Source organism: Rhipicephalus microplus, chromosome 3, assembly GCF_043290135.1.
Source record: "Rhipicephalus microplus isolate Deutch F79 chromosome 3, USDA_Rmic, whole genome shotgun sequence".
Classification (NCBI taxonomy): domain Eukaryota; kingdom Metazoa; phylum Arthropoda; class Arachnida; order Ixodida; family Ixodidae; genus Rhipicephalus; species Rhipicephalus microplus.
In genome coordinates this window covers 60,388,570-60,460,658 of record NC_134702.1, presented here as the reverse complement: position 1 = coordinate 60,460,658, position 72,089 = coordinate 60,388,570, and the positions used below count along the sequence as shown (strand labels likewise).

Genomic DNA, 72,089 nt, shown 5'->3' with positions numbered 1-72,089 from the left:
ACAAAAGAGCGACACCATCCGCCTGCTCTCCCCTTCTCTCAGAAAAGTAATCGGAGGTACTACATATAAGCCCAGGGTGCTATGCGCAAAAAGTAAACCTTTACAGCTGTTCGGTTATCGCAGGGGTGTGAGTCAGCGACATTCAGCTAGACGTGCCTAATGCAAAGACTTACGCCAGCAAGTCGGAAATGCAGAGTACATTATTTTACAGAAAGTACCCAACGTGTTTAAGTTGGTGCTTTTAACTATTTAATGCCTGAATTATGAACTTATCAAATAAGATTTTCTACTTTAAATAGCAACCTTCAAATGATTCCACAGTTATAATACTTAGGAAGCACCTTTGTTGCATACTTTTATGTGTTTCGCTAATCTCAGAATGCCGTAGAAGAGTGTATTTTTTGCAATGAAAAACGTACTTCAGAACTACGCAACATTTTGTGAGCCTCGTCTTTAGCACGTACGCAGTAAATGAACAGAAAGATTGAAGATTGAACAGGCCTCGGTCACAAGAAAGAACGAAAACGTAAGTGAGCGGCCTTGCACGTCGGGCTCTCCACCATCAGATACAAAAGAATTGGTTCTAACATAAGAGAGATTGCACGAGATAGTGCTAGAGTTTTCATGCTGAAAGCCACGTCCTCCGTGAGCACCTGACAGCCGGCATTAAAGGCGGCACGCATTCCGTGACTTGCTTGCTCGAAGTTTCCCGTTTTGTCGCGAATTCGCGACTATAGGCGGCTAAGGGTTAAAGTAAGTCAAAAGCATACCTTAGAATCACGCTGAGATTGATTCGATGTCAACCTGATGAATAATGCCATGCTCTAATTTTACATTTAGTCGTCCTTCGGGATTGAAAACACTCGGACCTCCGGTATATGGTCCATAGCGGCTATGGGCCCACAGCACTGCCCCATTGGGAGAGCTTGCAAGTGTGCACTACGCGAACATTTAGTGAACGAAGCAAAGCATATCACCACGCAGTAGTCCACAGACACAGAAAACACGGTCATATTCGTGCAGTCACCAAATGAAACACGGGTACACAGTAGTTCTTCATGAAAGGGAACGTGTTGCCTGTGTTCTGCGGCGGCTGCCTACAGCACCATCAACCGACAAGTGAAGAAAGCACGTTCGCTTTAGGCGTCACCTATGACCATGCAAGATAACGAGTCATGGCCAGTAGAAAAGCGCTGCTAGATTACGTTCCGTCACCACTCACGCGGCGAGCGATATCGAGCGATTACTACAGCACACCCAGTTTGATATGTTGGCAGTGAACTACGCACTGCAGGCGTCAGCCGAGATGAAGGGCAATCTAGCAGCGCTTGTCTACCAGCCATAACTCATTATTATTTTTCTAGGTGCGGAGCACCTAATACTCGAGGCTTGTAGTGCGGCGCCGTCCGCAAGCTTCCTCCTCCTTCTTCCACCATCTGTGCATCCCTTCCTCCTCTACACACCGCGCGCGCTTCACTCCTCCACCATCTGTGCACCCTTCCTCCTCTACACACCGCGTGCGCTTCTCCTCTTCACGAACATTCGCTAGCTGTATAATGTAGCGCGCATGCGCCGTCACGCTTCGAGAACATCGGCAGCTGACGCGCGCGCATGCGCCGTCGCGCTTCGAGAACATCGGCAGCTGACGCGCGCGCATGCGCCGTCGCGCTTCGAGAACATCGGCAGCTGACGCGCGCGCATGCGCCGTTGCGCTTCTCCCCCTTCTCGAACATTCGACAGCTGACAGTGCATGCGCCGTCGCGCTGTATATATACTCAAGGTCGGCGCTCGCTCGCTCAGTTGCCGCTCGTCGGTTGGTTTCTACGGCGCGTCGACGTCCAAGGTCGCGGTGAAATGAATTCCAACGAATCCACAAACACAATGATCGACGTCCCTTCGACCAGTGCCGCCCTTTCGCATACGTGTGTACGTGTTCACTCATTTAACACCCCCCCCCCCTACAATCACGTTAACCAATTTAGCCATCGACCCAAGTAAGTCGCAATTTAACACCCCATTTCACAACCACGTTAACCAATTTAGCCATCGACCCAAGTAAGTCGCACTTTAACACCCCGTTAACGAATTATATGCTCTGCATCCTCCTCAGTGTTCCCCCGAGGGAAGCTGCGGGCAATTTTTTTAAAACAGATGGCGTTGAAAGCGAACGTGTTTTCTTTTGTTGTCGGTTGATGGTGCTGTAGGCAGCCACCACAGAGCTCAGGCCGCGCATTCACGTGTTCCCTTTCATAAAGTACGACAGTGTACACCAAGACAGGGTTCGCAGGCTTAGCAATCCTGGTCTCTCGAACGGCGGGAGCATGCATGCCCACGTCTTCTCGGCAGCAGACGCCAGTCGAAGCTGAGTGACGTCAGAGGCCATGCCCGAAGTAGTGAGCAGGCCTCGATTATTTTTGATGGTGGCAGTGGACAGTATTTTTTCTCGCTTTCACGAACGCTATCTTCTTCTTGCCACATATTTTTTTTCAGAAAACATGGGCCCTGTCAGCTTTAAGTGTTGAGCCACTCAAAACCTCAAAACTTCGCGCTTTTAGAGTGCATACTGCTCTCGCTGCTATCACCTTTTGCCCAGTCGCAAACGCAGAAAATGAATTCAGTTTATCAAGCACAATAGTCATGTGAAACAAAGGAGACCGGGCAACCATCTGCATGGCCAGGTGACCCTATATTTTACCCTGACGTCACGTAAACAGACAGCTGGCGTCATGAATCGTGCTGCAGAGAGGAAACGATGATTGATTGATTGATATGTGTGGTTTAACGTCCCAAAACCACCGTATGAATATGAGAGCCGCCATAGTGGAGGGCTCCGGAAATTTCGACCACCTGGGGTTCTTTAACGTGCACCCAAATCTGAGCACACGGGTCTACAACATTTCCGCCTCCATCGAAAATGCAGCCGCCGCATTCGCGATTCGATCCCGCGACCTGTGGGTGAGCAGCCAAGTACCTTAGCCACTAGACCACCACGGCGGGGCGGCAAAGATAAAATGTCGGGAAAGAATAGCACACTCGTTCTTCGTAATTTCAAAGGTTGTTTACAGAGATCACTAAATAGCCAATCTATGTAGAAGTTGGAGCTCCTTTTTAGCGTTGTACGCTGTATGTTCGACAATAAACAGGTGGGATTCAATAGTGTTTCGGAACTTAGAATTTCGGGCGTTCGAACTCGATTGTGTCTCAAATGTACAAAAAAACAATCGACGCTTAACGAAGTGTTAACCGGGGAAACTGAATGGCGTCGCAGAAGTCCAGACACTCTATGGGCAGCTTTGCGATAGAATGGACTCGTCAGTATAGAATATCTGCGTAGAGACTGGTTAATGTGGAATATCTCGGTATCTGCGCGTGCCGTGTCGACTACGCACCGCGACACATTTCCTGGACAAACTGATTCAATAGTGTCGCCGAAGGCTTGGCACTTCCTTTAACAAAAGGCGTTCGATATGGTGCCCCAGGGACCCGGGCGCACCCCGTGCGCTGGCGAAATACTGAAAACCTCGAAGCGTATCGTCGGTTACTGGCATCCCAGTGACAATACACACGCTGGCAAAATGCCAAGTATCGTGAAGCACCATGAGCTCTAGTGGCGCCCCAGTTACATGCCAAACCATGGTCACAAAATAAAAAAAAAATGGGGATGCCGTGACTTGATAATTTTCTCACTGCCAGTTTTTTACACAGTAATTAAGCAAGTGATTCAGTGCAATTGTTCCAGTCAGCAGGACACACTCGTTGGTGTACTACATATAAGCGGCTGCATGGTGTTAACCATCACGCTTGTTGCTGTTTTCCAAAAGAACGATCTTTTTCAGCATTCACTATTTCTTAATCTATCGGACTACATGAAAAGAAAGTCTAATGGAACGGAATTCTAACGGTTGAACATGCCTCCGACAAAAAGGTAAGACTTTAGGTCCAACAGCTATTCTTTTACTGTGGCCTTGCGTGCTGGCACTACAACCCCCGCTCGAAAAAGCTGTCCCACCCTCCAAGTCTGAGCAGTGTGAATTTGTAAGAACGGCGTCGCATGATATTATCCGGGGTCTTACGTCCCAAAACCACAATATCAATATGCGGGATACCGTCGTGGAAGGGTCTGAAAATTATGACCATCTGGTGTTTTTTCACATGCACTGACATAACACAAAAAAAGGGCCTCTATTATTTCTCATCCATCAAAATGGGACCACCGTGGCCGGTATCGAACACGCGACATTTAGATCAGCAGCTGGGCACCGTAGCCACTGTTACACTCAAGCGGACAGGTGTATGCATGTCGCGTGTCTAAAAGAGCCTCTGACCTGCTCGTATCCACACTAGGCAGCTGATGGCTTCAAGCGCGGCTGAAGCGGCTCAATCATGCTGGTTGTTCCCGGGTCTTGCTGGTGTCTGGTTTAGTGAGCTCGGCTAGAGGAGAAGCGACCCGTGACAAAGAGAAATAAAAGCCTTGGCCAAGTGTTTATGTTTATGAGAAGGAAAAGGAGAGAAAAGTGAGCCCCGTAACTGTCCGCATCAGGGTGCGACACCTCAACAGTAGCTCACAAGAGATGGGGGGGAGGAGAGGTAAAAAGGATAGGAATAAATGTGTAGAGAGAGAGAGAAAGAGAATTGTGCTAAGCCAGCGAGTGAGGACATATCGAGGGGATACGAGAGATAAGAAAGATGGAAACACGGCCACAGGAGTCCGAGGACGGGGCACCACTTGCGGAAGCTCCTGTTAGCGTCAGGAGATGGCGTAGAGCAAGTCCAGTAGCTCAGAGCTACGCGGTCGTCGGAGATCGGCGTCAGCACACCCGTTGTAACTTATGTTCATGATGTTTTGCACACACTGAAAAGGTTGCTGGCAAGATTAGAGGACACATATTATTTAGTGCAGGAAGCAAACTATACATAGCAGAGTTCTGCCGCAATTCTGCGCTACGCCATTCAGGAGGGCAAAAAGAAGGAAGACTGAAAGAAAGTACTGAAAATACTTTGTTTAATGCGGATATTTTGCCACACCGAAGATTGCTTTCACGAATGGGCGCTGTTAGATTAGCCGAACCAGCTCCCTCAGCGGATCTGTGCCAAGTCACCAAGCTGAGCCCTGCAAAGCATGCGCCTGTCAGCCAAGTCTTGATTGGTGCACCGTTTTGGAACGTTGAGTGGTAAGGAAGATGGGAGATTAGTAAATCTTATCGTATTCATGCACAAGAATATGTCGGTGCCATAGGCCTTCGATTTCACTGTACATTTCAATAATCTACTCATGAAAAACGTGACACTCTGTTCTCCGGAGGCATCTCACATATAGCTTCTTGCCTCTCTCGGCGCATATACTGTGTTCTTGTTATGCACCAAGCTTTTGCATATATTGCATATCACAGCAATAAACCAATGCGTGCTATTTCAGTGCCCTCGTCTGTCGTGGCTACGGAGTCACTGCTGCCGTGCATGCCTGCGGAACCGCATCCTGACGTCACTGGCCCCACAGAGGTGTTGTGTTTTCGCACGGAAATCTTACATAGACACGCGAAGAAGAAACTTCCCCTACTCTGCTCTTCTTTTTTTCCTTCGCAAGTTGTTAAATTCACTTATGTTCCTAATACCACTTACCTTACCACTATCGCCACTGCCATCGTGTTTCAGGGGATTGCTCAGTACTGCGTACTAATTGAACCTTCCAAACTACATGCTGCCGAATTGAGTGTGAAATGAGTGTTATACTTTGAATCTCTGGACCACGCACCATGGCAAGCATATGTCAGTCCTTTGATCTTTCTTGTAATGGACATGTCGTAAGTGCAACGAATGTGAGTCATGTTACTTTGTGTGTAGTTGTTCTGGCTCATCGGTCTCAAGATTTAAGGCTAAAGGCGAGTGCGACCGCAAGGAATGGTGATGTGCTGCTTGCCGCCTGCTATTATTTAATCGTTTATTTGGAAGATACAAATAACAGGCTTCATTCCTTGGCAAGTCTTCATGCTCAGGCTGGGGAGACTAACGACTTAGTTCAGCTATATTGTCACATAAGTACAATTACATGTTTAGGCGTCAAGTCTAAATAGAGCTTGTAGCTCTACTGTACCTTGAATAGAGCTTTAGTACCCATAGTAGAGTACCCTGTACTCGAAATCGTTACCCATATTTTCTAACCCCCCACCCCAATTCAATATTATTTGAAGCAGATGCGTAGTGAAATTAGGGGTAATCTGCACCTCGAATGACATTCAGCATATGAAGGCTACATTGAGTTATAAAAGATTTTGTGGTTGGGACAGTTGGTAGAACATTAAATTCATTTCAGCGCAAACGGACGAAACATTCACCCACAGACACACACCCAAGCGTCAAATACGGACAGTCCTCACAACTGATTTATTCCTAACACTAAGACTTGAAAATATACATGGGGCACAAGCACGCCTTAACATCATAGAAGCCCCATAGCAACACTATGAAGGCATACAGTTTATGATCTCACCGCCTAGAACCGATAAAATGGGGTTCACTTGCGAAAAAAAGACAGCGAAGTGGCGCTTACACAGTGATCCTTAATTTTTTCTATAAAAAAGGCCCATAACACTTCACATGAGGCTTCAGTTTCAAACTGAATTATCTAATAATGACCGATTAAGGGAACCCACCCAAAAATTAACAGAACGTGATGACAAATGTGCGCACCTGTTTGCGCATGTCATATTGTGTGGTTGTGAGGCACAATTTTTTGAGACAAAGATTCTAGGCAGAAGCGCCATGTGCTCTTGCATGTTCTACACAGTAGCTAGTAAGGTCATGTCTTGGATTTTCATGTGGTTAACTACTCACAGCTAGAGATAATAAAAAAAAACTTTTAATTGTAACGATTTCTCAAAACCTACATTACCATGTGTTTCTACGCTGCAATCATTGTTTTCTTTCTTTATTGCCTAGTTTTAATTTACTAAGCCGCGTTCTCCCGTAAAGATTTCCAGAGATCTCTCCTGCGTACTAAAATACAGATATATGGGGAGCATCAAGGAGGAAAAATTAACTACAGAACAAAAAGGGCGCATTTTTTTACTCGCAAGTAAATTTATTTTGAAAACATCACCGACATACATAACCACAGTAACCATGCGGGCGCACATCTCCTGACATTCTCGTGAGAAAACTGCATCTCTTAGGATCATGGTAAGGACATGTTGGTGTCTGATTTTCCTCTTTAAATCATTCGCGCGTTCTAATAAGCAATCGTTGATACATCGGCCAGTTTAGACGATATAGAAACGTGCACATGAGATTGATATATTGTACATGGTTCCGCATTTGAAAGACACAAACCGCGGGGCGTATTTCTTGTTGCATATGTCAGGCATTTCATTGCTCACGTTCAAACGCTTACACAGGTCTCCAAATTTGTTGGGGGCAGAGAACACCACACTGACACCTGCGCGTCCTGCTGAATTCCAATTTTTAAACTGTTTTACCTTCTTAACACTTTTGCTTTCTTACCATGTAAACTATTGACATCTACCAATTTTCACCTGCATTTTCTGATTTTCATTCTTGTTCATTCAAGCTGGCCAGCTTTGTTACAACCGTGTTTAATTTACGTAGGTCACCTTTTTTCTCCCTGTGGATTTTGCCTCTGACAACGTCAACGTGATCCTTCAATTTTCAGTTGCGTGCTCACAAGTGCCTCTTCTGCGTCTCTCAGATTCCATGCGTGTGACAACATATCTTGCAATTGTTAGCGCAAAGAAAAGAAAAAAAAAGAGAGGGACGTTGAAATAAAAGAGAACCAGCAATCCTGCTTGTCAAACATGTGCAATAACTGTTTGAAGAGTGAAGAGACAACATGTATACTGTGTTTGTACCGAAAAATTATCATTTGGAAGCAGCAATCTATGTGTCGTATTTTTCCCATCTTTTTGGGCCTACCAGTATTATAGTGTCGCTAGCTAAATGGTACACATCAAAATTAGCTCCCCTCCTTCACGCCACATTCTATGACCACAATTCGCTTTATACTACCCACTTTCATACTGTGTCACGCTAGCAGGTTCTCTCGGTTGTTCTTTTAACACCTCGACCGCACTTATATCACTCACATGGGCGCACAACAAAGCACATATTGCCGAAGATCACCAAGATTCCCACGTAGCGACACGCAAGTGACACGCTCACAAAAACACGTGCACGTGGCAACGCTTATGCCATGGCTTTAGCGGGCGGTAAATCACAGACGCGGACATCCACAAAAACACAAGCACGCACATTGCGGCTTCACCTTCACCTTCCTGCACACGAATGACCATGACGACAACCGTCGAGAGTTGTCATCCGAGTGACGCAGACAATAAAAAATTGGCAGATCCCACGTACAGTGGGAGTCCATGATATGTGAAGCACGAATGAGAAAGGTAGATATGTGACTTTAAAATTAGCACAACGTTACGTGGTGGAGGTAAATTATGCCGTACATGACTTCCGTGTGATGATTATTATGTTTGGATGTGTAGTTTACCTTCGTCATCTATTAACGTCACGTGATACCAAATTTAGTACATGTGGAGTTAGCAAAACGGTCGCGGACACTCTATGAGCGTGGTATGTTGTCACGTTCTTACATGACACGCGTGTCAGGATTTTCATGTTTACACCAGTTATATATTTCGTCATTTCTCGACGTCACGTAACACAAAGCTTTGTACCTGTAGAGCTAGAAAAACGAACGCGAGCGCATCATGAATAGCCTAGTGTACTCCAATGTAGCGTCGACGTGCGTGCACGCTGGGCACAGCGACGCTACGTTAGGAAAACGCGAGCACTCTATAGCCTGGCGCCAGGCGTGACCGGCGCAACCAGCATCCGTCTTCGTGGCCCGACGGCAACCGGCGCGAAATGCGGCATGCTGCATTTCACGCCGATGCGTTACCTAGACCATACAGTTTCCTAAAATTAACAAGAGGGGACTCTGTCACAGCGATCGTTCAGCAACCATTAAACTGATGGGTAGTACACATTTGCCTATATATAGTCTTCGTACTTGCGGCTTACGAATCGTACTTGTGGCTTCATTCATTGATGTGAATCGGTATTGTTTTGAAAAAAAAATATTCAGCCCTTTTGAACTTCGTGACGCATTTCGAAAAGGTAAGGCTAAAAGAATAGGTGATTAGGCGTGACCGCTGAACATTTGCTGATTTTTGTTTCGTGAAAAAATAGCTCCAAGCCACACGAACAGACACAGAGCCAGGAACAGGCCAAAAATACATAGATTAGACAAATGTGTGTACTACCCATCATTCCCATGCTCGCTGAAGCGCTGTGCGTTGCAGCTGCCATAGACACTAGCGTCAAAGTTTCCTCTAGCGTATATTAGGAAAATTTATGACCTAGACAACACTTCGTTTTCCTCCTTTCGTGACGGAGGGACACCGCTTGTGTTTGCCATGCAGTCATGTCATACCATACCAATTTTGCAACATGTTATGTGAGTAAAACCACCACAAGAGCTCTAGAGCTCTAGGACCATGAAATGTAAATCATGATTTTCAAGTCATACGTCATGATTTTCGTGGTATGACTAGTCAGATATGTTCTTCATGCAGTCATGTTGCGCCATTCTAAGTTTGGTATCGATACCCGCATCGAGACGGCCAGGAAAGCTAAAAATCGTAGGCGGCAAGATAGATAGATACGCTCAAAGTCGTGAAGTTCACTATGAAATGCTTCGCGTTTGATATAGACGCTGCCAAACCGACACTGTATACGTACTATGTTTGACGCCACCGACTGCGGCCATGCAAATATTAAGGCAGTAGCCACAGTCGTGAACCACACACTCACAGAACGTACCAGGGCTTCTGTAACAACATCACCGATGCTGAAAAAAAGGCCATCGCGCTCACTTTCGCTTTCGGCTACAGACAGCGACGGTCGCTGGCAGCTCTCATGAACTCACGAGCACCTTGCCGCAACTACCTACGAGGGTGCATCAGCCAACCCGCTCTCAGCGTCATCCTGAGCGTTACAGACACTGGCGAGCATTCCAATACACACCCACTCAGAATTTGGCTCCGAATTGCATAGACTCCAGGTAGCATCGGACTGGAGGGAAGTCAGGCAGCGGATAGGGTAGTTCGAGGGTATGCGAGCCGAGCACCTTCCATCTCCGCCCCTGAGGAACTCGTTCCTGTCCCTCGCGGCTATATTCGGCGATTCTAAACCATTACACAGGACTCAGGAAAGCTTCCTACTTACCACACCTAAAACTGAATATAGAGGAATCGGTCAGCTGAAGGCTAATTCAAAGCTGCACGTTTTCAAACTTGCACATCCTGAGTAAAATGCACTCCTTGGCGTACTGTCCTCTCTGCTTATGGTGTTCAGCTGAAGCCGCTTTCTACCACGTCACGTGGTAGTGTCAGGCCATGTCAGCCTTAAACTCAGTACAAAATCAAACAGCGGAGCAATTGGAGGACCTGCTGGCCAACGTGAACCTGGAAGATCAGTTGAGTTTGATCGACTGGGCCCGCAGATGGGCTGCTGCAACTATGCCCTAAAAAGCCCCCCCCCCCCCCCCCCCCACCGCAAGCCAAAAATATCGTACTACTCGGAGCTTCTCCGCAGAAAATTGCCGTAAAGAAATAAGTTTTCAGTGACGGAACGCGACGAAGCTCTGCCACGTCAGTGTACTTGAAACGCTGCAAAATCATAAACGCCAGCATCGAATGACGACGGACGAGGATGATGCTGAGTGCGAGTGAATGAAATAGCTTATTCTTAACGAAGAAAACACAACAGACGGCCGAATGGACGCCTGCCGGTCTCGGTGCTGTGGCACATCACCTCTCGTCATGAACAGTGCCATGCTGAATTTGTTATTGGTTCATCATGACTACTACGTCATAGTAAGGAGCGGCCGCAGTTGGACGCGCATAATACAAATGGACAGCGGTGCACTTTACGTTTAAAAGCAAAGCATTTTTTGGCATGACTATCTATCTATCTATCTATCTATCTATCTATCTATCTATCTATCTATCTATCTATCTATCTATCTATCTATCTATCTATCTATCTATCTATCTATCTATCTATCTATCTATCTATCTATCTATCTATCTATCTTTCTATCTATCTATCTATCTATCTATCTATCTATCTATCTATCTATCTATCTATCTATCTATCTATCTATCTATATATCTATCTATCTATCTATCTATCTATCTATCTACAAAATTTAGCTCTACTGGCCGTTTCAATGATAGTCATAACATAAAAATCATGACGTGTATGTCATGAATGTCATAATTTACATGTCATGGTTGCTGCTCTTGCGGTGGCTTTGTTCACATCATATATTGAAAAACTGGTATGGCATGACACGACTGCATGGCGAACATTATTGGCAGGCCCTAACATCGAAATTATGACACGCATGTCGTGTAATTTCATGTGAATCATCACTGCGCCATACGCTCATGGTGCACTCGTGGTCGTTCCACTAGCTTCACTTATACCAAATCTGGTATTACGTGACTTGATTAGATGACCAAAATGTATCACTGGTGCAAACACGATAATCATCACATGCGTATCATGCAGCAACATACATGCTACGCTCGTGATGCGCTTGCGACCGTTTCACTAGATTAACCTATACCAAATAAGGTATATCACGAACGGACGACGAAGGTATATGACACGTCCCAGCATGATAATCAAGGCATGCGTGTCATGTAAAAACATGACTACATACGACGCATATGACGCGCTCGCGGCCGTTTCTCCAGCTTCAGATATACTAAATTTGTTATTACGTGACGTGAATGGACGGCGAAAGTAAATTGCACGTCCAAACATCCTAATCATGACGTGCGTGTAATGTAAAGCATGACTACACGCTGCGCTCATAGCGCGCTCGTGGCCCTTTCACTAGCTTCGCATATACCAAATTTGGTATTATGTGACGTGGTTGGATGACGAAGGTATATGGCTGCTGCAAACATGATAAACATGATATGCGTGTCATGTAAGAACACGACTACATTTCACGCTCATGATGTGCTGGAGGCCGTCTCGCTAGCTTCATATATACCAAATTTGGTATTACGTCACGCGAACGGACGACGAAGGAAATGACACCTCCTAAAATAATAATATGGCATGCGTGTCATGTAAAACATCACTACATGCTACGCTCATAGTGCGCTCGCAAAAGTTTCGCTAGCTTCACATATAGTGAACTTGGTGTTACGTGGCGTGAATGGATGACGAAGATATATGACAGATGCAAACATGATAATCATGACATGCGTATCATGTAAGAACATGACTACATATCACGCTCATTACGTTCTCGCGGCTGTTTCGCTAGCAGCGCATATACCAAATTTGGTATTACTTGACGTGAATGGACGATGTGCACACACATGCCAGGCGCAAACATGATAATAACAGAACGAAAGTCATGTATGGTACAATTACATGTCTACCACTGCTGGGGTTGGTATTGCAATTGTTAGTAGCACCACCGTTACGCGATTATAAACAACACTTTTGCATCTTATCCAGCTACCCGATTGCAAATAACATTTCTAGTTGTGTTTACTGTGTACTACATCCATGTGCCCCGTAACGTTGTGGTGATTTTAAAGTGACATATCAACCCTCCTCGTTTGTGGTTCGCTAATAATTTCGTTCCCACTGTACGTGGGACCTGCTAATTTTTCATTCTTAGCGTGCGGCCAACTGCAGCTCGAACCCCGCTTCTGATTCAGTAGAATGAATGTCTGTATATTAACTGTACTGGCAGAATAGATGCCAGAATAGGAGCTGGGTACTGAAAAAATGAAATATAGGTGTTGCACTGATATAAAGTTTCATTCTCTGCCTGGAGGCTAAATATATATGTTTGTTTTTAGATGCCGTACATGGTTCACTAAATACAGTTTGTAGAAGCACTACGACCTAAACACTGGGAGTGCCATAGTGCCCTTCTAAATACTTAATCAAACTCGGTAATATTTGGCTTAATCTTGATAAGCTTTATCAGGCTTGAAATTTCGGGGGGTTATGAATCAATAGCTGAAAATTCAAATATATAGTAGGGACGGCTTATGCTCTCCCATAGTAGAGTACCTAGTACTCTAAATCGTTACCCACTTTTACTACCCCCCCCCCCCGCTCCCCCCATTCTGTTGTGCGTCAACAGGGCACTTCGTGTGTGTCATTGAGGCCAATGGGACGGCTTTAGGCTCTCGCATAGTAGAATACCAAGTACTCTAAATCGTTACCCACTTTTTCTACTCCCCTCATCAAGTAGTCGTACGAGGCCCATGGGACCAATTACTCTAAATCGTTAACCACTTTTACTAAATGTACCGTGTTTTGAAGTACCAGCGCGATATCCTGTATGATATGGCCAACAGCTTCCTAAAAGGACGCTTATTGCTCTGGCATAGTCGAGTACGAAGTACTCGTAATTGTTAAACACTTTCTATAAACACACATTTCTGGCCGGGACAAGTATACGTAGCTTTTCCCTAGCAGACCTTAAGCGCTCTGAATTGTGTATATGCTTTCTAAACGCCGACGACGACCACGAGTCCCATGAAATAACAAGGTTGACGGGACCGGCTGCCTCACCATAGCACCTTCTCCATAGCACGCCCTATTAGAGACAGTGAAATGTTTTTATCATACTTTCTAAACAGAAATTCGACGCTCCTTCGGTTTTGGTGATGTTCTCAGACAGATATGAAAGCCATGCGAACTTATAAATGCAAATGATTCATATGTTCGCATCAAGGTTGCGCCGTTAGCCACAAAATATTTTTTTTTAATGATAAACGACCTGGGGTGAACATGCGCGTGCCTTTGACACAACAACGTTAAAGCATATGCTACATTGTGCGCCACTCATGGCTTCCTGGCTCTTCTTTAGTTCTGCCAGGCTTCGTGTGTTTTCTATGCAAACTTTTCACCAGCTTGAGGTTATTCCCCGCCACGTCCAACAAAGGCAGAACTAACCATGGAAAGCTTCCTAGTTTGACTGGAGCCAGACGCCCAGTGACTGAAAGTAGAGAATTGATTTCAACTTCATTGCGAAACCTTGGCCAACCTACCGCACTGTTTACAGGAATCTCTACGCAAGAGTTTTGTCGGAACTATATTTACTAATGGCCGGGGATCTTTCTAAACGTACAGGGCAGACGTCATTGCTGTGTTACTGGAATCGCTACACATTTAGGGTCAGCCTGCAGTAAAGAAAGTAACCGAATGTTTGGTCGCCTGTGCGCAAAGAACAAGGCAACGACTTAGCAAGGCTGAGTAGTGACAGGAAACTTAATTAGTAGGCTTTGAAACGAAAAACTTGTCACAATCTGCGTGTAACTTTTAAGGGCTAAGCTTCTTAAGGCGTGGGCTGTGCGCCTCCTTTATGTAGCCACCTCTCGTTTAGTTCTTGCAGTGTTCACTAGATGTCGGTTCTTGTAGCTCAGGATGAAAAGATGCCAAATGTTATGAACTAGACGGCGGTACTTGTAGTTGATGATGAAAGATGCGAGATGTTATAAAATAGAAATGGTGTCACATATGACGCGTGTCATTGGTGAAAGGCAATCGTTCGATTTAGTGTGGCGACGTACGCTAGGGGGAGCGTTTTAATGAAACCGAGTGGGCAAAATGTACGGAGGATTCATGGTTTACCAGGTTTACCTCCGCAGCTTCGCCCACTGATCATCATTCACTTCGTGGATATGGCGGCACTTTTTTAGATGCGCAGCAGCTAATGGAGGAGTTCGATCCGGTGGGCGTAACCATCTTTACTGCACGCATGCGCAACCGCTGGCACAAGCACTGCCACAACGCGCTTGCACATATACGAGTATAGATCACCATACCTTGGAATTCCCGTAGGGCACACAAAAGGGGTCGTGTTTTCTTGTTAAACTACCCGGTTGCGAAGTCTTTCGTTGGCTGGTATATATGAAACTGGTGCTTCAGTTCAGGCCACGTGACAGGCGCACGCTGACGAAGTAAAGCCGGTTTCTCCACGAAAACTGTAGCCTTTTCGCGGAGGTGGAAGAATCAACATTATTTATCATAGATAGAAGCAAGGCTTAACTAATGCGTAACGTCATCTCCAGCACACGCACTATTAATAGAAAGAGTTCAGGCTGTCTGGACAATAGGCGAATGGCAATGAAAATATATATACACCCTTTAGCTGAACGTTACGGCGCACTATTCTCCATAGTATACCATCGCTTTTATGAGGTTTTATTTAGACTTATGTTATAATCGGCAGTATTATACCGCATTGTAACTGCGGCTAAAGGCTATTTTCTCTCATTATTTAGCCGAAATTGTGGGTTAAACTTGTACGTGGTCTTAGAATAAAATTCGACGTAATGTATTATTTCTAAACACACGTGTGGCGCTTGAAAATCGAACACTGTCCATCATACACAATGCTGGTCTCTCGCATGCAAGAAAAAGTAAATTTTCAGAGTTAACTAAAAGTCCCGGTCTCTTTATGTTGAATACACAGCCCAAAATGTGATTCAGCATGCTCTTCATGATTGGTTTTCCATACGATGACAACAGGAACCAGTGGAAATAGGGTTCCCATATTTCATTGGAAGGTTACATGACACTCTCTAGCTCTTGCACTTACTCAGTGAACTTGCATCCACGCTTTCTTCCAGGTCAACAAAAGTTTACCGTTATAGAATATATCGAAGCTCGTGCACTTATTGCTATGCATATGGAATCTATATTCAACTAATATTTGAATTGATATTATTCGTAAGCACAGCATGTATGTTGCCACATTACAACGTCAGGCGTTACATGCCGGATATGTTTTTCAGCTTCTTACTTCGATTGTTGCGGTTGGGGTTTGTAAGAAGCTTATTTTTGGTCATAGTTTTTTTTTCATTCCAGGTAGAACAATGTGTACATGTTGACCTTTACTATTGGGAGATCAAATGTGCCGAGATAAATCTATATACGCTGCGTTTTCTCTGTCGCGATGCCTACATTTGAAGAAGAAAATAGATTAATTTATAGCAGATGATTAACGAACATCTCATTCATGGTCATCGTCTCGCGACCACTACCACATAACCATAGTGCCCCTCTTACGTCCACTGCAGGACACTCGCGTCTTCCAACTATCCCCAATGCGTGCTATATCTTCCTTAGCGAGCAAATTTTGTGTAGTTAGCAAGCAGCTTTGACGTTATACTTAGACCCGACGTTTCAAAAGGTGGCAATGTTGGGTGAAGGGCAACGTATGATAAGGCTCCCGTGGACATATTTCACCCCTGGGTGTACCCAGGAAGCATAAAAACCAGCACATCAGCAGCGGACGAAATACTGCAAGACAATCATGATAAACACTGCAGCACAAGCACATGTGAAGATAATTTAAAAAATTCATCCTTAAGTACATAGTTCACTTGAGCTCATATGAATTTAGAACATTGACCCGCAGGTCACGGGATCGAAGCCTGGCTGTCGTGGCTGCATTTTCAAAGGCGGCGAAAATTTTGCAGGCCCGTGTGCTCCGATTTCGGTGTAAGTTAAAGAACCCCAGGTGGTCGAAACTTCCGCAGCCATCCATTACAGCGTTGTTTTGGGACATTAAACCTTACGTTTTATTCAATATCTCATGAATTTTGAGCATGCGCTTGTTTTTAAACGCGCTTGTCTCAAACGCGATCATGCGTTCGCGTGCGGTTCGCCTTAGATGTGAATTACAAACGAACTTCCAAAAATACCCTGTTCACATTGAACTGGATTGAGTGAATTGGTTGTCACTGTTATATCATTTATTTGTCTTAGGAGCTGCTGTGTGTCGTTTCGTAATCAGACAGATTGAATGTCCCTTCTGTGGCTTTTATAGGGATAATTAGATTGATCCGCACGTCGTGTATCGAGTAAACCACACGAACTTGCTACATGTATATAAAAACGTTGCCTAACGACGACTACGTGGCCTATAGTTTTACAAACGGCCCATTTTAAGAGCTGCTCTTATTAGAACAAAATTTTTGCGAAGGAACGCGAAACGTAAAGATTTAACAGAAACAAGCTGGACACCGATAAGCCTCTGTAGTGGATTCATTTGGGATTTAAACAGGAACACTCTTGTCAACAAAAATGCCAAGGAAAGCAGAAATACTTGAAGACAAAACACATGTGCCTTCAATTCGATTTATTATTTTTTCTAATGAATAACATTTCAAAATAACCACATTGAGTGGGGGAATTGTTAGTACTAGGCCAGCCGAGTAATTCCTGAACATTATATCGCAACTGTAAACATCGTCACAACGGCGCTACTCTTCATCCAAAACTTCATCCCACTGTGCTCGCCGCATTCATGAGTTGAGCGCTCACTCACGTAATCAGAACAATTTTTCGTTAATAACGTTCACACATACAAACTTTCGCTCAATAAACTGTAATAATTAAAATCAGATATAACGTTTCGCTAAAGCTGGAAACTATTCACAAAAGGTATTCTCAACAAATCGTATAAAACAACGGTACAAAGGCGCAATGCTGCTAAAATACCAAAACGCGTCATGCACAGACGCTTGCGCTCAGACAACGCTAAATAAGCGTTCCGAAGCTCTTTCGACCGAGCGCATTGATTGAAGCGTCATAAATCTGCGACAGGCCAGTTTGTCACAGCGCACGAAAAATCAGTCTATTTCAGCTGCCGTAGACTTCGACGCGACGTTCGTGTCACTCATTCCCGTCTCGTGCATCTTCGAGATCAGGAACCGCCTCTTCCGCATGGGCGACAGAGGGACCACCGACAGCGTTATCTCGGGCTTGCCGGAGCTCAGGAGCTGATCGACGTTTGACCGCGACAAGCCGTCCAGCGGTGTGCCGTCGATCTCGAAGAGCACGTCGCCCGGAAAGACCATCTTCTTGTTGGCACTGATCACGTCGGCGTACTGTAAGTGAAGGGGACTCCTTTATAACGGCGGCAGCTTTAGATGCCCTGTGGTATGCTGGAAGTGACCACCGGCGTGAACAGTAGTAGGCCAAAAGCCATCATCACAACCACGGCGTTACATGTCTATATGTGTCTTAATAATCATGCCACTACGATGCCACATAACATAGGGTCACATGATAACAGCCTCATAAGGCATCTCTTTTTGTTCAATGGAGGGACGATCACAGAGGCACTAGTAAAGCTACGTGGTCACAAAAAGCTCCCAATTCCTTTAATCTCGGAGGCAATTCAGAGCCACGCTGGGTACTGAAAGCTTTCGGGAAACTTGTGGGCGTAGGTGGTCGGTGCAATACATTGTTAATAAGAGAAGATGGCTGTCACCCCCAAGCATCATTAGGCATGTATATAAGAAAACTTGCCATTTCGAAGAAGCAAACACCTGCGAAGCACTATTGTGTATTCGGCATGTAACTCAATACCTCTGAGATTGAATGACGACAATGTTGGTATAACAACTGGCTAGCTGTAGCCTGCAATAACTCAGAGAAAACCCATAGACAGCCTGAGCACAAGTCTGAGCACAAGTCTTTCTGCGATATTCAAGTTTCTCCAGAGCTGCGTTCTTACCGCAAAAAAAGTAAAGTATTTTCATTACTTTCTCAACAATGACTAACATTGATTTGTCACTATCAAAACTGATGAATTCTGCAAATTTCCGAACATTAGTTGTCAATTAGCCAAGACTTCGTCAACCCTAGTTGGTGATATTCGCATGAGAGCACTTACAGTGGTTCAATTATGTCAAATTATTTATCAATATATCTTTATTATAAGTGGGTACAAGCAACCCATGAAAACAGCGTCGTAGAAATGGGGTGGTTAAAAGATTAAGCCTGATCCATTAGGTTAATCAGTCAGGCTCCCTCTGAAAAGGCCATGAGAAGATTGTAACAGACAATGAACCCCAGAGCGCTACAGGTAATTTTCTATTACCAATAATTCCTTACGTTGTGACAACACTCAAGTTGTTTTTACATTCGATTGATTGATTGATATGTGAAATTTAACATCCTAAAACCAGCAAATGATTATGAGAGACGCAGTAGTGGAGGGCTCCCGAAATTTCGACCACCTGGGGTTCTTTAACGTGCACCCAAATCTGAGCACACGGGCCTAAAACATTTCAGCCTCCATCAGAAATGCTTCCGCCGCAGCCGGGATTCAATCCCGCGACCTTCGGGTCAGCAGCCGAGTACCTTAGCCACTAGACCTTTTTTGTTTTCGTTTGTTTTTACACTCAGCCATCTATCTCTAAAATGCGGTAATCACATGCAAAACAGAAAATCAGAACCAGTTAACTCACAGGAGTGAACGTGCATTACAATGTAACACGTCATGAATTTGCCTTTCTCCACCGAACTTGCACTTGCGAGCTCATTTGTTAATGATAGACGAAAAAAAAAGTCATTGCAGCTGCAGCCCCATCGGTGCATGCAGAATCCTCCCACAAAAAGTCACGACGACTGTAAAAAAAGTAACCTAATACAAACGCGCCCGTGAGAGCTGTGTTTCTCGCTGGCTTTGGCAAGTATAACACCAAAAAAGCCATTATGTTCGACCACACTCGCTCCATCGATGTGTGTTTACGCTTTCATAACGCTTAATCCCTGTCCTGAAGAACGACAGTGAATGCATTCGCTGGAAGCGCGAACGTGCATGACCTCTTGACCTCTGGCTTTGGTATTGCGGATTTGGCTTAAGCAAATATCGCAATGCCACGCAGAAAGAATACTTAAAAGCACGATAATATCATTAGATTCCTTTAGGAAATTAGAATATTACTGTATGGCATTACCGTCCCGCTTCTCTCTCGCTTTTTGTGTTTTATCTGCTCCCAATTCCAGCAACATTCGTTCCCTGAACGCTGAGTACCTCGCAAACAATGGGTTGGCTAAAAGTCGGCACAACTGCGCGGCACAAAAAAAAAAAGGCGGCACAACTGCGCAGACATTTTCGAGAATTTTCGTACGTGGCAATCGATTTGTGAAGCTATATCATTTGATAGAAAGGTCGATCCCTCGACTTTTACTCAAAAACGTTTTTGTGATTGACCATGACATGCACGACACACTGCGACGAAAGCTTAAAGTGCTCCACACCTAACATTGAGTCGAGGAAAAAGTATTCTCTCAGAGAGATTGCAGTTTCAATTCTTTCCTATACTAGTGCGTGGCGTGTTATGAAGTAATTGAGCTTGAAGCGGACCACGGAAATTTTTCGGTGAACGCCTTTCTCAATAGAGAGCTCTCGCTGCAATCACACTATAGTTCATGCATTGCGTTCAAAAGTTATGAATCAGGGCTAGAGGTACATCATTACACGAGGTGGTTATAGCACGTAGAATCAGCGTTAAGGAGAAGCACGCAAAGGAATACTGGTTATATCTGTCTCCCTTGCCTTATCGCTTATATACTCCACAATTGCCGGCTACCATGCGGAAGCGTTATATTAAACGACCAGCTTTAGCCTCACAACGTCACTGCTATTCCTGCCATGATATATCGTCTTTTCCAAGTATATAATTGATTTCGGTGATATGTGGGATTTAACGTTCCAAAACCACCATATGATTATGGGAGACGCCGTAGTGGAGGGCTCCGGAAATTTCAACCACCTGGCGTTCTTTAACGTGTACCCAAATCTGAGCACACGGGCCTACAACATTTCCGCCTCCATCGGAAATGCAGTCGCCGCAGCCAGGATTCGATCCCGCGACCTGCTGGTCAGCAGCGGAGTGCCTTCGCGACGGGGCTTTTGCAATTACATAAGAAGGAGAAGACGCAGCACAAATGAAGGAACTCGAAGCACGAGCACGGACTAAAGACACATCCTCATTGTCCCTTTGCTTGCGATTCGTCTTATTTGGTGCCGTATTCCCAATTTACAAATTCGTGGCCAACTAGCCCAACTAGCTACACTTGTGGTGTAGGTATGTGTTTGGCGCTTCGCAACACATAGTCCTGGGTTCACTGAATATACCACCTGGCTTGGGTTATACATTTCTCGAATTCTAATAAAATAGGCGTTGAAGTACCGTTGTGCTTAAATATGGCATAGCACAGCGTTGCTTACTTCAATAAAGCGCAAAGATACTTCAACACATACCCAGTGAGCGCAACGACACCAAACCATATTCGATGCGATATGTAACCACTGAATCTCACCAGCAGCAAGAAGCACTTAGACGACTGCTTCAGTTTGTCGTCCGCGACGTCAACGTCGAGCAGGCCGATGCCATACGGCTTAGTGCCAATGCAGGTCAACTTGGTGGCCTTGACGACGGCGGACTCGAGCGGTATGCCACGCATGGTGCTCAGCATGTCTCGGCGGCTCACAAGCAGCCGGTACGGACTCGAAGACATCACCGACAGCACCATCTGGTCACCGGCGCTGCTGATCATCTTTTTGATGCGAGGCAATGGTGCGTCCAATACCGCGATGCCGTTCACTTGCAAGAGGAAATCCAGTGGCAACACCTTGGACATGTCGGCAGGCGAGCCCTTGGTCACCGACTAAAGGCCGGTGTAGAAAGAATTCCAGCCATTACTAAAGCAAAATAGGTGAAATGCTTAATGTCTGAACAGACGTAACTATTGCAGCACGTATCAAAAGCCAGGCGCTCGCGTGCTGCGGTGGCTAGGTGTGGTCAGACCTTTAACATTGGTCGTCGGCGGTATCAGCGTCCACACGAAGAATGCAATAAATCACGACATATGACAATGTCACTTTATGACGTCGTGGAGTCACATATCCTATAGATTTTCGACGTAGTCATGTCGCGATCTTCACATATCTGACGTCACCACATGACAATTTCTTGTTCAAAGGCGGACCATACACGGAAGCAGTACTGAACTTGGTGACATGCAGAAACCTTGCATTGCTTCCTATTCCAGAGGGAATGAAACGCCATGTTATATGCAGAAACATCGCATAACGAGGGGGAGTTGCCTATTTACAATGATTGAAAAAAAAATAAAGATGCTGTGCACCTTTGAATTGTCTTTGTCGAATCTGTCAATGAATTTATCAGACCGGTGTCGTGGTTTATAGGTTCGCAAACTAATCAACGCCTGACCCTCCCCGCCACACACACACGCTCCCTTAAAGAGGCGCTACGACAATTTTCTTAGATATAAAAAATAGCATCAATAGTAGTGCACAATGCTTTACCCATGACATGGAGCAAAAATTTTAAAATTCTTCAAGGTCGAGTGGAGATACAGGTAGTAGACACTAGTTTGCACCACTTCCTCTCTCCTCATGCCAGTGAGCGCGCAAAAAAAAATACGCAGGAAAGGATATAACAAAGGGGCAAGATGATTCGTCACAGCGTCTGAGTGGTTCGTGACATTGAGAGTTTTTTTTTTCTTTGAACGACGCGCAGCTCAGCGAGTTCGCGAGTGCGCGCGCGGACACGAGGCCGCATTTAGCGGCGGCCAAAAAAACGATGCCCTCGACGATCAAATCAGCGAACCGCCAGGGTTTGGTGCATGGCGCATACATATTGGTAAACGATAACACTTGTAGAGTGAAGAGGGAGTGATTTCTAGCTGACTTTGATACATATTTGTTAACTTTGTGCCACGTGCCACGCTATAACGTCTGGCTTGTGTGGTCCCGGTAGCCCCGACTATTGATCAAGACCACTTTTTTGGCCATGCATGCTCAAAAAGTGTCGCAGGGCACCTTTGGTACGCCGCCGAGACTCACATCTATGTAGGTGAAGTTCGCTTCTTCTCCCTTGATGCGTTGTAGCGAGAAACCGAAGCTCCAGAACTTCAGGTACTTCTTCTTCCGGTAGAGCATGAGATCCACCTTATCGGCAGCGGTGGTTTCTTTAGCGTCAGCACCTGCTACGGAAAGAGCACACGTTCAAGACCCTCATTGGGCACGGCGATGTCAGACGCGGCCGTAGCAGAGCGGGAACGATGCGAGCTGAATTGTTTGTGCCAGATGAGGAGTCCTAAACTTACACCCAAGCTATCTACACGAATATACTGTTGTCTCATGCAGTTATGTGTCACAGAAGAGTGATTTTATGATTTACATGTGAGGTATAACGTCCCAAAACCACCATATGATTATGAGAGACGCCGTAGTGGAGGGCTCCGGAAATTTGGACCACCTGGGGTTCTTTCACGTGCACCCAAATCTGAGCACACGGGCCTACAACATTTCCGCCTCCATCGGGAATGCAGCCGCCGCAGCCGGGATTCAATCCCGCGATCTGCGGGTCAGCAGCCAAGTACCTTAATCACTAGACCACCACGGCGGGGCAGACGAGTGAAGTACGAGCCAAGTTACAGTGCTAAATCAAGTTAGGGCGCTCATTTCTATTAATAATGGTGCCGTTGATTTCGGCATCATATTGCCACACATAGTGTGAAGCCAAGTCATTTTTTCGCATCAACACAATTGCGGGCACGAGGCTCTACTCTCGAGTTATCACTTACTGACAATTTTTCAGAATATTGAATTTTGTTTCTCCACAATTCTTATTGAATCTGTCATCGCCTCGCATAACTAAAGACTGTAGCATGAAAATTGTATGCGCAGACCGTCACCACTTTGAATCCTGAGCACCGCTTCGTTTTAACGCATACCTGTGCTTTCTAGCTTGTATTTCACCACTATATTTAGGCACCGACGTTACCATAAAGAGAGAACATTCCTCCACTAAACATATGGGGAAGAAGTCTTCGCAACAGCCTTAGGAAAATGGCGGGAGGTGTTATTTTAAAAGTGTAAACCAAAAGAAAAGCTCTTCGAAGGGAGCGAAAAATCAGTTGCATTACCCAAGTGGCTATGGCAGAGTGTCTTACTTCGACTTACTGCTCAGAGCTGCAGTTTTGCTAATGGACATCGGAGAGTTCCCTTGATAGTCGATGACGGTGGAACTCTGCGCACTGGTCTCCATGAAGGAATCGGACACCTTGAACGCCTTGGTCGACTTTACCTGGATGGAATCAGCGTTGTGATTGAGCGACAGAATTTTGAATGATGCGGAGAAGAAAAATAGGGGATCGCGCAGGCTTCAGACTTTGGTATTTATTCTGCGTGGTAGTCAAGTATTAGGCCCTCCAAAATTTTATTTTTTTTTTTTGCAATGCCACAATTTGGCCTTGTTATTACGATATCATGCACTTAAAAAAATAGCACTAATTCGGCAACGGTGCATGAAGAACACATACACTGCTCAATTAATATGTCATATTGTCGCCCAACCACAATTATATTCAACAGTTTTCGCTTGCGTGCTTCTACTGAGCAGCCATCATAACTGTGCAACGCTCGTATGAGAACCATATTTTTCGTCTGTCCAGATGTTCTGTACCTGCGTGTATGTTCTTCGTCGGAGAAGGGAATAAAAACCCAGTCTTCGGCTTGCATTCTTGTCTAAGAATGTATAGCTTCCAGAATAAATGAATGCAGTCAGCTTCACAATGACCTGTCATTGTCCATTGGTGGCAAATGTATTGTGGTAGAACACTTGTGGATTCAAGTGTGATATGCGGCTACCACGCCAGAATTTTCGAAGTTGTCAGAATTCAAGAAAGTGCCCGCATACTATCATTTTAACCCACCATGAAAAATTCCAACCAAGCTGATGTTTAGCATTACCTATGTATTACAATCATATCATGATTGTGTCGTGTAAAACTTAGACATAATTTACTTTGTTACTTCATAGAACTGGCTCGTTCTAGTACTATAGGTTTATTATTTATAAACTTAAAATGTTAACTTCAGGCTTTTGCGCATATGACAGTGAGATGTTACACGAAATCTTAGAGTGAAATAGGCATTCTAAGATCAGTGGAAGGCGGAAAGAATCTTAACAGATGCAAAATAGATTTCCATAATAGTAATTCCTCTACCCTTTCTCAGTCTAGCCCGTTAAAGTTTTCTCAACTTCATCTGATGCATGCCACTGATGTATGTCAACACTGCAAGAAGGCGCGAGCCACCCAGAGACACCTCCTTTGGAACTGTGCGCCACCGCCGGGCAACCAAGAAGTAATGCCCACTGCCATAAGCAGCAAAATCATCAGCCGAGAGCCAGGCAACCAAAGAGACGTTGTCCAGCACGTGCTTAGCATATTGGAACGCCAGCAGCCGAAAGCGGTGCCCCCACGGGTTTGACGCGAGTAGGTTGCTGCTCCGGGACGTCCGAGCACGCTAGTGTCTCGCTTTAATCCCCCTACCCCTTCCCCCTTTATGCCGGATCGTCAATAAAGTTGTTTCACTCACTCACTCAACTTCATTTTTTCTACTGCCTCAGCGATCGACCCTCCTTCGACCACGCATTGATTTTTCTGATGACGTCATTATATGAATCGTAGTGTCGTTATGATGATATAATATTGCCGCTCATCTACATGTGGCGCTATGGTGGCGTCACATGTCGACGTCACGAAACAGCAATCTTTGAACATGTGACTTTTCCATCGCTCTTGTTGCGCCAACAGTAGTTACATTTTAGGAGGCATCTAAGACTTTCACCTTGATTACAAGATGCTGTTCAATATCTCTTGCTCGCTAGCACTAAGAAATGCGAACGTACCTTGAGCATGAGTTTCTTGAAACTAGGCGAAGCGTAGCAGAGCAGCGGTTTCTGGCTTTCCGGGTTGACGTCGGTCATCTCCTCCAACAGCTGATGCTTGCGCTTGTCCTCGGGGTCACCCGCCTTGCCTTCTTTCTCGGCGTCACTGTTCATGAGTTCGGCGATGCTCGCTATGTCGCACAACTCGGTTTTGGCAAACAGCATCTTCCAGTCGAACTGATCGAAGAAGGGGTGCGTCTTCAAGTCACTGTAGTTTCGCGAGCCGAGCCGTTCCACGGGATTTTTCTTGAGCAGCCGGTAAGTCATGTCCTTAGCTGGCGTGATCGCCGAGTGTGGGTGCTCTTCGGCCCTCGGCCATTTCAGCGGCGACGTGATGATGCGCTCGCGAAGAAGCTGCTTCGACTTGCCTCGGAATGGCACCCGGCCCGTCATGAGCTTGTACATGACGATACCGGAGGACCACCAGTCGGCAGCACGGCCTGCGCGAAATACAGTGCAGGGGCGCCTTCTACGATTCAATATCACAATGGTGGAGCCCATGTTCATCCCACTGCAGACTGAAGACCTGATTGGTATGTGGGTTCAACGTCCCAATACCACCATATTATGAGAGGTGCCGTAGTGGAGGGCTCCGAAAATGTGCACCCAAATCTTAGCACACGGGCCTACAACATTTTCGCTTCCATGGGAAATGCAGCCGCCGCAGCCGGGATTCGAGCCCGCGACCTGCGGGTCAGCAGCCGATTACCTTAGCCACTATACCACCGCGGCGGGGCCAGACTGAAGACCTCTCCCGCGTTTCAATTTTACTATTAAAAATCATTTGGGAAGGTTAAAGTCCTGAAACCATGATATGATTTGAAAAGACGCTATAGTGGAAGGCTCCGGAGCCCTCCACTACGGTTTTGTGATTGCCGCGGCCATGTTATTTCCGCAAACTTAATAATCTCACCTGCCTATATAAATGCCTGCCTCTCCTTTGTGCCCTTGACTGCTTTCGCATTTTAATCTGTTACTCTGAATGGTTAGCAGTAATGTTCTCTGGGATTTTGATGACCTACCCGTTTGTTAAGGTTACACCTGTCACGCTTCATTCATTAAGTTGAACCCTCTTTCTAAGTCTCCCCATTCATGTCCCACAGTTCAACGCCGGGGCGTAACAGGCAGCTGTTACACACCCTTCTGTCAACGAAAGCTCTCAGGAGGAAGCTACTTGTCGAACACGCAAGCATGAAGTGCCAGTTGTTGTGCATATTCGGCACTACGCAAAAACCGAAGTCGTGCTCCTCTAATATTAGAAAGGCAGCGAATTGCTAAGTAATAACGCAGTTCGTGACGTTCTAATGAATATTCATTGCCACACATTGAAAATATTTGTTCGTGTTAGTGTGTGGCACGTACCGTACGGTCTTCTTTTCAGAATTTCAGGAGCCATGTATGGTATGGTGCCGGCCGACTCGCCATCGTGAAACTCGAAAGGGGTTCTCCGAAAGTAGCCTCTCAGGAGTCGCTTGGCGACTGCGATATTATACAAAAGTATACACTGCGAGTGAATTCGTCTCGTGTACCAAGACATCGTAGATGTGAAGCAATTTAATGGATGGAGCACACATGCTCTTAGCGACAGTCCGTAATACCGATAACCTTAAACTGCCGAAACATCTACAGGACTGCCAGGTTAACTTATCTCGAGCGCGAAAAACGTTCTCATTGCTATATTGTTCACTACATCAATTAGGCTGTATTGAAGCCAGTGAAGGCCAAGCAAGAACACTTCATTGTGAAGATCGATAACTCGTTAAAGGGCCAGTCAACAAGCTTGGGCGTTTTTCACACAGTCCAAACAAATTCGCGCATCTTTCGTATGCCTGACGAACCTCCTTCCACGCGCAGTGATGTCAGCTCGGCGATTGTCGATGTTGAATTCATTAGTGTTTGCGGAGACCCGCTTTACACCAATCGACAAGCTGCGTCACGTCGCAGATCGCCGAGGTGACGTCACTGTTCGTGGAAGGACGTTGGTCACACATAAGCTAGATTCACACGCGAGGAAAAAGTCCCGCTGCTCCGCGGACCGAATAGTCACGTGATTAGCTTAAACCGGCGCAGCAGTGGAGATGTCGCATGCACACAGCCGGCGCTGCGCTCGCGAAATTTTCGTGCATACTCTCGACTCCTATGCTTATGCAGCGTGCTTAAGCGACCAAAAACCACTCGCCTCTTGCTCTGTCATGCGAAACACATTCAATCGTCGCCGCAAAACTAAAACACGTGGTTTTAAAGGCGATGGCCTTCCTTGGGGACCTTCAACGCAAAAACTTCAGTCTGTCTGTCTGTACATTGGTCTGTTTGTCCATCCTTACCGCGAATTTGGTATTCTAAACAGCACCAGCCGATACCCCGAACGGCTGACCCCATCCGCAGCGCCCACCAATGTTTCTCAAGATTCAGCGTTCATACGTGTGCGATTGTCACTTAAGAAGCAATTATTGCGCATATCTGAGGCACCCCAACAACACGTATGTATTCTGCATGTGCACCATTCACTAGAAAAGGCACACATAATTCTAAGGACCGTAGCGTTTATTACGCTGCTCTGACCCTACAACGCTTGCACGAAGGAGCGAGTGTGTCTAACTCTTTGGTAAGACGACATGGTGGTGGCACCTACCCGTCGCCTTGCGTTCTACACCTTATCCCCTCTGAGACGGGCGCGCACACCCGTCTCAGCACACGCCCGTCTCAAAACCACGCACTTTGTTAAAAAAAAAAAAACTTCCAGATGGTGCTCATGTCTCACGTGTGACGTGACCTGATTGGCTCGTTCGCCTCCGCTGCACGCTCGAGGCACTAACGCAGCACCTCCGGAATACAATTCACCATTTTTCTTGCGCATAACATCAAATAAATGTTTTGTTCACTATCTCCACCCGCAGCACTATCGTCTTTGGACGACATTTGCAATTACATGCAGATACGGGGCCATTTTTTTTTAAGATGGCTGCCTGCTTTCTCGCCATGCCAATCCGACCAATGTTGACAGATTTGACGCTGAATCCTCTCGATCGAGAGCAGACGACCGTCAAACGGAGGGATCGAAATAGCGGCGACACATTTCCATCCATGCCGCGAGCGGAGAAGGCCGGATTAGGCGAGGACGGCACATTATGATTGGATTGGATTGGATAAACTTTTATTGGCACATTATGATGACGCGCACGTTACTTAGTGCGCCGTCCGCTGGGAAAATTCCTCCTCTGTTCCCTCGTGTGAATTAACCTTTAGGAAAGATGCGCGAGCTTTTTTTTTGGGGGGGGGGGGGGGGTGGAAAAATGTCGGAGCCTGTTGACTGGCCCTTTGGGACAACAAATATAGGTGACAGCTTTTTTAGCATTTCGTGCCAGTATCGTTGCTGGCTTATGCAAATAAGCAAAATAATTGTAAAATGCGTCTCGGCAAATTTTCAACACTTACAAGTAAATGAATAAGCGCTAACAACATACTGATGAAAAAGATGACATGTCGACTGTAGACGCTGCTGTCTATTTCCATTCCCGTTTTTCGCCGCATGCAGCTTACAGCTAACACTTCATTACGAACCGACTCAACCAGGAGTGCTGCTACACAGTCGCAGTTGCATACATTGTGACCGTGACAGTCAGGTATTGTAAATATACAGGATCCCTACGCCATGAGGACTAAGTAGGAAGCTTCAGATAGATGTCGCTAGTGCTTCGTACTAGTGAGGATTGATAATGGAGTAGTTACCGAGTAAGAACGTCCAAGAAAAAGAAATTAGAACATGTATTGAGTTTTACGAAGCGCTCTTCAACCTAAGCACACAATCAGCTAATGTGAGAATACAATCATTTCATAAAGTATTCATGCAATAAATAAAAACATATTGCACTTACAGTGACCATTGCAGACCTTAACTGTGTCGAAGTCGATGACTTTCACACGACCGCCAGGCAATATAAGCATGCTGGAAAAGATGAGTGTTTCACCAAGCCCTAAATTAGAGCTGTTTGGCATGGCTGTTACATTATAAGCAGGAACGTTGCTCCGCAGGAAGTAAAATACCGCATTGCATTTGCATACAAAAATCTGGTCTACAACAGCGATTTGAATATTTCCAAACATTGATCGTAATTAGAATTTGTGCATCACATCACGGTTCCCATGTAGCGTGAGAGGATGACATTAAAAGCACACCAGCCTAACTGAGGTGCGAGATTGTAGAATATTCCTTCGTGATGAGCTCCAGCCGCACGCCGTACTGCTGGAGCCAATCACGGGGGCCATCCTATACGGCCTGCGAATCCGGTCGGCCACTCACTTGGACACCTTGATATCCCGGTGGAGAAACCCGCGTAAGTGCATGTGCTCCATCGCGAGAATCAGTTGTGCCATGATGATGCGCGACGAATCGATGTCCAAGTACTCCTCTTTTGTTACCACCCGCATCAGATCCAGGCCAGCGATGTACTCCATGACGGTCACGTACGCCTCCTGTCCCGACGCAATATTGATACTCAGATAAAATTGCGACTGAAGTGAAGACATATCTGATCGAGAACGAAAAGAAAACGTGCTTTGAAGAGAAGCTGGGCAGCCATTACTTTTTAGGGGAAGGAGGACATCCCTAGCAGCAATGGTAATGCGGGTTGCTAAGCATTTCCATTGAAAGCTTGTGTTTGCAGAGGTGCCGCAAAAGCCCTACCAAAGCTGCTCAATAATTGTTTTGGGAGCTGCCGTCATGGCAAAACGTCTTTCCAGCAACGCGCAAATGGAATGAAATACTTGAAAACTAACTGATGTACTTCAACTGTAGGTTGGAAAATAAATCTCTCATTAAACTGAGAAAAAGTTCAAATTTATGCTGTTACGTTCTGATTTTTGGTATTTGTGCTAAAAATATATGTCCTTTTGGGCTTATACTGGTTATAACTTTCTACAGGATACATTACATAAAGCACGTGACGTGTACACTAGATTAATCTACTGAGTTATGTAATGTGCATTACATCAATTAGTCTGTTACGTAAGGTACATAAGGTATACATCTATAAAATTTCGAGGGGGCGAGTCCTTTGTGCACTCTGTGAACTTTAAAGAGCAGTGCAAAAAATATGAACAAAAATGCACAAGCACACAGATTGGGTGCACTCTGTTCATTACGCTGCTCATCAAAAATCACAGCACGAACCAGACAGCCCGAACAAAAGTTATGCTGCAACATTTCCTGCATCATTGCAGAAATATAATGAAGAGTTAGGCGGCCGTCGACACTCACCTTGACACAGAAACAGCAGTAGTATTTGACGAGAAACGGGTTTCTGATGACCGATGCGACAACCTTGTCCATAGCGGCCTGCTTGTGACGGCTGAATCGGTCCATGTTAACGAGCTTCACCGTCACCACGAAGTTTGCAGGTCGGTAGTTGGCCAGGTACACGGCACTACAAGTAGTAAGAGCTCGGTGCTTGTGTACGTTCTGGACTTCAACATAGCAATAATTTATTGAAGCACGAGGGCGAAAATGCAAAAAAGAACCAACGGTTCCAAGAGCGCGAGAACATATTACCGTCAACGTTATATATAACTTCTAAAGTTGATCGGCGTAAAACAAATGACTATCGAAAAAACACCTACACTCAGTAATTCAGCTGGACTACTTACCATCATGAGCACAGTAAATGTGTTTTCAATCCTTATCGAGGAGGTGGTGGTAGGGTTAAGAAAGAGAAAAACAACCACCTGCTTGTAGTATTAAGCCACAAGAAAATTCTTACCAATTTCCCAGACAAAAAAGCTCAGTTGTCAAAAACTTGTTCTGGTACGGGCTGGTTGTCTTCTTTCCCATTATTACCTACCCTATTGACAATTGGAACAAATGAAATTAGGGTTACAGAGGAGTAATATGTTCTGAAGCTTTGACGGTATTCTATGACTACAACGGAACTTCTCCTTCAATCTAGGTGAATAATTTTTAGCATTTGCTTCTCGCAGTTTGAAAAATTGAACTTAGCGCGTACACCTATAATGTGTTCACAGATTTAAGGTAATAAAACGAAAATGTGACAGTTGTGCATGCACACCTACCCAAAACCGCCAGCGCCAAGCATCTTCATGTTCTTGAACTCGCGCATCCGTGGAATAAAAGCAGAGAATGGAAGTGGTTTAGGTGGATTCATCTGCAGAATAAACAACAAAACCATAGCAGTGAATCTAAATAATGACACGCTACTAACCAACCACAATTCCAATCTGAAGTTGCACAGGCTTGGCATACAAAGGAAACAAAATCAAATTCACTTATTTTGCATGTTTGGTCATCTACATAATTCCCTCCAAGCCAAATTACAGCAATAAATTGTTGCATTTATGAGCTATACGCAAGGACACAGAGTAAAACATTGGCCCCCTATCTGCATGTTATCCGCGAATGTCGAAAGACGATAGTTTTGCGTGTGGAGAGAGTGAACAAAACATTTATTTTATGTTCTGTGCAGGAAAATCGGTGAATGGTATTCCGGAGGCGCTGCGTTAGAGTGCCTCGAGCGTGCAGCGGAGGCGAACGAGCGCATCAAGTCACGTCGCACGTGAGACATGAGTGCTATCTGGGAGTTTCTTATGTAAAACAAAGCGTATTGCCGTGCGCGCCCTTCTCATAGGTGATAACGTGTAGAACTCGAGGCTACGGGTAGGTGCCACCACCATCTCGTCTTATCAAAGCGTTGGAAACACTCCCCGTTTCGTACAGGCGTTGCATGGTAAGCGCAGCGTGATAAGCCCTACGGTCCTTAAAAATACCTATGTATGCGTTTCATAGTGAGAAATGCATATGCAAAATATATGTGTTTTGTTATGGTGCCCCAGACATGCGCAATATATGATTTTTAATTGATAATTGCACAAGCATGAATGCTCAACCTTGAGCAACATAGGTGGTCGCTGCGGATGGGGTTGGCCGTTTCAAGTACCCGATGCCGGTCAGAGTGGACAAACAGACAGACAGACAGACAAACAGACCAAAATTATTGCGTCGAAGGTCCCCAAGAAACACAATCGTCTATAAAAGAAAAAGAGCGAGCTGGCAACTGCCACGTGGAGTGGCAGAGCATGCAAACATAGGCAGGGCATTCGAGAAGACAGCCGACATTGGTCTCGTTTTGTTTTCTTATGGTATGTCTCATGTTTAATAACATCACTTCATTTCATGACGTGTCGCAACTGGTGGTCTATCTTTAGCTGGCATATTTAGCAGATATGTAGGTCAATCGGGAATAAGGTCAAGCTTCATTTAATTTCATTCGTACGCTCTCCCTGACGATACTTCTAACAGCACTCGCGACTTTTCTAGCCGAAATTCCCCATACTAAATTGCGCAAAAGAATATGCGATAATTGTAGTTACAATACCACAAATGCGTACCCGCTCAAGCTTGTTGACAATAGCTTCACCGATGGCCATCCAGTCTGTGGTGGGGACCTCGGCAATCTTTTCCAGAGATGTCGCAACCTCGCACACGATGATAATCAGCTTGCGTATGGTGTTGCCGAGTTCTTTCGCAACTTCCGTATTTTTCTTTATACACTGCATAAGGAAAAAAATGTCCATGATAATTATCGTTGTCTTCCACATATACCTTGACACGTCTAGTCAGCGTATTACTATTGGGAGAACCCGATTCTCATATTATGTCTATACCCTCAGCTGCAGTGCACCATAACCGAATCAAGAAATCTTGATGTATGTATGTATGTATGTATGTATGTATGTATGTATGTATGTATGTATGTATGTATGTATGTATGTATGTATGTATGTATGTATGTATGTATGTATGTATGTATGTATGTATGTATGTATGTATGTATGTATGTATGTATGTATTTTTCTGTACTGGCAGCGCTATAGCTCTAGGACGGGTTTTTCGCTCTTATAAAAGTTACGTGACCTTTCTTGAATCTCAGATTTTCAAGTTGCCTGTTTATCAATCACTTTCGCTATCCATTTTTTGTGGTGATCCATAACGATGAAGCAGCGTCGCAATTCATCGGTGTATCACTTTCAAGAGCTTCAGCTTTTTACCAGGTTATGAAGACCGACCAGATTCTCGACCATATCGCGGATGTCCTGGTACGTGATGACCTGTTTGTTGAGCTTGAGCAGGCACTCCTGCGCGTGGAGTACTACCTCTTCCTGGCAGAAGTGCGACAGTGGAACGCGCATCAGCGAAACCTTGCTCTCGCGCTTGATGAAGAACTCCAACAGCACGGTGGCCGTCTTTGGAATCTGTAAACGAGCGCAGAGCACTGCGTTAAAAGTTGCTTATTTTCAAACTGTGAGTACGTATAGCTAAGGAAACCTTTGCACTGCTGTTTGCCGGGTAGGGACATGTTAAGAGGAAACATTTCGGAAAATTGCATGTCAACAGAAGCGTGCGCCGATATCACAGTACGCTCTTGGGCTGTACCTAAGCACGGATTGCATATACGAGAATATACCAAAATATACATTCCTTATTGGCATCTCAAATTTTTATTTAGGAACAAGAACTTTCGCGTACGTGAGCACATTTTTATTCGTTAGTAGGGAGTACACGAGCTATATCAGTGAATGAATCACTTATTCGTGCAGGAGGTATGGTATACATCGAGATATATTTTTTGTGGAAGTGTATTATTGTTTAATGGCACAAAGGTGCGCAATTCGGTGTAATGTTTTTATATGCATGACGATAGCGTTTTTTTTTTGTTGAAATTATTGACTCGTAGCTGAACTCGTAACTCTAGGATTGATTATGCTTGCTGGCTTGCTCAGCGTGCTACCAAAATGTGCGCTGCCATCAATAAATCTAGAAGGCGCAAAAATGTTGAACAGAATGACAAACGTTGGAATAGAAATCTGCATTCAATATTCTCTTCGTGCCACTCGTATTTTTTTGTGTTTATGCGGCACTTATTGCTACGGTAAGAAATGTATGAATCCCTTTCTTTTTCTTCTTTTTTTATTTACCGGAAGCTCACATTTCTGCCAATGCACCTTTTGCCGATTTTTGCAAATATAAGGTGGAGAATCGCACTATATAGTTGTCCGCTCTACACCACTTGACATTATCTCTTTTGTACGTACCAGCACAGAGTAAATACAAAATGTCACATTTGTGTAGCTTGTTTTTAATCGTGTATTCTATAGCTTCAGCTCATCCACGTAGTTTTCTGCCCCCCCCCCCCCCCATTTACAACGTCCAATCTTTTTGCTGTCTTGTATCAGAACTACGACTTGGACAGGAGGTTAACTCTTTAGGGTATATCGTTGACGAGTAAAGCTGACGTAAGATTTCGTAAGCTATGTCTGGTACCGACTACGCTCATCAACAAAAGCTGGTCTGGCATGCAACCTATCAAGACTATTCTCGTCGTACGTGTGTTTCTTGGTGATAGAAGATTACACTTGTCCAATAGAGGCTATGTGTGACTCTGCTTTCATTTCACAGCGATTTTTGATTGTTGTACGGTGAACACACCTTCAAGTAATTTCTTTACATGATTAGTGAAATGAAGGAACGCTGCTGAAATGAAAGAAGGGTAATTTTATTCAGAAAAAAAAAGCTCTAGAAATCGAGCGAAAAATAATTTGTCGAATTTTGGCACGTTTTTGTTTGGTTTACGGTCACCAAATGGTTGCAAGGGGGGGGGGAGGAGAGGTGCTAATAAATTAACGTGATCACCTGTGTCTTCTTGCAGAGATATCGAAGGATAACTATGAGATACATGAGACTATTGTTCTTAACGTGGGCCTAGTCTTCTCCGAAATCAGATACAATCCCATTCATGCATACAAGTTTTGAGACACCTGAATTTTGGTAATAAATTACAGTTTCGCTCTCTATTATGCAATATGCTCGTATTTATGGTGTCAAAGTACCAGTGAGTGGTGAAATTAGGTGCTTAGCCTGTAAGGAAAAGATACAAGCATTTTCGCGAACAAAGTTCCTTACTCTGGGGTAAAGCGACACGAGCATCTTCGCCGATGCCTTTCGCTTCTCCAAGCCTGCAATATGAAAAGCATGACATTACAGCCCATTCACATTCATTAAAAACGTTTACTTCAAAACTTCATAATTTGAACGAGGCCTAGAGCGGCCCCCTTTTGCTTACTGTGGCAAGTTGCGATCAAAAACATGCCGAATCGTCATCGTCATTATCGTATCTGTCGGCCTTATATTACCTCTCTTGCAATACGAGGGCCTGTCCAACGATATGCAACCTATTCTTCACTGCGTGAGCTGATGACATATTATGCCTGCAGGTTTCTATATTTACTCCCTCCATATATACCCTTTTCCGTTCCCGGATGTGCTTCCGATCTTTTGGTAGATAGCGTGAATTTCCCTCACAGATAAGAAATCATGAAAAATAATTTCTCCCAAGCTATTTGCGATCATTGCACCTTTCTTCTCGGCACCGAGACCTGACAGGGTAATTGTCTTGCCTGATTATTTGACAGAGTGAATTAAAAGATCTTTCTTGTGCCACTTGTGGGCCTCATTCCTCTAGTTTCTCAGGTTAGGTGCATACGCCTATTTGAATAGAACCAAAATCAATTTTACAGCGAAAGCTGTTACTAAATCAGAAGAAAGGTCACGCGCGGCGCCGTAGCTGTCCGCCGCCGCCGGTGTCTGTAACCAGTATCGAAACAAACAAAAAATCAGTAAAAAACACTAATGACATAATGAAATTCATTTACGGGCCCACTGCGTGCCAGCCTAGTACTCTACCACTGGGCCACGCCAGTGCTTGGGAATCGTCCCTAAGCTGGCCTTAGGCAGGCTTGATGTTGGGAGAATAATCATATTATTATGAGTGACAAAGCGTTTGAGCACATCAAAGGAACAGCCAGGCGTCAACCAATGCGAATCGCGTAACGAGTGGGTCGTCCGATGCTCCAACCCATTAGAAAACTTGTTCTTGATCACTTATGAACAGTGGCACATACTCCCTTCAGGCATAATTCTTCATCGTCATCAGCCACTGCATAAAATATTTACACGAAATACCTAACATGTGTTTAGTGATTACGACTCTCCTCCAAAGAATGGCGAAGGACTGCATAATGAATACTGGCCTCCTACACAAAATTTATGATTATTTATGGCGTGGTGTGTACCCAGCATTGTGCTTTTAGTACCCCAAAGAGTGTTTAGAATATATATGCTCTAAAAGGTTTCTTCTCCAGCTTTCGCTGTGACTGTCCTGTGCGTTGGCCAAAGGCCTGGCGTTTTTTTTAAAATTTTATTTCTGTTAATTGAAGTCACTCTTTATAATGGTACTGAAGTGCAAACAAAGACTGAGCATACACACACAGAGACAGAATTATTATATTTTTGCTGATTTTAATGCCTAAGAAAGAAGCCATACATTGGTACATTTCTTTTTTCGTTTGGACGGGACGAAAACACAATGAAGTTAAAACACGCAGGTCGACCACTGACCAAAGTTTTTCGCGCAAAATTATTTTTTTATCTTTAGCCTGAACACAAAGGACGCGGAAGCAAGAGCACCACAATACGAAACTAATTCCGACGAGTGTGCAGATTACACGAAAGAGGCGAAAAAGCACATGCTCTGAGCTCATAATAAAGATACGGAACCATATTTTACAACTCATTTATCGAGATGTTACCATCACTTGGCCGTATAAGACGACCCAAAGACTTCCCGACATGTGTGTAAACACATTTCTCAATGTTAAAAACTGGAAAGCTTTGAATAGTTATTAGCTCTGGTCATTCACTCACTATGCCGCTGAAAAAGTGACGTGCTCCGCATGCTGCAGGTTAGGCTGAGAACGCAGGTACCTTAATACATTAAGGAACTTGTGCTACTTCGTAAGCTTGGTATTCAGTGAATGATGTGTTTATTTTAGTTAGCGTGTCTAATGTATTCCGTCCACATGAAAAATGAAGTATTGCAGCTGTTGTTACGTAAAAACTAACAACAGCAAACAAAATTTGATTTGTCTTTCACGAACCTTCTACTCATCCCCCCTTCTACTGATACCCTTTCTTTAGGTAGGCATTTGTGCTGAGCAAGGCGCTCAGCGTTAAGTCTGTTCTTGTTAAAATCTCTTATGGAAACATAACACTCGTAGAAATTTCAGATTAATATCGCTGCTTCTCTTGGGTCCATGCCAGAGCCCAAAGACTACCACCCAACTGCTATACTTTATATGCGTATCCAGGAGGCCCATTTAAACGCAGTAATCATATATTTAAAAACATTAACCATGCTCTAACAGATCTGTCACGATAACACACCAGTGAATCAGTCGTAATACAAATAAGTTTTAAATAAATTTAAAACCTCCAAGAGAATGACTTCGTCAACGACGGTACCTAAAGCCAAGTGCACGCGCACTAAGGCGGAAAAGAATATAGGCATGCATAACCGTACGCAAGAGGAGAAAATAAGACGCTTGTGGCCTTGTATGGATGCCTGTCTTTATGAATTCTTGTTGACTAGCTCCACCTTTGCGCCTCCTTCTATGCCCTACGGCGCTGATTGCTTACGGTCACTACTCGGGGGTCTCCTTAAGCCTATTCCCGCTAGGCCTAATGCACGACGCTCTCAGCTTGCAAGAATATATATTTTCTAGGCTGAACATTCCGTATATGGTGAATCAAGGTTTCTACTTCCCACGCCTATGGGCCACGCAATTATTGCCACCCTCTGTGGGAAGCACATTGTACTAATGATATGGAACGTACTGGCCTTGTCGGATGGTCCACCACCGGCTACCATGGCGCTTGTCTTGTGGGGACTCCGTCCGCGAAGGGGAGAAGGCGTATACTGCTGGCGTCTGAAATTCGAGGACCTGGACGAAAACCGGCCAGGCTAGACGGTGCCCGATCTTGTTCAAGAAGCGACGCTGCGACACGGTGCGTGCAGGCACAAGAGCGGCTTATTCTTCTTCTGCCTCGAGAAAACAGACTATCCCGCACGTGAAGGTGTCGTTTCTTTAATAATGATTAATAATTTGTTTCACACAATGCGGGAGAAACTGGTAATGATTGAAAGAGAGTTGTGCGAATCGCTCTAGTAATATTTCTGAAACAAACTATTGTTAAAAACGCTCAAAATTGGCATTCCCAGAGCTTGTGTTATTACTTTTCAAATGCTTCTTTTCGTGTTAGTGAATGAAATGGCAGCGTGAAAGGGAAGTTGACACCAAAAAAGTGAAAAGCACACGAAACTATATTTATACGTGCACTTATTTTTCTGGTTCTATTACATCTGGGTAGACATTTCGAAGCGTATTCGACGAGAGAAGAGTTAACTAGCACTCCTCGAATTTCAGCCTAAAGCGAGATTACCAGGACAATTGTGCTTGAAATCGACACCCCCTTAGTTTTTTTTTTCAGTAAGGCTAGCTTGAAAACAAGTGTGAATATCCAACTTCATAGTAAATATGACGCGTTTTAGTAGTACAAAGCACGTTGCAATAGCATCATATGTTTTCCGGTACATAATGCGACTGCATGAGCTTCATTGCTTGGAAGTGGCAAGTGTATACTGTAGAAAAATAAAGTGATGTCACTCCCTTATTTGAATAATTGGCTTGGACTCCTGGTGAGCAGTGTGAATGAGGCAACACGAACCGCGCTGGCGTACCATATCAAATGAATGAGGGATAATATCGGCTTTAGCGTTGTCTATTATTGACTATAAGTGACTTCATTGTCCTTAGAACTAGGTACGTTTTACTATCTGCTTTTTTAGCGACGATATCATTTTCATGCAATCACTGCCAAATACTTTTGTTGCCTATTAGCTCTATCATAGTTTATTTTATCTCAAATAAGCCATTATATGCGCATTACCGCTTATAAGTTCCTGAAGCTGTCACTGTCTACTGCTTACGCTTAAGCATTACTTAGCATTCTAGCTTTGAAAGTCGCCTAATGAAAGCAGGTTTTGTAATGTCTCAGTCCTCAAAGTTCTCCCCTGTCCACCACTAACTCTAAGACACCACGAGCAGGGAACCAAGACAAGAAGTCTGGCAGTCCCATAAGAAGGTTAACTCTCAAACTTAAATCACCTGATTCTGTCGATTTTGCCTGTTAGGAGAACAATGAAGCCCCCGTGGCGTTTATTGCAGACAGCGTAATATCATTCATTTTAAATCAAAACATTTGCTCGCGGTAATCTTTCTCAGGGGCTTAAAACGCACTACTTGTTGAGAAATGAAGTTAGACAAAAATAAAAGATTGGGAAAAGTCAAAGTAAAAAATCTGGCCAGAGTTTTCTCCCTCAGGTGTATGATATTTTGTCGAATTTTTTTTTCCTTTTGCCGAGTACAAACCGGTTCTGCCAAACTCGTGTATTTTCAGATAAAAGCTGTGGGAACTTCAGACGCGCCATATGAGCCGCCTTGTCTGTGGCCAAAGAAAAGTAAAACCAAAAAATCGGGGTGCTTGGCATAGCCGCTAGAGGCGATCATTCAAACAAAGGAAACCGAAAAGGTACCGTTGATCTCTAGAGAGCCTGCAGGGCTCAATCTGATTGTAAGCGTCCAAAAATCTGATCGCAAGTGTTCCTGGGTCCCGGGGGAAAATAAAAACCAGCGTCGGAATCATTGGAATTCCCACGTGGGAAGGCGAAAAGAATTCGACGTTTGAACCTGGCGCAAACGTAAACATAAAAGATAAGGGAACTCTTTTCGCCAAGAAAGACTGTATTCGTAAACAAACAAATGCCGCGGAAACAGCCGAAATAATCACGCAACGAAAGTTTAAGCGCCATCCAGTTACGAATACAGATGGTGCCTGGAAAGTTTTAGGGAAGAAACTAAATATCTGCAGTAATGTACAAAATGAAAAGAACACAAATAAAATAAATATTATTACTAAAAACAAGAAAAATGTTAGTATTGAGACAACGTGCGAAGATACATAAAAGTTCTGTAGACAAGGATACAACGCTTGTTTTAAAGCTATCGAATTAGCGTGACTTCTTAGCGTAACACTCGCTAGAATGTCAGAACACACACAAATGCGCACACATGCACATGCACATGCACATGCACAGACACACACGCACACACACACACACACACACACACACACACACGCACGCACACACACAAACTCGCACACACTATTTTTTATTATATGTGCTCAGATTTGGGTGCACGTTAAAGAACCCCACGTGGTCGAAATTTCCGGAGCCCTCCACTACGGCGTCTCTCATAATCATATGGTGGTTTTGGGACGTTAAAACCCACATATCATCATCATCATCATCATCATCATCATCATCATCATCTTTTTAATTATGAAATTCTTCTTACGAAAGAAGTCACAAGAGCACAAACTTTTCAACAAGAGAAAATACAGTTTTGTCACCATCTCTCCACCGCTGCGACACATTTCAACCATTTATCGCAGTTTCGTATCTGAAAACGTAATATGAATAGTGGCTACACAGAGAACGAGCATACTATGACATTTTTAATTACATGCACAGATTCCAAGCCTCAGTGCATTCATCTCGTCGTCGGATGACATTTACACACGAAGGCCGGTTTTCCAAGTCACGGGTTATTGGCCACTTCAGTCGTCAGTTCGGGAACTTTCCTTTCGTCAGAACCATTGGAAGTGGAGGGGCGTCCCTTTCGCGATCTCGGCCTGCGGCAGCGACCTCGAACGCACACGCCTTCTCGTACCATACGCTGAAAGTAAAAGAGTGCATTTTGGTTCAAAACAATAATACAAACATTGGATTAAAAAAGTTGCATTCCGGATAATCGTGATATTAGTTACAGCTCACAAGTGATGCCAACCAAGGAAACATTGAAACATGGCCTAATAGGGCAAAATACGGAATTGTGTATTCTACAGCGCCATGCTTCATTGCCCCGTTTCATATTGCTATAGAACCGACCAGCCCGCCTACGAGCCCTTTTGCGTACGAAAACCTACGTTTTCATAAATTTCTGAACTCCCATTGCAGTTGGATTGATATTTACAGCTCTACGTGTATCCGACCTTGAAGCAGTTAACAAAAAAAAAGAACATACATAACACATGACGGATGCTAAGGTGGTATGTCCTCGCCCATTTATTGTATAAGTTATATGCTTAACTTGAACTTTAACAGGCGCATTTAGGCAGAGTGAAATGTGCGCCATTTTGGGCTCAGATGGCCGAGTTGATGAAGCATATCATGCGGTGCCAGCACTAGGCTGACCGAAGGTTTGTTCCTCAGCCAGCCCGGAAGCACATGAAGAAAGGGAGGCCATCACTCGTGAAAGTATGGGTAGAGACACATAAAAGGAGGGGGGGGGGGAGGGACCACACATTCAAGCTTCTGAAAAGTTTTGTGCAAACTGTGAGAAAGAATGACAGTAGCAGACAGATTGATGCACATGTGTTCAACGATAACACGCTAAGCGGTAGGTGAATACGAACTACCATCTAGTGGTCGTAGAAGCTGCCACGTCCCTTACAACTTACTTGAGTGGGAATAGAAAGGGGGCGGGAGGTATTTCTGGCTGGTCTGGAAAAAAGAATGTAATTGAAAGGTGTGATAACCAAAGCGTAGCTGAAAGACTGAATACATGCGTAGAGTAAAACAATATAGGAAGTATGCAGCTCTCAGTGTCGATTTTTTCTTTAGATGTGAAGGAGCTCTTGGAGTAGCCTGTGTAACGCTGTCGCGTGTGTCCGCACAACCCTCTAGGTGCAGCTGTTGGAGCGGTGCCAAGTAGGTTCAATCGCAGCTGCGCGTTGACGTCACTCTCTGGTTCATCCGTAGCAGCTGCCGGCTCCTCCGCCCACTCGCAACTTTGTATATTCCACCGTGCTGGCAGCACACCTCTCTCGCTTCACCCTCTCCACCACACGAAACGCTCGACCACACGTCGAGTGGAAACACTAGATAGATTAAGTTGCTTGTTTGCCACAGCCGTACGGACGCGGTCTGCCATTGCAAAGGCCTACAGGCTGCGTCTGTACGGTGGCTGCTGATGCGTGTCTAAATCTATCTACTTTCTCGGCTCGTTTATCAGCTATGAAATATACCCAAAAGCCAACCCACCTTCCGCGTCTCTACGTTTCAAACAAACGTTTACTGGAATAAACGCTACAACAAGTTTCACTTCAAACCATTCCTCCATCACCCCGGTTGAAGCCCGTTTCAACCGGGTTAACGCTGTCCTCACCGCTGTTGTTTCGCATTCAATCAGGGTTCCCTTCGGGAATATGGTCCCTGAAGGGAACCCTTATTTTCGTTCCAGATGGCAGGTGCCGACAATGAGACCCGTGACGAGATGTCAACGCCTTCCTATGAATGTAACACGCCAAAGACGACAAGACACCTTAGACAAAGGCAGGTATATCTATCATAAAATTGGTCAACCTGTTCGAGGTACCGAAAGACTGTTTGATGCCTATAAGTTCCGTTCTGTAATATAATGCCCAACATCCCGATTACTGGGAAATGACCTTAAAGTATATGTTTTAGGGCGCGGACTCTTCTCTGAATATATATAATCACACAGTTGTGTGAAAAGTAGAAGACAAACAACCCTCTAAAGATGGTTGGTCGGTGATTCGTAGAGAAGTAATGTGTCAAAAATTCTTTGAACGTTCTAAAAGTGCCCAGTAAAACTTCGTCAGCCTGGTCAGAAAACGCTGCTGATCAGTAGTTGACGCTCTTGAGAACACGTAAGCCAATGATTAAAGCGTGGTACTCGGCCCGCAATTTGGAATGAATTCTCAAAGTGAACTAGAAGTCATTACCTTTTTTTCCGCAAAGTACGCCCTATACCCGCGTAGCCATATCGTATACACAAATTTAAGACCGTTGGCTAATTTGAGCTACGTGAGGTGTACAGTTACGGCGGCTGTCGCGGCAACCCAACCCGCGTGTGGGCGCACGCTCACGATCGCACCAAATGCATTCCGCATGTGAAAAAAAAAGTTCTCAAGGTTATAACTCATGCATAAAGTATAGCTTATTTCCACAGTGCCATTCCTTTCAGCTTGGGTTTCAGCGCACTCTTTCGGAGGAGAGAAAAGCTCGTGCAACAAATCCCTGTTCATACGTGCGATTGTATCTGCATGATTGTAAAAAATGGAGAGCTGTATACGTGAGGAAAAAAAGTGCATAATTTGGGGCATTCGATGCTCCCTTAGACTGCATGTCTCCCTAAGGAAGTTCGGCACAATGCCACTAGGTATGACACTCGTATAAATGAACGAAAGTAAAGAAGTCTGACGTATTGATTGATATGTGGGGTTTTACGTCCCAAATTCACCATATGTACATAAGAAACGCGGCAGTGGAGGGATCCAGAAATTTCGACCCCCTAGAATTCTTTCACGTGCGCTCAAATCTGAGCACACGGGCCTGTAACATTTTCGCGTCCATCGAAAATGCAGCCGTCACAGACGGGATTCGATCCCGCGACGTGCGGAGCAGCGGCCGAGTGCCTTAGCCGCTAGACCACCACGGTGGGGCTGAACTTAGTCATATACCTTTATCACCGCGAATATCCAAATACTGAGGTACTTCCCGCCTCTCCAACATTTAACGCAATAGCATGAAAGAGCTCGTTTCGCTTAAGTTCTTGTGTTGGCATTGTTGGTTATGAGCGAAAAGTCATCTTGTGCATGGCCGAAAAATTAGGAAGGATGCAAAAAATGTCAATAAAAATTTATGCATCTGAGGTACTAATAAACCCGGGTGGTCTGCGTAGCAAGGAAGTGTTCTATCATAGAGCCACGCTTCTTCTTCTTCTTCTTCTTCTTCTTCTTCTTCTTCTTCTTCTTCTTCTTCTTCTTCTTCTTCTTCTTCTTCTTCTTCTTCTTCTTCTTCTTCTTCTTCTTCTTCTTCTTCTTCTTCTTCTTCTCCTCCTTCTTCTTCTTCTTCTTCTTCTTCTTCTTCTTCTTCTTCTTCTCCTCCTTCTTCTTCTTCTTCTTCTTCTTCTTCTTCTTCTTCTTCTTCTTCTTCTTCTTCTTCTTCTTCTTCTTCTTCTTCTTCTTCTTCTTCTTCTTCTTCTTCTTCTTCTTCTTCTTCTTCTTCTGCTTCTTCTGCTTCTTCTTCTTCTTCTTCTTCTTCTTCTTCTTCTTCTTCTTCTTCTTCTTCTTCTTCTTCTTCTTCTTCTTCTTCTTCTTCTTCTTCTTCTTCTTCTTCTTCTTCTTCTTCTTCTTCAAGTGTTAGGTGAATTTGTTTTTTTTTCTTCGCAATACTATTCGTATATGCCAGGGATAGGTTTCACAACAAATAATTACTGAATAATAATATATAAACGTTTAAAAGAATGAACAATTTAGCTCTATATTATTTTAGTCTGACTGTTAAATTTATCTATTGCGTAGTAAACATCCTTGGGACTGTAGCCCAGAATAGAGGCGCCGAATGATAGAACAACTGATTCGGATATTTTCAGACCCAAGTTTTGAAGAAGTGGTGCTATGAATTTTCTTCTCAATGACGTATAGCGGCGACAGGATAGAAAGTAATGACTGATTGTTTCCTCCTCTTTACAGAAGATACATAGAGGAGACAACGCGTGACATGCTCTATGCAGGTAAATGTTGAGGGTGGTAACCCGGCAGCGAAGTTTGGTTATGGCCACTTCCATTATTCTCGACCGCGGTAAATCACTTTTCCATTTGCTTGAAAGTGCACTGAAAATAACTTCCTCTACTTGGAAATGCAGTGAAGGTAACTTGAATGCTTCAAAAACATACGCGTCTTACATACATGCTTCACAATGCAACATGCAATATCGAAGTAATAATGCGTGTAACAAAACTACATTGTGACTGGGCGCCAAAATATGTGATTATCGTTACTTGATGGTTCAAAGCGGGCTACCCACTGAAAAAAGGCATACACTGTACTGCGTCTTTATCCTTAGGGCCACGTAGTGGGCGCGTAGCAATTTCGAAAAGATTTCACGTGCACGTTTGCCCATGGTTTAAAGCATAGTACCCACTACACAGAGGGCATCCGTATGCGAAAGCCCCACTGACACAAGCCGTTTGGAACTCGCTTTGCATTACTATGCACTAATGACAGGATATCGCTATTGAATTCAACTCTTGTAGGCGAAGCTTGAGAATCCCCCTTATTTGTTTTCCAAAAGCATTGTGGATACGCACAGTACCACTGCTGTCTTGTGTGATTATTGCTGGGAAGAAGATGGTGAAACACATCGCAAAATTATCCAAGAAGCTTGCCTTGCAAGGTGTGCCGTCCTCTTCAACAGCCATCCTGATATTCCCTTCAGGCATGTGACACAGGTAGATGCAGTACCGCACTGTGTCCTGTTCGAATGCTTCAGAAAGAGAGGGACGAACATAACAGCTTTCATGTTGGACGGCTCTGTGCTAGCAGGGTGCATTGTCCCAGTTGTTCTATTCCGTTTACACGACACCCGTTTGTTCATATACCAATGTGTAGGTAACTGCGTTTAGCGAAGAAGAAATGCGTTTGCCTGTACACGATCTACGTTCTTAATACACCACAAGAAAGGTAAAGAGTGGCACTGAGTGCCAGTATTTTCACCCCAATTAAAATTATCGCCTTCATATTTTGAAAAAGTACGTGTCTGTGTAGGTAGAGAACTCTTATTACGCTAAACAATCACTTGCGAAATTAACGGTTGATCGAACCGCACTTTGGAATCCTCCGAGTTAAATCAAAAGATTATTCGAACATCTCGATGAAGCTTGATATGTGGGGTTTAACGTCCCAAAACCACCATATGATTATGAGAGACGCCGTAGCGGAGGGCTCCGGAAATTTCGACCACCTGGGGTTCTTTAACGTGCACCCAAATCTGAGTACACGGGCCTACAACATTTCCGCCTCCATCGGAAATGCAGCCGCCGCAGCCGGGATTCGAACCCGCGACCTGCGGGTCAGCAGCGGAGTACCTTAGCCGCAAGACCACCACGGCGGGGCATCTCGATGGAGCGGACGTAGCGAAAATCACAATTCGAAGAATAACTTATGGTCTAAGCATCGACAAGTATTGGCAACTAAAAAAACTTACATCATTAAACAAATGTCGGTTTGCTTGAATGCGTCAGGGATAACTCTATATAGAGGCTCATATTGAAAGTCTAGTCCTACAGGCGATCACCTGACCTTCGATTTGAACAAAGTACTTTCGAAACCGGCTAGCCTGTGGTAAATACCGCTTACGAACATAAGTTATTCCTGATTAGGACAACGATTTTTAGCTGGTCAAATCAACACAGATAATAGGTGTATTGGATATGCAATTAGGAAGCATGAATTTGGTTCACAGATGATGCATTTGTGAGTTTAAGTAACAGAATGACGCAACATGAAATTGGCTTACATCACTGTCTTTAACACTGGACGTCTGTTCTGATGCGGTGTTTATAACGCCTAATGTACGAATGAGCTCTGCTCAACAAGAAGAAAAACAAAGAAAATGCACAGAGAAAGTTCTATTTTGTTAAGATGCCTCATGCGTAAAATTTTTATTATTTGTCTGAGCTCTGAAGATAAGTTCAAAGTAACTATAGTTGGGAAATAATAGCGCAAAGAATAAAGCGTCAATCACGTTCATTTTATTTATTCTTGTGTCAGTAAATTATTTTAAGTGAACTATGCCCGACTAACCAGCACCAACATATTTGTTTCATGATACGTTGAAGGTATATTTAACAGTAATTATATGTATTACGCAATAATGCACCATGTTCATTCTGAGAACGCAATGATAAAAAAAATTTAAACTTGCAGCAATAATGCAGCACCTGCATATGGTATAGAGGACAGCTGAATATGAAGTTGTGGGGTTGGTGATGCCGCATTTTGATTAGTATGAATACAAAATACTCTCTTGCACATTGACTTCAGTGTACTTTGAAGAACCACTTGAAATTTAAGCAAATACGTTGTTCCCAACAACGGTGTGTCCGATTTTATTACTGCATATGCGCGCGCAACAACACAGACCTTAATTTCTAACCAGTCACAATATGTTCCTCACCAGTTTTGCGCGCAAGCGGTGACATGCAGGGTCTGCAATGAACTTGTAGGGCATCACTTCAATGAACACACCTGCGTAATAACCATCGAATAATAATAAATTTCTTTATTATATCCTAATGTTGCGGACGAAGTGATCTAACCAACCTAAATGGATCGCATACCTGTTATTTACTTTTATCACGTGCCCAGAATAGCATTACAACAACTTAAGTGTTTTAGCTACGTGGTAGATGGAAAAATAAACTCAGTTTTCTTTGTAAACAACCTGTACCTCACCTGAAATGACACTGCTGAGGTAAACACATGCGATGCTAAGCAAAACATTTATTATTTAAAGTATGTTTAATGTTTGCGGAAAGATGGAGGCAGAAATGTTGAAGGCCCGTGTGCTCAGATTTGGGTGCGCGTTAAAGAACCCCAGTTGGTCGAAATTTCCGGAGCCCTCTACTACGGCGTCTCTCCTAATCACAGCGTGGTTTTGGGACGTTAAACCCTACAAATCAATCAAATCATGTTTTCAGAAAGGAAAAAAAAAACATTTTTAGTTTCAGTCTTTCAATATAATGTATTCCATGACTGATACAAACATGTTTTTATGAGAAAAGTTCCAGTTTAAACCAAATCACTCATCTAATTACAATCTTATTTTGCTGTACTCTAACTGGCAATGCGAAGGATACATAACGACTTTGAGGTTTTGTATTTATTCATGAATACTGAGCATTGATTGATTTGTGGGGTTTAACATCCCAAAACCACCATATGATTACGAGAGACGCCGTAGTGGAGGGCTCCGGAAATTTCGACCACCTGGGGTTCTTTTACGTGCACCCAAATCTGAGCACACGGGCCTATAATATTTCCGCCTCCATCGGAAATGCAGCTGCCGCAGCCGAGATTAGATCCCGCGACCTGCGGGTCAGCAGCCGAGTACCTTAGCCACTAGACCACCGCGGCGGGGCTTAATACTGAGCATATGGAGCATATATGGTGTCCGGGCAGCATAATCATGGCTCAAAATTTTTCACGAAGTAAACAATAACAATTACATCATATTTGCTTTCATGACCGGTTTTGTCAAGAGTTGACTGTAAAAATAGAGAGCTGTAAAAGTTTACAGAGTATGGTAGTTTCAAAGCAGTAAAATTTCAAATTGAACGTAAACGTTAGCAATACACAGTTGCAAAATACGGCAAAGTGCCACTTGCTCGTGCACTAACCATTACATGTCTGGCTGCAACGAGCTGGAAACTGCATGCATGTGTTGATCCCTATCGTGATAGTCGTAATCATCATCATCATCATCATCATCATCATCATCATTGTCGTCGTCGTCGTCGTCATCATCATTAACATAACAATTGTTCCTATCATTATCACCGTGCATGTGCGAGATCACAATGCACGCAAGTAGGCACCACCCTCTTCACTCACATTATCATTAGGGGTCATCGCTTCAGTAGCGCGTTCAGTGAGACATTAAAAATGATAGCATCATCATAAGTGAACCAGTCTTATTCTAGAATCAAACAACACCCTTCAGAAAGCCTGAGCATTGATTGTGGCACCTCTTATAGTAAAAATCTATAGTGTATTACTTGACATCATCTCTGACGTCAATGCAGTTCTTATAGAATGACTCGCGCTATTAACGCGCCATCAATTCACGCAGTCGATTTGAAAAGTGCATATGATTGCGTACGACTATATAGTTTTTCCTATATTAACGAAAAACCTATAAAATCTCACACTAAGTGACTACACAATTGTTTTACATCGGAGAATATCTTTTACGTGACTTTAACACGTACAACTCGAACGCGTATATTGAAAAGAGCGCGTGACACTTACCAACAAAAACCACAGCGACGACTATTACTATTGATGACTTCATGTTACTTAACTTCCGTCGGCGCTTTCGCGAAGATGGTACTAATAAGTCAGCTCGTTGACGCCTTGTATCCAATGTGGGCGCCTCCGGTGAAAGCTCCACTGTGGAAGAAGCTTTCTCCGAGAATCAAATTGTCTCGAGGAGGCAATGTTTACCAACCAATACACACGAAAAAAATAGTCTAAAATTGGCTTCCTGACACATTACCACGAGGCAGAAGAAATTCCCTCATAGGCACTGCGCCAACACCAGCGCAGTTTCACTATGTTGGCTGGTGACCTTGATCAGGCAGGCCTCTGGGTGTATCCCCTAATTACGAACCAGTTGGAAGGCGTCACTATCAAAACGCACCGATAAAAAAACTGTAGAAAAAAAACGTAGAAAAGCAGTCACCAGATCTAGCTGCATAGTCGACTCGTTAGCGCCGGAGAAAGATAGCTCGCGGCTATGGCTTTCCCCGCCTTGTTGTCGTCAGAGCGTTGTTTACGGCAACACGTGACCCGCTTGCTGCTGTGGCAGTCGTGCCTGCACGAATGAGAGTTCTTCCTGCGTTTAATAATTACGCTCAAGGCATATCTACTCACGTCATTTCCGCTCCAACAAAACAAGCGGTCGTACGGCGATGGCGTCGTAAAAAGATGTGTCAATTCATGTGGTGGCTGCCGAGCAGCAAGCATAAAAAACTTGCTTCCCCATGATCTCCAATATTGGAGCTACGAGGGCAGCCATCGTGCATAGGAAATTAAAAAAAAAACGCAGTAAAAGAAAGAATGCTCGTAAATGTTAAAATAAGGTATCGTGTAGGCGTGAGTAATAAATACAAGGAATAAAAGATACTAACTATACGCGGCATCTCGCCTCGATTTAACTGAGGCCGAGTTGATTGCGGAAGATGTAGGGGAGGGGGGGAGATATTTCTCCTCGAAGTTAGTATTGCATGTCGACAACAACACGTACACATACACCCCCAACACGTACACCCCTTCCTCTCGAAAACAAAATTTCTCACCATGTTCTTCCTACCATTCTCAGCTTTAAGGACTCCTCCGTCGAAGACAACGCATGCGCATGCAAAGGTACGAGTTTGCATCTCATCTATAATTGCAACCTTCAATTTAAGGCAGTAAATGGCTACATATATAGCATTCCTTGGTTCCTTGAACTATTAACGCAAGAGGGTTAAGAAGCCAGTTTCGCAGGAACTCCTGCGTCGGCGTCGGTGTCGTTAATTGTGAAAGAAAAATCACCACCTTGTCCGTAACCAATAAGGTGATATTGACGCAAAGTGAATATTAAAATCAGTGCAGTCGATTAACGGCGCTGAATTTTAATCACATTACCTATTGTTCCATAACTATGTATTACCCTTTTTACAGTAAACCGGTCGAAACAAATATTCTCTGTCCCATGTTCACAAAGAAGTTTATCACGTATGTCTCGCACGAAACAAAGTCGTTAGGGGGTGAAATGGTGTGTGCCCCATGCAAATGCCGCCAGTCGCTATAGAGCTTTACTGAAAGTCAGCAGCAGAGCACATTGGCGGCAAGCGCCGATTGGGATTTGAGGAACTTAATTGAGAGAGAGTGTAATTTACCATCAAAATTACCTGAATTACTAATCTGGCGGGGCATAATGTTTCAGCTGCGTTAGTTTAACTGTTAGTTGCTAGTGGCAGTCGCCAGTGATGGCCTGGTGTTTTAGCTATAGTTATTTTGCATGGAGTGCGTAAGCGTCACAAGTACTTGAAACAGGCTACATAGGCATGTCATTGAGCCATCTTGATTAGTGTTTTATTCGTTCTCAACACCGTTCATGCGTAATCGAGCTAAAATTAACTCATGAACGCAAACTTCGTAAAAAATATCGTAAACCTAATAGTTGCCTTGATAATTCGATCAAGTCATATTTTTCGCCTTATTAATATAGGCTCCTGCTGAATTAAATAATACTATCACGCAATTTACATAGCGCGGCCACTGCCGACATAATGGACAGTGGTCGCTACGCTCAACACCAGTTTCAATGTGGCCGCTGAAATGGCGGCAGGGCTGGTGAACTTGAATGATCTGTAGACGATACGGTTGCCCAGGTTTTGCAGCTTGCGCAAGTTGCCGGCCACCCGATTCTTGCAAGTGCCGAAGTAGTAGTACAGGTTGTTCCTTAGCTTCTTGAGCTGCGTGTTCAAGTTAAATTTGTTGAGTACCTCGGAGTCACCGCCAGCTTTTGCCGACATTATGAACGTATTCAAACAAGTGGTGTAGTCACATGCTCTTAACATTCTCCAAGGCGTCTCTTCGTGGCACTCAAAGTACCATCTAGCTAATAGTATTTCATGCCACGTCATGAAAAAAAAGTTTTGCAACGAAAACATTTGCATCGAAGTAACCTTGTTGATTTACAATAACTCGTCGTTTTGACCTGCCGATTCTAGTAGCAAGAATTTGTGGCACGCTTCAAGAGTCTTCTCTTTCCTTTCGTACCAGCCAGCACCCTGAAAGCTACCTCGGAGTGGAGAGGGGGGCTATGAGGATCCGCCCTTTCGTCAGCGCGCGTCATGAAATTGAGCACTCTTTGTTTTAGCATGCGTGCTTTTTTTTGTTCACAGTACAGGCTCGCACTCAGGCTTTTGGTGAGTTCTAGCGTGACGCAGGTCACTGCAACGCATGAGGGAGCAAGAAGGAGCAATTTCTATCTGATTTTCGAATTATTTGTAATTGACAGGCCACATGCCGGGCGATGGTGTTTGGCTCACGTGTTCGAATGGGCCTCCACTACCGACGAGGAGCTCCTTTTGGGACCACGCTAAAAAAGTTTTGCAGGGGTCTTTCAAGGTATCTGCTCTTATAATAAAGAGATTACTACTTTTTTCTGATATTCATCGAATCCTTGATGTTTCACTGCATCTGCTAGAGAACTCAAAAGTTTCTCGTTGTTGTTCTTTTTTTTGCACGTTCCACACTTCGCTATCATAGAAGAAAGAGAAAAAAAAATAAAAGGATGTGACAAGGGGGTTAATTTTGAAGAACTCGTTTGCTACCCTGTATAGGAGTGGGAAAATAAGGGTCGAAAGAGTATATAGATAGACTGCAATGCAAGATTGCATAAGGAAGCATAGGCGTTAAATTTTGCTTTAGCTTTAGGACTAGAAATTAGTCGGTCATATCTTTTGAAGCTCTCCATTACTGTAGCGGATTGGCAAAAGCTGTCTACGCGAAATAAGTCAGTTTCACCACAAGCATGAGGCAATGAATGGAATGTTATAGACAGTAAATCCAGCAGCTAACTCATATACATTTCGATTTTCACGCAGCTCAACAAAGCTCTGGTTCAATGAAACCCGGCACTCCTGTGGCCAAAGTGATTTTTGTGCTTCGAATCCTCTAAAGGTGACGCGTTGACAGCACAGCAAGTTTACGAGCTCTCGTGTGAAGCCTGCTCGAGATAGCGCTCGCGACCACGCCCATATATAAGCAAAGTTCGCAGGCACTGCTCTAGCGACGCAACCTCCCCCCCCCCCCCCGATGCGTTTTCTTTTTGCTTGAGTGAGTCAAAATATTTATTGAAAAACAAAAGGAGGAGAGGTGCAGCTTTTTAGATGCTTCATAGTGGGTGGAGTCCTTATTCCGGGACCCCATTGGTGACACTTGCTAACCTAGCACTCTGGACTAAGGCCCTTTGTGCTTGAAGGTCCGAGCAACCCAGCAAGGTTGCCTCCCACTCCTCTCTCGTTGGGTTAGGGTTGGGGGGAAGAGCTGAATTGAGCTGGCAAGCCCAAACAATGTGGTAGGTGTCAGCCACCTGCTCACACTATTGGCACTTGCCGGTGAAGGAGCAATCCAAATGTTGCATGATTGTCGGGCACAATAAAGTATTGATGAAATGTCTCAGCAAGATGCGTTCATTAGCCTTCCCCGGCCCCTTTGCAGGAGGTGGGTATTGACGATGCTGATCCCTGTAATAGGTCATATTATCTTTGAATGTGAGCAGATATTTGCCTTTGGGTTGCATGCCCTTAGGATCTAAGCGGATGCCCGGTGAACGAGTGCTCGTTCTGCTTGAGACATCATCGACCGGAGGCCTTGCACGTGGGACGATGTAGTCGATTGCACCCATCGTGTGAGGGCGATGGCTGGTTGTTAACATCTTTGCTTCAGCCACTTTCGTCCCAGGCGTTTGCGCGCTTTTATTTGCACGCAGAACGTATGATATGCGAGGCGATATTACTAATTTGGACTTTATACGAAGCACAACGGTGACGCCAAGCGCACGCTAGAAGAGTCCATGACAGTTATGTGAATACTTAAGTAATGAAGTCATTGCAGAGAGTAGGTAAGAGATGACCCCTTGTGTCGCAATAGTGTTTTAATAGGTTCCACTGTTCGGTGAGAAACAAGTTCATTTTTACGATGTTTTGATGTCTTTTTGAAGACTTAACTAGCACATACTTCGTAGAACTCACCACAATGATCAGTTGATGAACACAGCCATAATTTGTGTGGTCCAGGGAAACACGATAATGGTCACATAGTTGTTCATAGGTTTGTGAGTAATCGAGGCAACCGGGGAGGTAGAACTATTAGACGTGTACGCGTGGTGGGTTACGGCTGTACCCAAGGAGAAACAGGGACTAAAAACGCATGCGAATAATATCTCGCCTGCATCTCGCCAATGGAGACGACGTTGTCGAAGACCACCACGAGGGCCTTGCCGGTGCACGGCGGGAAAGTGAGCGAGCCCAAGTAGAGGTAGTAGTTGGACGTCGAGTTCGGGAGCAGGAAGGCCATGGGAATCAACGTCTCGGTCGTGTTGCCTCGCGTGGTCATGTGCTCGGTGGCGTTGATGAGTATGTCCAGGAAGGGATTGGACGCCTCCTTTTTCTAAAGACCAGACGTGTTCGAGGTGGCAAAATCACTTTCTGCGATGCGCAACTGATGCAGTGACAGCTATAAACTTCATTTGCAAAAAAAAGAAAGAAAAAGAGACACTGTCGCAGAGAAAGGTTTTGAATAAAAAAAGTGTCTTTTGCACATGGTGGCGTCATTTGAAATTGAATACAGCAACAAACATTACTCATGTACGGTCAAAAAATGTTTTTTCTAGTTCATGAATGGTTCTGAACGGGGAGTGCTCCCGAATACAGTAAGAGCCAAAATAAGGAACAGAACCTTGCGTGGATATTGTTTCGATAAGCCAAATGTTGTATTGCCCTGGAAGCTTCAGTTTGCTCTAAGGCACGTAGTCTTCAAACAAATCTTCTTTCAGACACCGCTACTTTGTACGCACCAAATCCGGAGCACCAGATACATCGAAGCACTGGTCCCGTTGAGCACTGGTCGCGCGTCCATTTTTGACTGTCACCAATGCGCGGCTCATGTTTACCGATGTCCATACCTGCTGCGCATGTAAACATGCACAGAATATGCCCCATTGTGAATCCAGATACACGTCTGCTTGTATTGTCATTATTACGTAAAAGAGGCTAACGTGTTGCAGCTGGACAATTCATTATTTCACATGTTTGCAACCACCATCGTGTGACTGACCCAAAGAAGTCCCTTTGCGACCAAGGCTAACACTTTCGATAAGTCGCTTAGATTTACCTTGATCACACAACCGGTGCTAGTTACAGATGTGAACGAGTTTAGGTTTGTGCTGTTAATCATTCATGCGCTACATGCAGCTGTAAAAGCAACACTCACTCGGATCCATGAAAAATATTGAATGTCTACGTGCGTAAATCGAGAAACTCGACTGCACGCATGCAGATAACAAGAGAATATTATCGGTGTCCTAGCTTTGATAGCAAACTCCGTAAACCACAGCTTCGAAATATTTTCATTTTTGATGCGTATTTTCGTGAAACACTGAATCGATTTCACTCCGACAGGTGTGTAGAGAGTCATGCCATCTCGAACCGGTGGTGTGTTTTCTTCGAGCGTCTGCGGCATCGGCTTTGCTGCAGCGACCCCACAAGTTAAAGATTTTAGTCTTTAATGGCCCCATTTTGACTGTAGTGGGGCGTGGTTGCGCTGAAAAATGGGCTCTCACCTGAAAGAGAATGACGAATATGGCCAACCCTTTGTCACGCCGAAGGCAGTCGGTAGGCGTTGGCTTCTCGCACGACATCAGAAGCTGGAGCTGAGGAAACCGAAACGGTGTAGATAAACGCATATTTGTGTGCCTATATGCTTGTTACAAATCTGATCGCGGTTATATCTTGACGTGCCAATTTTCATGAATTCTAGCGATGTGTCATACAATAAAGCTATTTGCTTAGGATAAACAGGATAATCGCCCTCACATGTTACTATATTCACCGGACAGAATGTGCTCCAAACTGCCCACGAAACGTCTCGCCAAGATTGTGGCAGGTTTTTAGGACGGATTTCTTATATCTTGAGTCTTGACAAGCCTTAACGAACCACCAACGTTCACGCTTGATCTCTAAGGAGTGACTTATTTTTATCGATTCACGCGTTCTTCCATGCTTACAAGCCTTGAGAATTGCGCGCGTGACCGTTTTCGACTTTGTCATTATATACACAAAAGGTGAATTTTAATGCCGTTCATTGCCCAAAAAGTGGCCTCTTGGGAAGAGCTCAACGTTGGTTTGCGACTACTCGGTGCATCTTACTTTAGTACCGTGACCATACGAGCTTTGAGTACCGAAAATTATAAAGTTGTGGGGTAAACACACAAGCCGCGTGGCTCACAGCTCAATGTTTAGTTCCCACGTAAAGCAACAGTATTCAGAATTAGAGCTTCCTTAATGCAGACCGGATTCTTCTTACGTGTCGTCAAATTCTCTTACAGCGTTCTCAACGCATTACAACAAAGTCAAAGGGTTGCACTACAGCTGCATGTGTTCGGGTACACTAAAGCGACGGAAAGGCCCAATGAATTTTTTCGAGTTGCACAATCAATCCGACAGCAGTTCGACAACTGGCACGTAAGAGAACGGTTGGAGTGAAACCAGAACAAACCTGATGAACACTCTACTTGAGATCAAATCTCATATCGCGTAGCATAGATTCCCGTAATCTCGAAAGTTTCAAGTGCTAAGGACTTGACGTTGTCAGAAATTTACCTGGAAGCATGGTATCGTGTATTTACTGATATTTAATGTTCTACCTGTCCTTGTGGGTTAATGTGGTGAAACTGGGCTGATAAGTCAAAGCGACGTAGCCCCCCTCCCCCATCCCACCCCGCCCTCTGGCTACTGCGTGGTTACACGAGATTAAGTTGACGTACCTCGGCGTCGAAGTAGCGGCCGTCGAGCGTGTGCTCCGAGCCGCGCTGGCTCGTCTCGTTGCCGAAGCGGAAGACGCCCTTGGACAGCGTGTAGCGAGCGGGCAGCGGACCACCGTAGGACTCGAGATGCGGATGCTCCGGCGTGATGTAAACTGCGTTGTGTTAAAAGAAAAAAAAATATTGCGTCAATGCACATATCAAACTTGCGCTGTATCTGTGCTTATAAGTGCAAAACATTGTCTGGGATTGTACGCCGTACAAACGAGACCTCTCCAGAAGCTTCAGCCGCTTAGTACTATGCCTAAATTTACGCACTCACTTGGCCTGTGTGTGTGTCCCCCATGATTATCGAGTGGCTTTTACTTATTTATTATTTGTTTAGTTATTTTATTGCATATTGCCTATAATTACAATGGACACGTTGGGAATTTTAAGGGAAGGGGAGAAGGGAGTTCGTAACACACGTGATTTATAGATATACAATGCCACTAAGCACTATGAAAACCATTAAACTAGAATATACATGCGTTGTAGTAAAAGAGACAGCACAATACAAATAATTACCTGCAATTAGAAAGACATTCGAACTAATATTTAAATATGCTTACAGAAAGTCCTCTATGGCACAAGAAGCTTGAGCAGATACTCTTTCATCGGCAAACAGATTCGATACTATTTGGTGATTGACTGTTGACCCGCAGTTCATGAGATCAAATGCCGGCGGCCGCAAGGGAGGCGATGTGCCAGAGGCCCGTCAACGCGGATTTAGGTATGCGTTAAAGAACCCCGCTGGTAGAAATTTTGAAAACCGACTAAAACTTGGCGTCTCTCACAATCATTTAATGGTTTCGGCGCGCAAAACACCAACGAATATGACATATCTACCTCTGTTGTCACGCTAATTCAGAGGATAATGATGAACCGGCATTTTACGGAAGTATTTCTTTGTCTAAAGATGCATAAATATGATTAAATCTGTAAGCAATATGGCATAGCGTCACGGTTCTGTATCACACTAAATGAAATGTAATTATACAGGCTTACTACATTGTTTAGAAAAAGTTTATTTACAGCAGGTACAGAACACAAATGCTTCATACCATTCCAGTAACAGGGCACATACAATTCGGCACATCTATATTTCACGACTAACATCACTACGTTACAGTGAAGACATTTTCTCTAATATACATGATTATGTTGGCATACATGTACACAAAAATTCAATGTGATATCACGATACAAGGGTATAACGATGCAATAGATCCAAATGAAACACAATTTGTAACAAATGAAATCACATCTAACAACTCAACGGGCGCTGCTTAGCACCAAGTCGGTCGAAAAATGAGTTGTATCCTTTCGTGTTCCACCTTGACGAAAGGGCACGACCAATGCCGCAGAAACTCTTGCTCCCCGAGGAAGAAAAGCTCTTCGGAGAGGAACGCGAGGATCTCTCGTCTCATTCTCCCCAGTATCGGCCACAAGGCACGCCAGCGGCAATTGGCAGCTACGGCCTCACATCGGTTTCTCCAAAGGCTGAACAGCCCCGCAACTATTAAGAGAGCGGAGAAGCGGCTACGCGGAAATCGGCCGTTGGACACGAAAGTTCGCACACCCTGTCCCCGAAAACCAGCATTAACCGCACGCTAAAAAAGGCGGGAAACCACACATTCAAACGTCGCATGTCGATTGGTCTCTACCATGACGCAGTTGGGGCAAGTGGAAGTGCGAACTATACCTGCCATCGCTGCAACCAATCTCGCGTGGGGAGCAAGCCCCAGCCCAACCTCCAGACAAAGTCTCTGAAATGCCCCGGCAACACTGCGGCAGTTATTGGTTTCCAAGCGCGGTTCAATACAGATTGACGATGCTGGGGCACCAAGGGCCGTAGAAGGGCGGCTATTGTGTCCACCACTTTAGAATCGGCCACCTCTATCTCTGGGCACGTAGCTTCCAAACGTCGGTGAAATGCCAGAAGGGCTCGATACAAAGATGGTAATTCAGTTGATTGGGGACCTTTGTTTATTTGGCTATCCGGCAAGAAGACACGTAGTGATGGCCCCAGATGGTAGCGAGCCAGTGTCTGAGCGGGCATGTCATCATTGCTTAGTATTCGCAATAGAGTGCGGAGGCACAATGTAGAAGCCGCGACGGAAACGTCGGGGAATGCAAAACCGCCTTGATCTCGCGGTTGAGCTAACACTGCACGTGATAACAATTCTGTGCCACCAGACCAAAAAAATGAACTGATGCAGCTTTGCACTTTCCTGCAGACGTGGAGCGGTGGTTTAACAGAATGGCAAAGGTACCAAAATTTTCCTAGGTACACCGTGTGAGTTAAGTATCGGCGTTCCAAGAGGGGGAATTCGAAGTGCCTGGCTGCTTTGATATCATTTAGAAGAGTTCTCTCTTCTCTCTTCTTCTCTCCATGTATTTCTCTGTGGGTCTTTCCCCCTTTTTTGGTCTTTCTTATTTTTTCTGTTTTTCTTTTCTTCTCTATCTCTGTACTTGTACTCTTCCCATCAGATTTATTGCATCTCATGCCGGACGAGTCGGCAAATGTGATCTGCGAGTCAAGCTGAAGATGTAGAAGAGGATGAGGAGAGCACCTGCCCAATCACGGTCATGGTGACTGTTTCCTGTCTGCTCCGCACAAACTAACGGTTGGCTTAAACTTCGCCGCTATAAGGACAGAAAGCAGAACACTACTTCGCATTTGTAATTAATGAATGTAACACTTTTCGCGTGCAGGTTGCGTATTGTGACAATACATAAAATGCCGACTTATGGAGATATTAGACCCTAACCACTGTCTATGTGTTCTAAATTGTGCCAAAATAAACTCGCACTATGTAATTTGCACGGTGAAATTCGCCACGTGCGCATGCAAAATCTTCAAGGAATCTATAGAGTCACATTAGATCCCACCGTACAATACATTTATTGCTGTATTGTATTAAGGAATAGTCTGTCTTGGTGTATAGGTGGCTAGGGTGCCCAGCTGCAGAACCGAAGGTCGTGGGTTCGATACCGGCCATGGCGTTTGCACTTCAATCAAGGTGAAATTGTGGAGGCCTGTGCATGTTGAAGAACACCAGATGGTGCAAATTTCCGGACCCCTTCACTACGGCGTCTCTGATAATCATATCCTGGTTTTGAGACACAAAACACCAGTTATATTAATAATAATAATAATAATAATAATAATAATAATAATAATAATAATAATAATAATAATAATAATAATAATAATAATAATAATAATAATAATAATAATAATAATAATAATAATAATGTTGTCGTAACTAATACGTCCACGACAAGACCAGTGGTTAATAATTTTCCATATCGATATATTTTGGAGAGTTGCAGTGCTCGGTGCGAGAATTTATCCCTTCGCCCGCTCTGGGCACACACTTACGGGCGTGTCCTCCGTTTTCGACCTTGAAGCGAAACGGCACGTTGTAGCCGAGGAATGCAATGGGTCCGAAGCTCTTGAAGCTGGTCTGCAAGAAGTTGATGTTGACGGGCGACTGGCCAGGATTGCCGCATGCCTTCTCGAAGTGTGGCCACGCGTCCTGATCTGGGGAAAGAGGCCAACCATATCTCAACATCCGCGCTCATTCAGTGTAACTACCGCAGTATTGTGATATATCGAAATCTTACGCCATTCAATCACCAAATCTTGCTGCAGCCAATGAACTAAAACTGCAGCAACAATTTTTTTGCCGTGTTCTCGTTGCCATTGAGGTGCTCATCATTACGAAGAGTGGTGTCATGGTACGACTTAACAAACCAATAGATATGAGTTTAAAAAAGCTTATAATAAGGATAGTTGCCGTGTAGAAAGCGGGATAATATTTATTTATTTACCTATTTATCTATTTATTTACCACTGTACCCACAGCGCTTATGGCCATAAAAGAAAGGGTGATGGGAGGAGGGGGAAAACAATAAATTGTTTCGATACGCAAGAAAGAGTATTGTACTTCTAGCATACAATAAAAAACGTAGCTTCCTGTGGGCTTAACATCATTAGCAGTAAGATTATTTCGGCTTGTAACGGACTGACAACGCAAATAATCTAGTTCCTTAGAGTCCATCGGGAACGTGGTTACAGGGATTTAAACTATCCGACTCCAATAAGTGGCGTTTGATGTTCATTTCTATGAGCTTATCTATGAAAAAATTGTTACGTTACGAAAGATTGATTTGCACAATGTATTACTAGTAGCAGCCCTCGAAACAAGAGGCCTCATAAAACGTATTAGTCAGTGACAGTCGCTGTAAGCATGTTCAAGTTTTTTTAACCTATTTTACAACACTGGATAGCAATCTTGTAGGTTATTCATCGTATGTGAAAAGTAATTCTGTTGCGAACACATTTCACTACAAACAAGTAAATGTATGGTGTATGTTAACTTTGCGCAATAAACGACACTCAATATAGACTTCAGTTTACATTTTTGAACGTTACATGACTTGATTGAGTAATGCACGTTATGTTAAACTCTAGGGCTTACGCGGCCATGGAGGTCTACTTTTCTAACTTGCGATCCTAACCATGAGGTGGCAAGAAAGCTATACTGGTGCTGCACTTATAGCCCTCAGTAAAACAAACAAAACTATATCACACGAAAATCAAGACACCATTGAGCACACTTACTTTCTGAAAAATTGGGGTCCATATTGGTCACGTTGCCGCAATACGGCGACTTGTAGGCCCACCTACCACCGTCGCAGTACTCGCGCCCTGCAAAAAAAAAAAAAAAAAAACGTCAACAGCATTGCGAGAATGCATCATACTTTTCCTCTAGCTTTTTTCTATTTTTTGAGCTGTTGTTCAAGTACCATGCATTCAGCAAAATCTCCCAGTCTGCTAACCTACTTACATATTCATCACAATATTGAATCAAGCATATCCAGGCTGTCTCTAATACGTTTGTAATTATGGTAATATACCAATGTGTTACAGCGGCAAATCGTCGATGCTCGTGGGAGCCATTGGCGCAATCGCGATGTCATTGTGTGAAGTAAGGCTGTAGGCATCAGTAAACGCGTAGAGTGGACTGATAGCACCGACAGAAAATTGGCAGATCCCACGTACAGTGGGAATCGATGATATGTGAAGCACAAATGAGAAATGTTGATATGTCACTTCAAAATCTGCTCAACGTTTCGAGGTAGAGGTAAATGATGCCGTACGTAACTTCCGTGTCATGATTATCATGTTGGGATGTGTCGTTTACATTCGTCATCTATTTAGGTCACGTGACACCAAAATTTAGAATATGTGGAGCTGGCGAAACGGCTGCGAGCACGCTATGAGCGTGGTATGTTGTCATGTTCTTATATCACCCGCGCGTCAGGATTGTCATGTTTGCACCAGTCATATATTTCGTCACCTATTGACGTAACGTAACAGCAAATTTTCTAAATGTGGAGCTAGTAAAACGGCCGCGAGCGCATCATAAAAAGCCCAATATACTCCATTGAAGCGTTGACGCGCACGCACGCTGGGCATGGCGACGCTACGTTAGCAAAACGCGAGCACTCTATAGTCTGACGCCAGGCGCGACCAGCGTCCGTCGACGCGGCCCGATGGGAATTGGCGCGAAATGCAGCATGCTGCATTTTGCGCCGATGCGTTACCCAGACAACACTGCGTCTCCCTCTTTTCGTGACCGAGGAACGCCGGACGCGCTGACACGCGCATGCGTCAAAACAACGCAGCGCTGCGCGCGCCTACGAGTATGTGGCAGGACCGGCGCCTTGCGTGGGAACGCCGGCGTGACGCGACGAAATGAACGCTGGCGAGCACGCGCACAACGTCACGTCGAAATGTATTGGCGCCTTGACAGTGACATGTAGTCATGCTCACACATGACACGCATCTCATGATTATCATGTTTGCACCAGTCACATACCTTTGTAATCTATTGGCGTCACGTAATACCAAATTTGGCATGTGTGAAGCTTGCGAAACGGCCGGGAGCGCATCATGAGTGTGGCATGTAGTCATGTTGTTACATGACACGCATGTCGAGATTCTCATGTTCGGATGTGTCAATTACCTATGTCGTCCGTTCGCTTCGCGTTATACCAAATTTGGTACATGTAAAGCTAGCGAAACGGGTGCGAGCGCATCACGAGCGTAGCATGTAGTCATGTTGTTACATGACACGCATCTCACGTATCATGTTTGCACTAGCATTATACCTTCGTCATCCATTCACGTCCCGTAATACCAAATTTGGTGTAAGTTACGCTAGCGAAACGGGCGCGAGTGCATCATGAGTGTGGCATGTAGTCATGTTGTTGTTAGATGACACACGTGCCATGATTTTCCTGGTAGGGTCTGTCGCTTGTGTTCAGCATGCAATCGTGCCATACCATACGAGTTTTGCAACAATGCATGCGAAAGAAACCACCGCAAGAGCTTCAGGACCATGAAATGTAAATCATGATATTCATGACATACATGTCAAGTTTTTCATGTTATGACTAGCCAAATATGTTCCTCATAAAGTCATGTCATGCCATATCAAGTTTGGTATCGATACCATTCTCGAAACGGCCAGGAGAGCTAAAAGTCGTAGGCGGATAGATAGATAGATAGATAGATAGATAGATAGATAGATAGATAGATAGATAGATAGATAGATAGATAGATAGATAGATAGATAGATAGATAGATAGATAGATAGATAGATACGCTCAACGTCGCCGAAGTTCACTAAGAAATGCTTCACATTTAAGAACATACACGTGCACGCATGTTTGTATTGAGCCGCCATATGCTATGTACCACACCAAGAGACCTCTTCTAGTGGCAGTAATACAACAGCAAATACCAATAAATGTTTTTTTTCACGCACCTATACAATGGAGGTTTTAGGTAAGTCAGATCCTAGAGATCCCCAAGCTACGCTTTCAGCACTGCTCGTATATGCCAGTATATTTAAAAGGCATCGAGCCATACACCTTCAGCCTGACCCCGACATTCAGCAATGCGCCTTAGCCTCAAGCTATGACGTCTCGTGAACACTTGCCGTCATCATGAAGGGAAGGTACCTGAGGATACTAAATTAAGCTTCCTCATGTCAGGCATTCACACTTATTTTTCTTTTATTTGAATTTCGAAATTTATGTCATGGTTTCGACTTAAGGCGCATTTCTTTATAAAACGGTAATTCTTGCTGTCGCTCACAATGCCTGGCCTTAGGGATAACCATTCTTTTCCTCGAGCGTACCTAGTTTAATGTACCAAGATTTATTAGCAGTTCTGATGTTGATTGCTGCTCAACCTTTATGACTATATAACACCGCACACAATGCACCGAGCATTACGCACTGTTAGTGCTTGTTCAAACTTACGGCGGCTACAAAGTTTCGTGTTTCTCTGAAATTAGGATGATGATAAGATTGATTGATTGATATGTGGAGTTTGACGTCGCAAAACCACCATATGATTATGAGAGACGCCGTAGTGGGGGGCTCAGGAAATTTCGACCACCTGGGGTTCTTCAACGTGCACCCAAATCTGAGCACACGGGCCTTCAACAATTCCGCCTCCATCGGAAATGCAGCCGCCGCAGCCGGGATCTGATCCCGCGACCTGCGGGTCAGCAGCCGAGTACCTTAGACACTAGACCAGCGCTGCAGCGCTCCTCTCAAATTACGGACAGTGTTCAAATAATCGTGGGAAGTAGCAATTTAAAAGCCTATAGTTTCCGCTAGAGGATTCGATTTCTCTAGGATAGCTCTTTTCTTGTCTTTCAGTCAATAAGAAGCTCAACCAACACATCAAAACATTAACTGTATGTAACATGTAACAAGTATGTGGGATGCGACTACGTGATAATGGTCTTTATGGAAGTATTGAAGGTATTACAACGGCATCTCAATCCTTGCAGAACAAAAGGGGCAGCAGTTGAAGTATGCGATGCACTGCCTTAGCGGTGGGGAGCGGGGTATCCAAATTCCCCTAAAAAACTTTCAAGTTTAACTACCTATACTAAGTACTCGCAAACGCGCATACACAAGCACGAATATACGCAAAGGGTGGTTGTTTCCTACCCTCTCCCCATGCAAATAAATTGCTGGCTACGCCTCTAATACGTCAATGAATTTTCGAGTGGTAGCCTAGCCGCACATAATGAGCGGCGCCACTTGACACATGCACTCACATCCTGCCACCGGGATGATGTCCGCCAGGGAGCGGTGCACGGCGAATCTGTGGTATAAACCACTGCCGTGCGCTGTGCCTGGCATGTACGCGCAGACCAGCCAGGTGGTCACCAGCGCTGGACACGCTGGCAGGCCTCGCCTCTGATGTGCAAGCCCTTCTGGAATGGACATATCGTGGCGTGAGATAACTGCAAAATGTCATCCCCAAACACCAATATGCATCGAATCCATGTAGGCATTAGAATAATTCAAATACGATTCTTCATGATCCTCGTGTCTCTTTTACCCTGTTAAGCATGCAATGTACAACCTACTCGTGCATATGAATATGTAGGACATTATAAAACGTACATGTACATCAAGGTGTTTTCAGAAGCGTGCTCGCAAATAATTGGTGCACCGAAAGCTTTTTCCTAGGCCCCCGCTACCACATTACTGAAAATAAATTGTTCTTTAAGGTTAACGTTGCTCCTGATCACAGCTTAGCATTATTTTGACACCTTGTCCACACCTCTATTTCTGGCCAGCAATGGGACAAACCAACTGCGCGTTCTTAAGAGAACAAGTCACGAGCCCAATGCCGTTAAGCCTACAGTACCGGTGGGCCACACGTATGGTCGACGGAAGGTCGCCTTGTTATGTCTTGTGGCTTGCACGATCACGGAGTGCAATCGGATGCCATGGCACTCACGGGCAGGCATCATGAGGTCGAGGACGATGGCTTAGTCTCGGTGTTCAGGCCAAGAGCCAGGCAGTGGGCAACCTCCACGTGCCGTACTTCTTCTTCTTCTGTTTTGGCCCGCGGCCAGAACGTGAGGCAACTAGCCGCTCACGTCAGCTTCTTCAGTAACGTGAAAGTGCCAGAGGAACTGGCAAACATAATACCAGCCTTGTGGAGAATCGATATCCTCTTGGGCCCTTATTTCTGTCTAACTTTTATTAAAGTCGGGTGAGTCTTTGTATCGAACGGGGCGTTTTTGAGTTCGAAATTTCATGGGACCATTAAAAAATTCGCCTTGTTAACAATGTTAACTTGTTTGACTGCAGCTGATGATAATTATGCCGGTTCTTCGGTTGTTTTTTTCTTTGCACTATATGGTGATGTGACAAAGGAGCGCGGTACAGGCGCCGGTGAAGGAATAACCCTTGCGAGGCATCTTGATGACAAAGGGCACACAAATTTATTTACAGATTTACAGGTGTAAAGGACACCAGGCGTCGAGAAGCGCCTTTACACCAGGCACGACTGGCCGCTATAAAGGCCACAAAGAGAAAGTTCCTGAGCACATCTGACGCGCTTTCTATCCCCCTCTGTCCGTGCGCGTGCTTCCCCTGTAACGCCGACTGCTTGTCACAGCGTTCATGTGCGACGCGGACCACGTGTCACTGGCACGCCGGTGCTCATTCCATGCAGTGCACTTGGGGGTGTTCCCGCGCTCTTGCGGGACGCAGACAGTGTTCTAATCTATGAGCACCGCTTGAGAGAGCTCAGCTGATGGGCGTCTCGTGCACTACCAGTCCTCAGTCATGACAATGGCTCATACACTACGAAATATTTCCTTAATGTGTACTAACAATATTTTTAGGGGTGAAGCTCTTTATAGCGGAACCCGTTCATCCCTCGTAGTCGTTGTAGTATGTAACAAGTATAACATTTTGACCTCCAAGGTGGTGCCGGTGAGAGATTTCTTCTGTGCGTTGTAGAACAATAAAAAATAGTGCTCAATGTACATGCCAATGGCTGTTAATGAGGATTGAAAGACAGGAGCATTCAGCTTTTAGTTAACGCGCACGCTGCGATCGCCATTAGCAGCTATTGGCACGCACATTGAGCACTATCTGACAGGAAAAGGTTGGTACGTTATACTCGCTGGGCGTAACCTCCTTGGTTTTAGAAAAGTTTAGCGAGTGTTGGGCCGGTGTGCAATGAATACAGTGAACTAGTACATCGAGGTGGTTAAAGGTGGGAAGTAGACCCGAAGCGCAAGCCGTAAGAAAGTGTGCGTGTGCCACCTCTCGTTTAGTCCTTGCAATGTCCGCTGGATGGCGGTGCTTCTATATGGGGAATATATGATGAAAAGATGCGAGATGGTGGTACTTGGAATGTTGAATAGATGGACGAACGGACACAGACAGATGCATGAATGGACGCTTGAACGGGCGCAGGGGCGGATGCATGGACGAACGCAGGGACGGACGCATGAACAGACGTACGCACGGACGGGCGGATGGACGCATAGACGGTCACACAGACGGACGCATGGACGGACGGAAACAAGAACGAATGGACGGACTAATGGTTCGCCCCACTCTCCATCATTCACTCGGTGGATATGCTGCCAATTTTTTGCTAATGGAAGATACCTCCCATTTTATTTAGGTATGAAGAAAGCTTATCTAAATACCGAAAGACACATTTTTGCAGGCATGAAAAGTGTCCTTGCATGGGTTGGGTCCACTAATGCAGCAGATGGGGTAAATATATTGGGTGTATCTTTACAATATTTTCAATAGTGTATATAGTGCAGTTCAAAATATCAATATTATATCCAGGAAGTGAATGTGCCACTAATACTTATTCATTATGGAATAGTAAAATATCTCCACTCGCCTTCTCCCAATCTTCAACCGGTTGAAGCACATCGGATGGCTTTGAAGTTTCAAATTGTCAATTGTCTAGCACATGTGGCAGCGCTGAGGAAAGAAACATAGCAGTCGCATGTGATCGTTTTCTAAGCTTCTTTCTGGCGGGTTTCTGTAAACCTGTTTAGAACATAAAACAATCTATTTTTAAAAGAAGGTAGTGTTTGTTTCACGTCCGAACCACCATGGAGGGTTGCGTCAAGTTACTGTGAAGTAACCAACCAAATAACCATATTCGGAGTGTGATTTTTCGAATTACGACTATTATCGTCATCATCGTTAGCTTACGTATGGTGGCACGGGGAGCACGTGGTGAGGATTTTCAGAAGAAGCTGAGGAATGGAGCAGGATCTGATCGACTCGCCGGCGGAGTAAGAAGGTTTCATCTGTTTAGCTTTTAGTAGCACTTGCGTTTTCTTATATTGCTTACAAAAGGAGCATACATATGTGGGTATCTCTTGCGTAGAAACCGGGCGTCTCCTGAAGATACTGACAAAGATGTACCTGCCGACAAGGGGTAAGCTTCCTCATGACGTCGCATGATCACGGATACCTGTATGTTTTGTTTTTCTTTCGAGAAATTGGTTGTTTGCAAATATCCTACGAGAAATAACAGTACCTTAAAGAAGAACTAGTTTTTCAAATATTTCCTTGTATTTTATTTGTACAAACCACGTTGTGTATTGATGATTAGGATATGTCATATTGTGTTCTGGCTTGAACAGCAGGGGTTAATTATTAGTACGTGTGAATTCGGCTTTTAGGCTTTTCTTAATGAAATGGGGCTGATTATGGGAAGTATTGTATGTGTTAGGCAGAGTTAAGTGGTCTACATTACTGATAGCACGCAAACTCTGCACTTACTTAAATTTGAACTTGACCACATAGAACCTTTTTTTTTTATTTACCTTGCTTACAGCTGATTGTCTCGGTCGACAGTTGTACTGGCTTTCAATGAAGGGTTGAAACCTCTAAGAAGTGCTGCTCGAGCAATTCATACATTCCAAAAATGCTCCAGAGCCTTTCGCTATAAAAATGTTCACTTTACAATATCAATGAATCCATGTAGGTTGCTACAAAAATTTCCAGCCAATACGTTAGGCGAAAAAGTGCTCCTTCGAGCACACGCGCAAATATCAAAGTGATTGTCATATTATTAGCGGAGGCTGCAGCCAAATATATTGCGCACTTATGAAACACATTCGTTGTAAATCTCATGCGTTGTTTTTCTTTGCAGTTTTACTGCACACACCGCTACATCATTCTCACGCCTCGTGTACATTACGAGTAGCTTTTGCAACCGGGAGCTGTTGCTGCGTCTAGGTTTTTTTTCCAAGCTCAAGAGCCTGCCCTTAGATATAGTGTTTCGGCAATTTACTCAACGCACAAGTCTAACAGTGAACAGTGGTAACGTGCGTAGATTCAGTAATGTGTAAAGTTATTACTTGAAGATGGTGAGCGCAGCTTTCTACAACAAACAAAAATAAAAGAGAGCCAAACAGGCTATATTCACACACTGTAGCTAGCATGTTAGCCGTAATTTTTTCGTCGTTAATTTCCTGCAGAGCGCTCGAAGACATCGCCTCGCCATGTGATCCATCCCCGGGAACACCGCAGAAACTGTCGCCAGCAGAAGCCGTCCTAGCCGGGTATGTGTTGTGTTGTAGATGGCCTCTATAGATTTTCTTCAATATTTGTAAATAGTTTGCGGGCTGATTACAGTAATCGATTCGGTGTCGCAGAAAAAAATTCAATGAGTGTCTTCTAAAGGCATATCAGCTTTCGTCATTGCTATCTTCAGCGTTTCATCAGATTTCTAGCAGTGTCTTAACGTTCCTTAAAGAATTCTGAGTGATGGTAAGTGATAACTGGTGATGAAAACGTAGTCGATTTTCTAACGCGACACCAGCGTTATTGTCATCCAATTTCGGTTCAATCAATGCCTCATCTACTTATCGTTATGGCTGGCGAAGTGTAACTCTGCACTATTACGCTCTTCATAATCGCTGCAGTGCTAGGTGTGGGAAATCTGCGCAATGACAGAAGCATATTGCAGCAACCTTGCGTAAGTGTAGAGATCAAGTGCGTTAAAGTGGGCCAAATGTTTTTCTTCATTTCTGTACACTTGTAAAGAGGAGTAGATTGGCCGCGATAGCGACTAACAGAAGCAGTACTAATACAAAAATTTCTTTTGGGTGGCATCATATAGATGAGCGAAAAGCTTGTAGGTTATTGGAAGTTTTGGATCGTGGATGACTGCTGTGATATGTTAAGTGAAAACTAAGCATATGCGTGACTAATGAGGAGAAAGATAATGTAAAGCGAGGGTAGCAGCAAGCGCGTAGTGTCACGATTTAACATAAATAACTTTGGTATGTTTGTCATCTAATGCTTACGTTATATATATACCACCTGAAAAACCTACGGTAGTTTAGAGTTCTTGTTCAGTCATTTGGGAACTTGTATGAAACAGTTTGCTGGGATCTTTCTTACGTGGACAAAGTTTAGATGCTCACCTTTTGGCGTATACGCAGGCTATTAGAGTTAATCTTAGTAAGACTTGTTATGTTTGGTCGATGGTAAAAAATACTGGCACTTGTGTCGGATCCACTAAAGAAGTGTAGATGCTGACCACCTGGCGTCTATGCAGGTTATTTGAGCGGATTATATACTCGCGACAACTTTTGTTGCCATTGAAGCGAAGGCCCAATCACGTGTATTCTACCAACAGTGAATGTAGTTCTACAGTAACGCCCGTATTTTTCACGCGTAATATAAAAGTTGCTCCTTAATTTCCACGTGGAGCTATTGGAGACAGGATGTAGCTCACGCCAGTAAAATGTTTGTATTTTTTATTTGTTCGTTGTGACTTCCTGTTTTTGAACGAGCGAGAAATCTCAGCCTTTTTACGTGTACCTGTAATGCTAAGCGGCGTTGCATGTACATGAAACTCTGGCGGTGCCCCCCGTCACTTTTCACAGTGTTACGAGATGCGCGCCAAAACGGACGACACGCGCAGATGCTGCGGCCCCGTAGCTTTGTCTTCAGGGCCAAGAAATGTCGTCGCAGAGTATAGTTAGACGCCCTATGTTTCGTTGGTGGTATACCAAGACTGCTGCTTATGTGAGATTCATCAAATCAACGCTTATATAGGAGAAACCATGTAATGAAATGACACCACAGTTGTTCTCTAAACGATAAACGCTTCGCGTTCAAATTTTTCATAAGAAAAAAACAAGGCTTGAGCCAGTCATAAAGCTTGTCATACAACTATCGAATAAAAAGATGTCTAAACACGTTACCAGCTTGCTACATACTATAACTATTGAAAGTACTAGCGTAAAATAATTAAGGCCGGACTCGAGCATGAATAATTCATTTACTGATCAAAGATAACTATTTCCTGTAATGCATTAGAAATTCTACTTAATATCTTGTAAATGTGGCGTACGTTGCGACGCTAGAAAGCAGCCCGCTGCCGAAAATTCAGCGATCAGGGAAGGTGATTTTGTGAGGATTTCCTAGCTCCCTTAGAAAGAGATATTCCGCTGCGACACTGTACGGAAATTTAGAGTAGGCAAGTCGACCACGTCTACGCTGTCCATTATTGTCATGATTGTTGAAGTGCACAAGTCGACTAAGGTACAAGCAAAAGAGAAAAGTCTTCGGCATGTCGTTTTTTGTTGTTCGCTATTCATGGGGCATTATATTATAGGTCATTAAAACTAAATTGAATGTAACATTTTGTATGGTGCCGTACGGATGGCATAAGCGTGTTTCCTAATACGGCCCTTCTTGGTTGAATGTATGGGTGACTAATTTTATTAATGTCAGCTTGCGCAAGCGATTTGCGTGCAGAGGGCCCCTTCCAGGTGGAGGGACTTTGCCCCTTCACCATGTCACGCGCCTGATCAACAGCTCATGCTGTCATCCCTGCTCTGTAGTTTATTAAATGAAGTCGAGGGATCCTACAGCAGGCTAGAATAGATTCGCTAAATGCATTCGTGCTCTAAACTGATGAGACCACACATAACGTAAACATCGTTTCATGTTGTCTTCCAGGGAGATTCTGTTCCCCGATCAAGAAGTTCCATGGTACGAACGTAGCATCAGCTTGCCTCGACATTTTGAAGGGCCATCAGCGCCACCAACATACGTCGAAGTGTGAGAACTGATTTTTTTAATAATAGAGAAAATGTTTATTGGTTCAGTGTTGTCTGCTGAACATTTTTAAAGACAAATCTTTTTAGACCCCTTTAATCTAGATTACAAAGTAAGGTACGATGTCTCACGACCTACATCCGATATGCCATTTCTGTCCTTAACAACCAAATGCAACACAAGAAACGAATGACGTAAATACTAAACCGTTTTGGTGGCACGGTTAATTCTTCTTCTAAGTGACTTGTAATTTGCACTTCCAGTATTTTTATTCAATATACGATGTGGTAACAC

At 44.3% G+C, this 72,089-nt stretch overlaps 3 protein-coding genes across 3 annotated transcripts; all 3 read right to left on the bottom strand.

Moving 5' to 3' along the window:
• Window positions 1-17,714: 17,714 nt before the first annotated feature.
• On the bottom strand, window positions 17,715-31,470 carry LOC142802812 (uncharacterized). Its single transcript, XM_075887859.1, has 9 exons — window positions 31,400-31,470; window positions 30,901-31,066; window positions 29,944-30,116; window positions 29,519-29,589; window positions 25,605-26,083; window positions 23,873-23,996; window positions 22,751-22,893; window positions 21,202-21,549; window positions 17,715-17,972 (listed from the first exon to the last, which is right to left on the bottom strand). Exons 1-9 carry the CDS (start codon window positions 31,468-31,470, stop codon window positions 17,715-17,717), a joined length of 1,833 nt encoding a protein of 610 aa, XP_075743974.1.
• A 9,636-nt stretch (window positions 31,471-41,106) lies between these two features.
• LOC142803748 (uncharacterized) lies at window positions 41,107-49,767 on the bottom strand. The gene is made up of 4 exons (XM_075889619.1): window positions 49,508-49,767; window positions 47,655-47,725; window positions 45,865-45,962; window positions 41,107-41,345 (listed from the first exon to the last, which is right to left on the bottom strand). Exons 1-4 carry the CDS (start codon window positions 49,548-49,550, stop codon window positions 41,234-41,236), a joined length of 324 nt encoding a protein of 107 aa, XP_075745734.1. The 5' UTR covers window positions 49,551-49,767; the 3' UTR covers window positions 41,107-41,233.
• A 1,740-nt stretch (window positions 49,768-51,507) lies between these two features.
• LOC142802811 (carbonic anhydrase 1-like) lies at window positions 51,508-65,765 on the bottom strand. The gene is made up of 8 exons (XM_075887858.1): window positions 65,683-65,765; window positions 64,991-65,149; window positions 61,468-61,554; window positions 60,223-60,384; window positions 56,799-56,950; window positions 55,596-55,685; window positions 54,203-54,424; window positions 51,508-51,720 (listed from the first exon to the last, which is right to left on the bottom strand). The coding sequence occupies exons 1-8, from the start codon at window positions 65,693-65,695 to the stop codon at window positions 51,508-51,510; spliced, it is 1,098 nt and encodes a 365-aa protein (XP_075743973.1). The 5' UTR covers window positions 65,696-65,765.
• Between the last annotated feature and the right edge of the window lie 6,324 nt (window positions 65,766-72,089).

What these genes read in the sequence shown, in the direction of transcription:
- LOC142802812 (XM_075887859.1), bottom strand. Translation starts at nt 31,470, where the DNA reads ATGGGAAAGAAGACAACCAGCCCGTACCAGAACAAGTTTTTGACAACT. An exon ending in TCAAGAAACTCATGCTCAAG is followed by an intron (nt 23,997 to 25,604) that starts GTACGTTCGCAT and finishes GATTCCATCCAG; the next exon opens with GTAAAGTCGACCAAGGCGTT. An exon ending in CTAAGTGCTTCTTGCTGCTG is followed by an intron (nt 17,973 to 21,201) that starts GTGAGATTCAGT and finishes CTTCACTTACAG; the next exon opens with TACGCCGACGTGATCAGTGC.
- LOC142803748 (XM_075889619.1), bottom strand. Translation starts at nt 49,550, where the DNA reads ATGAAGTCATCAATAGTAATAGTCGTCGCTGTGGTTTTTGTTG. An exon ending in CGTCGCTGTGGTTTTTGTTG is followed by an intron (nt 47,726 to 49,507) that starts GTAAGTGTCACG and finishes GTTATTACGCAG; the next exon opens with GTGTGTTCATTGAAGTGATG. An exon ending in ACCGCTTGCGCGCAAAACTG is followed by an intron (nt 45,963 to 47,654) that starts GTGAGGAACATA and finishes CTCTTTCTGAAG; the next exon opens with CATTCGAACAGGACACAGTG.
- LOC142802811 (XM_075887858.1), bottom strand. An exon ending in CATCATCCCGGTGGCAGGAT is followed by an intron (nt 61,555 to 64,990) that starts GTGAGTGCATGT and finishes TTTTTTTTGCAG; the next exon opens with GGCGCGAGTACTGCGACGGT. An exon ending in TCTCCATTGGCGAGATGCAG is followed by an intron (nt 51,721 to 54,202) that starts GCGAGATATTAT and finishes TTGAACACGCAG; the next exon opens with CTCAAGAAGCTAAGGAACAA.